The sequence below is a fragment of the Hemicordylus capensis genome, chromosome 2 (genome assembly GCF_027244095.1).
Source record: "Hemicordylus capensis ecotype Gifberg chromosome 2, rHemCap1.1.pri, whole genome shotgun sequence".
In the NCBI taxonomy this organism is placed as follows: Eukaryota; Metazoa; Chordata; class Lepidosauria; order Squamata; family Cordylidae; genus Hemicordylus; species Hemicordylus capensis.
Window position 1 is genome coordinate 404,700,993 of NC_069658.1, and position 72,089 is coordinate 404,773,081.

At 44.7% G+C, this 72,089-nt stretch overlaps 2 long non-coding RNA genes across 3 annotated transcripts; both read right to left on the reverse strand.

Moving 5' to 3' along the window:
* Positions 1–922: 922 nt before the first annotated feature.
* LOC128342360 (uncharacterized) lies at positions 923–31,755 on the reverse strand. The gene is made up of 3 exons (XR_008314927.1): positions 31,393–31,755; positions 5,398–5,497; positions 923–1,047 (listed from the first exon to the last, which is right to left on the reverse strand). It is a non-coding gene; the product is annotated as an uncharacterized LOC128342360 (long non-coding RNA).
* Positions 31,756–51,106: 19,351 nt separating this feature from the next.
* On the reverse strand, positions 51,107–55,649 carry LOC128342359 (uncharacterized). 2 transcript variants are annotated; one of them, XR_008314926.1, is made up of 3 exons: positions 55,516–55,649; positions 54,698–54,762; positions 51,107–51,181 (listed from the first exon to the last, which is right to left on the reverse strand). It is a non-coding gene; the product is annotated as an uncharacterized LOC128342359 (long non-coding RNA). The 2 variants fall into 2 exon arrangements; XR_008314925.1 differs by lacking the exon at positions 51,107–51,181 and having other exon boundaries at positions 54,533–54,762.
* Between the last annotated feature and the right edge of the window lie 16,440 nt (positions 55,650–72,089).

Consider the following 72,089-nt stretch of genomic DNA (forward strand, 5'->3'; position numbering starts at 1 on the left):
TTTTCTGCTGGGCTTCTGCAGTTTTCCAGCCTTTTCTCCTTACTGCGGCTTTTATGTCAATGTGGTGTTTCTGCCGAAAATTATGGTACATTATCTCTACGCTATGTGCACAGCTCATCCATATTCTTCATATCAAGTAACCACAATAACAATATCCTCTAAAGGCTGCCCCATTTCTGGCTTTGAAATGATAGATTCCTCAGTTCCAAAAGAAACTACCTCAACCACATCCCCTTTAACTTGTTGCGTTTGCTAATTTGTGAGATATTTCCCTGCCATTCCCGTCACATCACCCAGCCTCTAAAACTAATGACTCATCCCCTGCACGGCCATTTGTTTGTGCTGGTTTCAGACAGACTAATGTTTTTAATGGCACATAATCATTTTTCAGAAGTCATTTGATGCCACTAATCATCTCAGTAATATGCCACGATGGAATGTGTAATGACATTCTGAACAGGAAAAATGGCATTCTGATCTCTCGCTCTATCCTACACTAATCTATATTTCACCACATCACTCCTCCTAATGATACTTACAACTGTTAATAAACGGCTACTTAGGCGCTTTTTCTCCCTCTTTTGAGGGCAATGAAATAGTTTTGGATAAAAATAAAGGCCTGGCAAATTAAAGCTTAAGGATCACGTTTAGGTGTTGAATGTGGGTTTTCCCCTCTTCCCTTCAAACTAAACTACCCTCCCAAGGCTTCCATTTTAATCTCCCTTTTCTTTTGTCTAGCTAATGGTATCATGAATTATCAGCCAGCTGCCTAGTAGAAACCAGGGATCCAATTGGTCCTTGGGATTGCAAAGTTGGAAGATTAATAGAACAGTACTTCCCTTGCTTGTAACTTATTAGTCCTCATGCTAAATTAACAAGTGTTAAAAAAGAGAGAGAGAGAGAGCCCACATTAAAATAAAACATTTTAATGAATTTTTTTAATTGCAGTAAGAGGCTCTTTCTTGGCCTGATGCCTAACTTGTTAGGCATGAATTAGCACGTTGTTATTCACGCTCTAGCTCGTCTGATCGCTTAATTAAAGGGACGCTGTCAGGTTAAGAAAAATTACACAGTTTAAAAAATATAAAACACAACAAATTTTCTTTGCTCAGTGGCTAATCGCACCTTACATTATCAAATGTGAATGAATTTCAGGCATCAAACGCTGCCCTGTTATTTATTTAGACAGTTTATCTGTGCTGGGTTTAAAAAATAAATAAATGAGATGAAACAGATTCATGGAGGACAATGACAAAATGTGCTGTAGCACACCTGGGACTGCTTGGTTTGTTGTGGCATCAGCTGATTTCAAAGGCTGTTTGCCTGTGAAAAAGCATGATGCCACAATAGAGCTTTAGCCTCTAAAAATTCCACAGCACCTTTCCCTTTCCTGATACCATCCCAGCTACTATTCTAGAATTTATGGAGAAGACTTAAGAGTTGCCTACTTTGTTTAATAGTACCCACTCCCATGATTCCTTTAAACGCCCTTTAAAAAGTAAGATATGTGGGTTTCAGATGCAGAGACAGCTTGTGCATCTTATAGTCAAGGTGTGGAAGTAGTAATCCCTTGTACTTTCTCTCCCATAATGCTCAAATCCTTCCAATAGGGAACATATGAACAAAGGGAGCTGGCTTCTAGTAAGTCAGACCACTGGGCCATCTAGCTCGGTATTGTCTACACTGACTGGCTCTCCAAGCTCTCCAAGGTTTCGGGAAGGAGTCTCTCCCAGCCCTACTGATACCAAGGAATGAACCTGGGACCTTCTGCATGCAAAGCAGATGCTCTATCACAGAGCTACAACCCTATCCCTTAAGGAGAATATCTTGAGGCAGACAGTGCTCACATGTAGTCACCCATCTAAATGCAAATCAGGGCAGATCTTGCTTAGGAAAGGGGGCAATTCATGCTTGCTCCCACCAGAAGACCAGAGAGATATCATAATCACCTTCTGGCTTCCCCCACACTCTTCTCCTGATTCATAGAACTAACACAATCCCTCTCCTATTTCTGTGCCTTCTTTGGCCTCCCTGGGACTTTTATACACGGCAGATTTTACCATGAGTTTACTGGGAGCCTTTATTGCAAACTCAAAGTTGTCCCCAAAAACCGATGCAGATGGTTGATTTTTTTTACCCCAGATATAAATCGGGCTACACTCTTAACACACAGTGAAAACCCCCAATTGTGTGTGAATTGCTCCCCGATAACTCGCAGGGACTTTGGGGTAAATTTGGCTGATATGTGAACACCCCCCCTCCATTTTGGAAGAGATGCGAGTTAATGGGCTTTAAAAGCCCCCTGTGAAAAACTTCCTGGAAACATCTGGCTGGCCTCTGTTGGAAACAGCCTAGCTTCATGGCCAGACTGTGGACAAAGCTTCAGCATGTCAGCAGAGCAGCCGCGATTGGCCATGATCTTGAAGGGAGTGTGTCAAATGCGATCATGCATTTTCGCAGTGCTCTGCCCACCCCCGGCAGGGCACCCCCGGCAGGGAAAAGGCATTTATATCCATTTAAATGCCCTGCCCTGCCATGCCATGGCAGAGCTTCTTCCAGTAGCGAGGGCACCAGCCACCCCCAAAGAGCGCTGCACCCGGATAGTCCAACACAAACACAAAATCAGGAGGGGGGCAGTTTGGGGGGGGTATTTCCCTATTACTCTGGGAAGGGAAGATTGAAACTTCCTGGGAGGAGATATGCAGATGAGGGAGGGCAAAGGAGGAAGGCTGTCCCATCATAATCTGGGATGTTGTTGCAAGGGGCAGCCCTGGCAAAGCAGTCCATGCAGAGCCAAACACAATCCTGCTTACTGGCAGCTTGCTGCTGAGCGGGCTCACACTTTCATGAGAGGGCCAATCTACTGGGGAGAGCACTGTGGCTGTCAGGGTGCTGGTCAACCCATGGACTGTAATCTCATGGGTTGAGCCAGCCCAGCCCATGGGGTCCCGCTTGTGTGGGGCCCCCAACTCTCCATGGTAAAAAGTAGAACAGATTATCCAGAATCTCCTCACCTCCATCCCCTGTGAAGACTTGCATGCACCCAAAGGAGATCTAGATGCTCCATGTGCCATAGCCTGGCTGCATGCATGGAGGGGAGGGGGGAGACACTGAGATGGACCTTTAAACCCATTCAGAATTCAAGGCCCCAGTCTGGTGTCGTACCATATGCAGATCTGCTGGTGCAGGGAATTGTGGGAGAGGGGAACCCTTGTTTTCAAGTTACTCTGGGACAGCGGGCTCACCGTTTTGTGGCACTGGCAAGGGAGCACGTGTCCACAAGGTCGGAGGGGCTGGCAGGGGGAATGCTCCAACAGCTACTCATTGGGAGTCACCAAGACAAGTAAAGCAGTCTCCAGGGAACCCCTCCTCATGTCTTTCCTCTACACAGCAACTTTTCTTGTTATAGAGCAAAATAGCCTGTTACTCCTGTGACGGAGTGATCTGTGGGAGAAGGGGATGTTTTCCCATCAGGCATCATGGCTGAATTTGTTTGGCAATTCTCTCTCCTCTGATGGTTCTTCCCATGCGTTGTAAGGGGTGTCCCCATGGCCTTTCACTCTCATTACTGAGTAGTGTGCCATGGGTTGGGTGACTATCTTCTTAGCAGTAGTGCAATTCCCAAGTACTGGAGGACTACTGACCCCAGCGCCTGGCCTTGCTCATGAGTAAGCCTAGGGAGCGCAAACCTCCAAAAGGAGAAGCGGCTGGGGCCTCTTTCCCCAATCTTCCAGTGAGAAAAAAATAACATTGCTGCTCAATAATCTCTGCTCGGGGCTGCCCTTTTCACCTGACAAGGAGCAATCCCCCTCCCCCCACCAAAGCATTTGTACTGGCAGGGAATACACTGTGTTCCATGATGGACCTTTAAACCTATTAAAAACGCCCAGGTTTGGTCTGCTGTTGTTCCGTATGCAGATCTGCCAGCGTGGGGATTCGTCGGAGAAGGGAACCTTAGTTCCCCGTTGCCCCAGGACAGGAGGGTCGCCCTTCAGGGGCATGGCAAGGGTGAACATGTCCACATGGGCAGATGGGCTAGCAGGGGGCATGCTCCGACAGCTCCATGGTGGCATTTGCATGGACTAGGAAAGCAGTCTCTGGGGTACCTGTCCATGCAGCTTTCCTCCATAGAGCATCCTGGCTTGATCTTGAGCACCCAGTGGCCTTGTACTCACGTGAGAGAGAAGTCCATGAGATAATGGGTGGCAAGCGCTTCAGTACCCTCTAGTGAATTTTTAATTAGGGTTCACATACAAGCAATGTTGCGGAATGCAACAAGAGCACCTCAGAGCAATCCCCAACCTACTCCTCACTCACAGTTCTTCTCGTGAGTAAGCCTAGGGACCAATAACTCCCAAGGAGAAGCCACTGGGCCCTCCCCCCCCCCACATCTCTGTGAAAAAAATAGAACTTGGCTTCTTCAGGATCTCTGCTTGGGGCTGCCTTTTAAACCTGACCACAGGAAACCCCCCCCCCATGCCAAATGTGTTCTCCTCCAGTGCCATGATGGGGTGCCCTGCTTAAGTTGCCACCTGGAATATTTGTGAACATACATCACTGTCACTTGCTTATGGGGGAGCAAAGCACTTGATGCCTATTCTGTCATCCAATCCCCTTTCCTTCCTGCTTGTCAGCTGGGGTGGGGGGAGCAAAGGACAGAGTTGGAAAAGGGAATACCCATTGAGAGAAGGGCAAGGCTACAATGGGGCATTGTGGTGTCCCTGTTGCTGGGCAACTCCATAGCAGCATAGGTGACAGGAGGGGGCAGGGCTGGTTCTCCAAGAGGTGGCCAGTGAAAAGCACTGCTGGCACAGAGCAGCCAAACCCCTCTCCGGTTCTGCACCACTGCCTCTATGACTGTAGTTTGGACATTGGCACGAAACTGCAGTTATGGCACCATCCAGAGTTGGACGTAATGCGTCAGCGGCCAAACCTCAGGTCATGGCCGTGAACTTCTGTGCAAACTGAGTTTGGTGAGGCATACCAGAAGTCGCTTTCCCCGCGAAACTGAGGTTTCATGCGTTCAGATGTACTGGAGTTCCAACCTCTGCCATGTTTAACTCTGATTTTACGTTACATATGAACTGGGCCCTTGTATATAGACTGGAAGCTCTTTGGAAGAAAATAGAGTGCTTCTAAATTCTGTGCTGTGCATAGCTGAGGCTAAATATTAAGCCACTGAGGCTATTTAATATTTAGCCACTGAGGCTAAATATTAAGACTGTGCATTGCATCAGACTGATAACTGCATCCAAGGCAATGGAAGCCCTTTGGGGGCATTTCCCCCTGGAAACCAATCCGATTTAAAATGTCTCTGATATCAATAGATGACTGGACACAACATGAAATTATATCAATATTGTATCTAATAGTATCCAAGGATGTGGGGATACTTACCTTTGAATGACAATCTGGCTTTTCTGAAGAAATTGGCTGACCTCTGGGCAGTCACAGGCATGGTGTTTCAAACCTCTGCCTTTCCTTTCCTGATATTGTCCTACATGAATGTAGCAGAAAAGAAATCGGTGTCATGACATTGAGTCCTCCTCCTGGTGTATTACTGGGGGGAAATGATGGCACCCTATAGTTACAGATCGTGGCTGCCCCACCCCCGCCCAGCAATGCAACAAGGAAGCAGTTTCCAGACATTGCTTCCTTTCCTGGTGCATTTTAGGGTGAGACCAGAGAAGGAAAGGTGACAATATGAAATGCTGCCACTGCAGGTGCTGCTGCTGCAGTTGCCCAGAAGGCAGTCAGTTTCTTAAAAGGTAAACCCCTTAAAAAGGTAAGCCCCTGGTCTTGTGGCAGCAAACATGAATTTTCACCCTTCCTAAGCAGGATCCACCCTGGTTTGCATTTGAATAGGAGCTACATGTGTGAGCACTGTAAGACATTCCCCTTAGGGGACGGGGCCTCACTGGGAGGAGTATCTGCCTGCTTGCCTGCAGAAGGTTCCAAGTTCCCTCCCTGGCATCTCAAACATAGGGCTGAGAGAGACTCTGCCTGTAATTCTAGAGAAGCCGCTGCCAGTCTGTGTAGACAATACTGAGTTAGAGGGACCAATGGCCTGACTCAGTGTAAGTCTGCTTCCCGTGCCCCCTCTACCAAATGCATCAAAGCGATTCTGATTATCAGCTCTGTGTGATCCAGACCATCCCTGCCCTGCATTGTGTGCATGCTAATTTGGCTTGGGCAGAGCCCTATTAAATATACTTGAAAGTGTATTCATAGTAGAAGCAAAAACCTATTGAACTGGTTCATTAATCAGTCCAATGGGTTTTTGCTTTTACTCTGAATGAGCTCCTCTCAGCCCCTCACAGCTGAACCACTCTTAGCCCCTTCCAGGGCTCCTTTATTTTATTTTATTTTATTTAGTTTATTTATTTATTAGATTTATATACCACCCTTCCAAAAATGGCTCAGGGTGGTTTACATCAAAATAAAAACAAAACAATTAAAATCAAAACTAAATCAATTAAACAATTAAAATGATTTAAACATTAAAATCATTTAAAACCAACATTAAAATTTTTAAACTATAAATCTAATTAAAAGCCCGGGTGAATAAATGTGTCTTCAGTGCCTTTTAAAAAGTTGCCAGAGATAGGGAGGCTCTTATTTAAACAGGGAGCACATTCCAAAGTCCAGGGGCCTTAACGTTCCCTTCAACATTCTGCAGAGCAATATTCCACTATCCAAGACTTTGCTTTGGGGTTTTTTATCCAGGTTTACGATTCCAAATCTCAGTGTAAGTCAGCTATTACTGCTTGGCAGTATGAGAAGACAGAAAGCACAATCCCACAGCTGAGCAATCACCCAGTTTTATCTAGCCCTCCCACTTCCCCACATTCTGTCTGTGTTCACTTCTCCCACCCTCCGAATTCTGGGCTGGATTTGGATGACTAATGTTGATCTGACCCATGGGGTTTGGCCTGACCCATTTTAGAGGTGGATATATTTTTAAACATTTAGTTATGAGATTAATCATCCTGACAGCTTACATGATTGGAAGAACAGTATACATGATTTACAGACATAACAAATAATAATAATAATAATTAAAATACTCCATGGGCCTAGATATGGCATTGGTATTCTGACTGAACAATCCCTTTGCCCTTCAGCAGCAACGCCAACCTTCCCAGCTTTTGCTATGACTACATGCGCCTGACTCTGGCCAAAAGCCCTCCTATGAGGCCCTTGTTGTTCCCACTGGATTATTCAGAATGCCATGTGTGCCACAGTGTCAGTAGCTAACATTTAAGGGATTCCCAGTTGCACTGAGGCCATTTATCTTTAAAGTCAAAAGAGAGCTCTTTCTCGCCATTCCCACTGGGTACCAGTTCACACCTCCTTGCCTCCATTTGCTACGAGAGGATGAAGGATCACCTGCGCTTGAATTTTTAATCTGACTTTAATTACCTGCAAGGCTCACTGAGAGAATGCTAAGCAGTGATGCAGTCTTAGTCACTTTGGTATTGGCTTCACCCTCAATAGAGCTTTACTGCTAAATTAAACACAGGCACAAGAAACTACAGGAGGTCTCCCACCAGCTGGATCATCCACCTCTATATGATTATGGTTGTCATCTTCTCACTTTCTTCAGATTCTGTTAGCATTTTAAGCATGGATCAGGATAACAAGGACCCTGACAGTTCCTGACTAACCAAGCATTGGCCCTCAGGGCTATTTATTAATTTTGGTGGCAGGACTGGAAGAATGAGACATCTGAACAGTCTCATTTAGATACAGCGAAGAGTCTTATGGCAACAAACTAGCATGGCTACTCTTCTAGAGCAGTTGGATGGAAAGGCATCACATCCCCCCAATCTCCAAACTTAACCCTACCCAAGGCTACAGACCAAGGTTATCCCTGTAAAGTTGTTTCAGGCTTTTCTGCAAGCCAGTTCCTACATTCTCCTCTCCAGGCATTTTTGCTCTTGGGGAGCCAACTTTGTGTGGGCACGCAACTAGCAGTTTACAAAAGGGCTTCACACATGGGCTGGCACAATGGCATATGTGTCATTCCCATATGGCAGGGGTTCATCACCTTGGGTCCCCAGTTGTTTTTAGATTACAACTCTCATCCCCAGCCACAATGGCCTTTGGGGACCCAAGGTGGGGAATCCCTGCCCTATGGGGTGAAACAAAAATATCAAGAAAATTGCCTGTTCTCATGTGACCTGTTTTGCTGCCTCATCATGGCAGGGCGGGGGTGTTCCTGGGAGGGATGAGCAAAGTACACCAGGAGGTATACTCCCAGTAGGGTCACCCAAGGTGTGAAGGTCATCCAAACTGTCTAGCTAAAGCAAGCAGGCACCTATATTGGGAATATAGGAAGGACGGTCACTTTAGTGACAATGACAAACACATCATTTTATACTGCATGGGAGAAGGGAATGGTAAACCACTCCTGTATTTTATCAAGAAAACCACAAGACAGAATAATTGTCAATGTAGTGCCGGATGATGGGCCCCTCAGGTCGGATGGTACTCAACATGCTAATGAGGAAGAGCTGAGGATTTCTCAGAGTACCAATGGTGTTTATGATGCAGTTAGGCTAAAGCCTTTTGGATGTCTACTGGCTGATGTTGCCATGAGGGAAAAGAAAATCCAAAGCTGCAAAGGCAGAATTACAATGGGAACGTGGAATATAAGAAGCATGAATATGGGAAAGCTCGACATGGTGAAAGATGAAATGAATCGACTACAGATTGATATCTTGGGCATTAGAAAATTAAAACAGACTGGAATTAGAATATGATTTTCTTTCAGTCAGAAAAACATACTGTTTTATACTCAGGACATGAAAAACAAAGAAGGAACGGTGTTACTTTCATAGTCAGGAAGGACATAGCAATGACAGTACTTGGGTACAATGAGGTCAACGACCAACTAATATCAATTAGATTTCGTGGAGAACCCTTTAACATGTCATTTTTTCAAGTCTATGCCCCAATGACTGATGCAGAAGAAGAGGAAGTTGATGAGTTTTATGCTCAAGTCTGAAATTGACAGAACATGCAAGCAAGATGTGATGCTGGTGGTTGGAGACTGGAATGCCAAAGCTGGAAATGGTAAGGAGGAAAACACCAGCGGACTGTATGGCCTAGGAAACAGAACTGAAGCAGGAGAACAACATTAGTTTCTGCCAAGCCAATGATCTCTTCATTGCTTACACATTCTTCAAACAACCAAAGCGGCGTCTATACAAATGGACAGCACCAAATGGAGTACACAGAAATCAAATTGATTACATTATTGGTGCAAGGAGGTGGAAGACCTCAGTTATAACAGCAAAGACGTAGCCAGGGGCAGATTGTGGAATAGATCACGAACTGCTCATGTGCAAATTCCAAGTCAAGCTAGAGCGGAAAAACAAAGCTATCCAGTTTCCATGATATGATCTTGAGAATGCTCCCATGATTTTCAAGAAGAACATCAGGAACCGCTCTGAGGTTCTGAACCTCATGATAGGGAACCAGAGGAACTGTGGAATGAAATAAAAAAACTTGTTAAGGACAAATGTGAAAAGAGACTGCCAAAGACCAAGAAACAGAAGAAAGCAAAATGGATGTCAGAACAGATGGTGGAAATTGCCAAGAAGAGGAGAGAAGCCAAAGTCAAGAAAGATAAAGACTTCATGAAGGAACTTAATAGGGGATTTCAGAAAGCTGTTAGAAGAGGCAAGGAACAGTACTACAATGACATCTATAAAGACCTTGAGGATGGAAATAGACACGGAAAAACAAGGAAAGTTTTCCAAAAGATCTCTGAACGCAGAAGGAGTCTGTACAGCAGGGATGTCAACATCCAAGATACTCTAGAAGATATTCCCTACTTGCAAGAACCTCTAGTACGGGGAGATGAAGTTAGATCAGCACTCTAGTTATTACCAAGTTGGAAGGCTACAGGAATTGATGGAATAGCTATAAAAATATGGCAAGCAACAGAAGAATGATCAGTCAAGGCTCTAACCAAACTATGCCAGCAAATTTGGAGAATGATGCAGTGGCCAACAGATTGGAAGAGGTTAGTCCACATATCCATACCAAAGAAAGGAGACTTAACAGATTACGCAAAACACTGCACAATAGCCTTAATTTCACATGCTAGCAAAATAATGCTCAGGATCATCCAATGCAGATTAGAGCCCTGTGTGGAAAGGGAAATGCCGGATGCTTAAGCTGGTTTCAGAAAAGGCTGAGGAACAAGAGACATTAATGCTGATGGATGTTGGATAATTGATAAAGAATACCCAAAAGAAGTCAATATGTACTTTACTTATCAATATGTGCTTTACAGAAAAGCCTTCAATTATGTCAACCATATCAAACTGTGGAATATCCTTAGGAAAATGGACGTCCCAGAACATCTCATTGTTCTCATGAGAAACCTATACACAGGACAGGAAGCCTCAGTCCAGATGGAACATGGTGAAACAGACTGGTTCCAGATCGGCAAAGGAGTGAGACAAGGTTGTATACTTTCTCCTTATTTATTAAATTTATATGCTGAACATATACTGAGGGAAGCTGGATTGGAAGAAGATGAGCGTGGTTTTAAAGTTGGAGGAAGAAACATTAATAACCTATGCTACACTGATGACATCACTCTGATAGCGGAGAATGCAGATGATCTGCAAGCTCTAGTAATGAAAGTCAGGGAGCACAGTGAAAAAATGGGACTACGGCTAAATGTCAAGAAAACTAAACTAATGACAACGGGTACAGCAACCAGCCTCAGAAATGATAATGAAGACATTGAAGAGATGGATAGCTTCTGCCTTTTAGGATCAACCATCAACAGTAAAGGATCCAGAAGTCAAGAAATACGCCACAGACTAGCACTTGGTAGGGTTGCAATGAAGGCCTTAGAAAGGATATTTAGATGCTGTGACTTGTCTATACCTAGAACGATTAGAATTGTTTGGACAATGGTTTTCCCCGTGACACTCTATGGATGAGAAAGCTGGACTTCAAAGAAGCAAGACAGAAAAAGCATTGATGCTTTTGAACTTTGGTGCTGGAGAAGACTTTTGAGGATACCATGGAAAGCTAGGAAAACAAACAGATGGATCATAGAACAAATCAATCCAGAATTTTCACTCGCGGCACAAATGACCAGGCTAAAACTATCATACTTCAGACACATTATGTGAGAAGTCCATCATGCTGGGGAAAGTTGAAGGAAAGAGAAGAAGAGGACGACCAGCAGTAAGGTGGTGGATGGACTCGATTACTACAGCAATGAATGCAGCACTGAGAGACCTTCCACTGATCCTGGTGATCTCCCTTCCTTCTCTTCTCAGCTGGAGTGTATGATTGTACTGTGGTGGTCTTCTCCACATGCAAGGCTCAGGACAATTGCTCCCAGTGTGCCACCTCAAGAATCTGGATTTGGCTTCCCAGCACTAACCCTACAAATGGGATGACGCTTGAACTGGCCCTGAGTGTGGAGCCTTCATGGTCTAACAAATGTTTAACTTGTAGCAAGTAGCTTGTCTAAGGTGCCACTTGACATGAACCAAATAGCCAGAGACTTGTTCTGCTCATCATATCTTAAATGGAAAGACTCATGCAAGGGCATTACACTCCCTTCCAATTTTGTTCTGTGCTATGAAAAAATATATATTCTGGGATGTCATCCAAAATCTCTACTGTAGCTGATGTGAAGTTAAAGGAAAGTTACCTGCTACCAAAGAAGACTTATAGGCAGAAGTAGAAGTATTTGATCACTACCTACCTGGCCAGCATCATATGTAAAATCAGGATGATGCTCATCATTTAAAAATCATTTGAAAAATGATTAAGACAAGAATAACTTCCCACGGGTGAACATTTTTCCTAATGAGTGCAACATCTTTAAAAGACATGACTGCGAATGAACATTCATAACATTTTTATAGAAAAAAGTGCAACAGGCAAGACAGAGATGAGTTCATGAGCTTTTACAGTCCCAAAGTCCCCTTTGGATTAATATTTTGTATATGATGCTTTGATCACTCATATGAATATATGAAACTGCCTTTCATTGAGCCATTCCATTGGTCATCTAGCTCAGCATTGATTACTCTAAGGGTCAAACTAGGCATGTCTTTAAAGATGCTGGTGTTGTTCACACAATCAATTGAATCTAGGCTCAATGTGGGTTCAATCAAAAATTAGCATGATTGTGATAACCGATGCCAAGACAGGAATCTCAGATTCATCTTAGGCCATAAACCACCGTGGTGTGGGTTTACATAACTGTGCTAATGTCAGTAACCTACATTAAACCTAGATTAAACTGGTTGTGTGGACCAAGCCAAGCCAAATGTTGTGGCAAAGCCAAATGCTGTGTAACATCTCCTTTAAAAGTCAGTTTGGTCCTGACTAGCAGCTGCAGCTTCTCTCCATGGACTCAGGCAGAGATACCTGAATTTCCATTGGATGGCGATGCTGTGGCTTTCTACATGCAAGAACAGGTGCTCTTCCACAGAGCTATGGCCTTTCCCCCACTAGGTCACCATCTTAAGGCCAAACTACAGAGAGTTCAAACATGGAGTTTGGTCCTCAGAGAGATACATTAGTAATCATGATGTATGTTCTATGTATGTCTGAGATGTGGATACTTTTTTGGTGTCCCCGGATGAAGAGTTTTGTGCCATTCAAAAGCCTGCATACTGCTAAATTAACATATGCCAATCCAACCAAAGATAGCACCTTACCTATTTTGTATCTCTAAATTCATAGCAACACAAACATTCAGGTCCATTGTGCTGTGAACTGATTTAGGCAGAACTGATCAGCTGGGGATTTCAGACCTGACATATCTGCTATCTTGCCAGTGGCAGACTATGAATGTGAATGTCCTGGTTCTACACACACACACACACACACACACACACACACACACACACACACACACACACTAAGCCTGACTGGTTGCCAAATGCACCAGGTAAATCCCAACATTCCACAAGTTTCCCATTAGCAAGATGTCAGAGGCCCAGCAGGGCAAGGATGTAATGGGATAAATATGCGCTCTTTATGCATTGTGGCTGTGCAATGCAGCTCTCTAATGAAACCTATAATTTCATCCTTTCAAGGGCAAACAACTATCGCACACAGTACATTTATCCCTTGAGCTTTTCATTTACTTCTTGGTATCTCCAAAGCCCCTGCTGATGTCCTTATTCTCCCTGCAAGGGATCCTTTGAAAGGATTTGCATCCACAGAGATCACAAACCACATCAGTGCTTCCCTGCCCACCCCACCCCCCTTTCCCCAAGTATTTATTAAAGACAACAAAGTTGCAGACTGGAATAAAATCAAAGGCAATGGAAGGAACACAGACACCCAGAGGCAACTTACTTCATTGGTCAGGGGGTTCCGTTCCCATATGTCATACTGACCTTCAGAGTGACTTTGGTCAAATCTCTGTCCTGTTCTGCACCTGTCTCCATCACGTTACATTTATATCTAGGTTTTGCTTATCACTAGCTGTCTGTTAGGAATGAGCTGAAACCTCTCTTCTGAATATTTTTGGTAGTGCAAATGGAACACCCCTTTCCTTTGTTTTTTGGACAATTTGTCACAGGACGCCTTCTGAAAATATTCTCTCTCCATGTCTTTTGGCAGAAATTCCTACTGCAGTGAAATGGCTAGTTTCAAGGTGGAAAGATCAGAAGCAGATAATATGTGGTACAGCCATACCTCTCTGCTTACTTGTCAGGGCTGTGTTGTGCGAAGCCACCAAGTCAGGACCAGGAGCCCAAGAAGGAAAACAGGGACAAGGGAACAGATGAGGAACTGGGGTCAGGAAGCAAGCCACCAGGACTAAGAAGCAGGGGCACATCTAGGTAATTTTGGTGCCTGGGCCTGAAGGGCTTTGGAACCTCCCCCCCCACACATATACCCTCCACACGAGTTTTAAAAAGAAGTTAAAGGGGTTTTTTAAAAAGAAAAAAGAGAACCTGCATTTTTGAAGGTCTCCCCAGAAGTATGCCGCTGCTGCCCCACAGCACTGAACCATGGCACCGAAAACTTTAATAATTCTAGCTGCTACTTGTACAGCAGGAGTGTGTGTGGGGTGAGCCAAGCAGGCCTCCCCAACCCTGTGGTGGCGGCATAGGCAGGAGGAGTGGGAGTGGCTGCTGGACCTGACTGTTCGGCCCAACGGCCCTTGAGAACTGTGAGGCGCTCCAGCGCACCTGCACAGTTGGAATAGAGTGTCATGCGACACTATTCTAATGGGCATGCGACACTATTCTAACTGTGCAGGTGCGCTGGAGCACTTCACAGTTCTCAAGTGCTGCTGGGCTGAACGGTCAGGCCCAGTGGGTGCTCCCACTCTGCCTGCCACCGCCGCCACCACCATGGGGGTGGGGAAGGCCTGCTCAGCTCAACTCCCCCCCCCCGGCTGCGCATGTGACAGCTAGAATTATTGAAGTTTTCGTTGCCGTGGTTCGTTGCTGCAGGGCAGTGGTGGGGTGTGCGCCCCCCAGGGCCTTTGGAGGTCCCTGGACTTTGGAGACCATGAACTGGGGCCCCAAGGTCCAGGGGTAAGAGCGCCTCTGCAAAGAGGACTTGATACTAAAGCAAAGCTATGTTCCAAACAGGAAGCCCTTATAAACTTTCTGTTCCAGGAAAGTCCCATTTATGCTGGTCAAAGACTGAAATAAAGACTTGAGACTTGTGGGGGTGGGGGGAGGTCCCATTAACAGCCCAGTTGGGTGGGCTAGCCCAGGGCCCGAGAGCTCTATGTTCTGGCAAGGCCATTGGAATTTGGTGGTTAGCCACACAGGACAGCTGTATGCAGAGTCTATGGTTCTCAGCCTCAACCCAGGCAGCTCCGGACACTGGGCAGCTTCAGATGTTACACGGAAGCTCTACTAATGCTGAACTTTGCACAATGTCCCTCAGCCTCAGTAGTGCATGCTCCCCACTCCCATCCCCATGTGTCTACTCCCTTGCTAGGTTAGGAAAAAGCCGAGATGGGTCACAATGTCTGAACCCACCAATCTTGGCTTATCCTAACCTACTTGTTTCAACACACCCAAGCTGTTGGAGTGTTGAAGTGAGTTTCAGAGCTCAGGTTTTCTGAAGAAAGTAGGTTAGAATAAGCTGAGATTGGTGGGTTTGGACATTGTGAGGACGAGAGGAGGGGGATGGAAGGAGCACACATTGTGTGGAGCCAGCGATCTGTGAAGCTGCTCATCATGATACAATCAACATACCGGGGGAGGGGGGGAGCTGCCCAGAGAGACAACATAATATTGTTGCTTTCCCGTTTAGCATTGCCATCTCTGGCCATAAGGACATAAGTATCATGCAAATTCAATATCATGTAGGCTTGTCAAATCCCAAAGGGTAATGCCACCACTGCATCACTGTACTATATATGGGTAAAAGCACCTTGTTAGAGTACTATGATCACACCCAGCTGTTTATCTTTGCCCCAGCCCAATCCTTTGTCCAATACTGTATTTCTGCCTGCCTGCCTGCCTGATATATCCATGTTAGGATGAAAGCTCAAAAGCTTATATACTAGGTTCCTTGATTTAAGGGTTGATTTTGCTGAATCAGGAGCAAGGTGGGTGAGGTACCACCTAAAAACCTCTGAATAACTCCTTCCCTTGTCAGCATTGCTACTCCCAGAAATGGGAGCAATTTTGACATGTAATATCTGTATAACATCAATGGGTGGAGTATAGTCCACCCACTGTATAATGGGTTACAATGGTCCACTCATTGTAACCCAGATTGTTGGATACTATACAGACTGCAGCAGCTCCCGCACCATTAGGGTGATGTCAGGCAGGAACCCAAGTGAGAACTGCACCACTGTATGGCAAATAAATGCAGTGGCATTTGTCCCTTTGTTCTTTGCTGTTGGGATATTAATACTTCTCTGGTAATTTCAGTCAAGTGGCAGTTTAGGTGAGCTGGAATCATACCTTCTGATAGGTCAATTTCAGTTCATGCAAGCTGCAAAAGATCTCATTAGCATCTCCACCATTAACCAATACGCACACAGGTAATTGGCTTCACCCTTGGAATTTAGTATTAAATGACTCATCATTATCATATTAATGCAGCCAAGAGCTAGGAACAAAATTGAGGAACACTTTGGAAGTTGGAATCAAACCCTGAAAATGTGAACAGCGTCTAAAACAGCTGCAATCGTACCAAACCATTAGCTCTACTTAGCCTGAAATGATACCTCAGAGACAGTTATTGGTTTGCCTTGCTTTGCTTATTGTCCATAGTCCATATTTGCCTATTGTCCATCACAGTTGCTCCCCTGTGATGGTGAAACAGCCCAGAGCTCTGGCAGATGCAACACATGGGGCAAAGCTCATCCCAGGATGTGCTTGCGGCAGGTTTCCAGGGAGAGGGAGGAGCAGCCCCTTTGGCAACGTTTCCAACAACTGGTTAGACAAGGGCAGTGGGTTAAAGGGAGGAATGTAGGAAAAGCTGGAGCCAGAGAGATATATCATGAGGCCCAGACACAGGCTGGTGAGGTTGTTGGAGCTGCACCAGGCTATTTAGACAAGTGGAGGAAAGTGTGAAGGGGCAGCATGAAATGATTGGACTGACAGTCTCCATTCTCTGAGAGGAGCAGGGCTACAGAGGCTAAAACGTCAGGAAGAGGAGGAGGACACAGCTGAATGGGAACTCTCCCTTCTCCACACTAGAGAAATGGTGGAAAGAAGAGAGGGCACATCCAGTGGTCAGGGCACATCCAGTGGTCATCTGGTTTTGTAGGCTGGGTGGTAGGTAGCACCCATCATGCTCTACTACACAACCCGTTTTGGTGTTCCTGGGAGCTACCTATGAGGAACAGTGGGGTATTTCAAGTTTTCTCATTTTCCTCTGTGGCTGGAACAAGCTGGTTGCAAACACATTTTGCAACCTTGGCATGATAAACACTGCAGAACAGAAGCACACAGTAAAAGGGAATCTGTCCCTCCCAACACAGAACACACATTTCAACCACAGTCCAAAAATGGCCAAAAAAGAATCATTGATCCAGAATCCACTGCCAGCCACAGTGCCTGCCTTGCAGTAACATCATTGGCCCAAGTTGCTCTCTCACACAGAATGATGACTCCTTACATTCCTACCATTGCAACAGCTGCCACTGCAGCACCCTTAGCAGCAAGCATAGCTATATGCTCAGCTAGAGCAATTTAAACCACATTTTAACTGAGTACACCTTGCAATGCAGATTGCAGAGCAGACCAAAGCAGTGAGAGAGGCATAAGTTATTCTCAAGGCCAGACATGGAGCTCATCACAACAGTCACCAAGAAATATTACACACCCTGTCCATTTCTCACCATCTTACAAACCAACCAAACCACAAGGGATGTGCGTTTCGTTTCGGATACAAAACGTCTTGTGTACAAAACAGGCCATTTCGGCTGTTTTGTAGCAAAAACAAAACACCCAATGCTCAAAACAGAAAATTTTGTAGCCAAAACAAAATGTAGAAGAGTAGTTCAGGCAGTAGTGCCCCAATGGGTGCCTGCTGCCACCCAGATTCCAAAGGAATTGGGGAAAGGGCTGATTTTTAAAGAATTTTTGAAAAGGGGGCAGAAAGGGGGCCTGAGGGGCAAAACAGTGAGTTGGGTGGCAGTGCCCCAAGGGGTGCCTGCCACAACCCAGATTCCAAAGGAATAGGGCAAAGGGCTGATTTCTTAGGAATTGCTGAAGTTTATGCTTCTTTAAGGTCCCCCCCCCCCCAGGGAATAATGGAGGTTTCAGCAGACCTATAACTCCACCTGGAGGGCACTGGGGTGACCGGGAGCGAGTGGTGGTGTAGTGTACATAGGGTGCCAACCACCCCCATGGGTTGCTGGGTTCTGTTATTTCTGAGGTGTTCTGAGTGTAGATTCTCTGGTAGCATATGAGATTTTCAATGACAAACCATGAATCCACTCTCATATGCTACCAGACAATCTGAATCTACACTCAAAACATCTCAGAAACAACAGAACCCAGTACCCCATGGGTTAGCAACCCATGGGGGTGGTTGGCACCCTATGTGCTCTACACCACCACTCACTCTGGGACACCCTGGTGCCCCCCAAGTGCAGTTATGGGGCAGGAATTATGGAGGTCCATCATTCTCTATGGGGAAGAACTTTACAGACATGCAAACTCCATTACATCTTTAAAAATCAGCCCTCTGCCCAATTCCTTTGAAATAATTCTGGCTTCTTCCTTGCCACCACTGGGCACTACCACCCACCCTACTCTGCTCTGGGCCACCCCTTTCCCCCCCCCAACATGAAGCTATACTTTTGCTGAAACCTCCATTCTTCCCTATGAGAAGAATCCTATACTTCAAAAATTCACTAAAAATCAGCCCTTTGCCCAGTTCCTCTGAAACTTGGGTGTTAGTTTCCACCCATCAGGCACTACCACCACCACCCACTAGTTTTTCCCTGGGGCCATTTTTAAAAATCCAAAATGTTTCAGATTCGGATTTTGCAATTTCGAACACAGAACAAAATTGGGGTGTTTTGGATTGGCTGATTTCGAACAAAGAACAAAACGGGTGTTTTGGATTCGGGCCAAAAACAAAACAGGAAAAAAAAAACGCACAACCCTACTAAACCACAACATAAGGCAGGCAGGCAGGCAAACACCCAAGTTTTGCCTTTGTCAATCTGAGATCCAGCAAAACCAGATAGTTATAGCAGCAATAGCACAGCAAGCATATTATACTCAGTGCTGAGAAAAGAAAACCACAAAATTTAAAAACCTTCCCTAGATTCCTTCCTCCTCTCCTGATGTAAGGACTCTTTCTGCCTCTGAGTTCCTTTGAATATATTTTAAAATTCCCTCCTTTTTTGTTCCCCTTTTGTCAATATGAGATCCAGCAAAAGCTAGATAATTAGAGTAGCAATAGCAAAGCATGTTATGCCTTGTGCTGAAGAAAGAAAGCCACACAATCAAACCTAAAGGCTCTCTCCCTACCTCCCAGTCCCTTTGAATACATTTTGAATTTCCTTCCAAAAGTGTTCCTGTCAGGGTCTCGACCGGACTTGGCTGCACGCTGTCGACATATAGTGACGAATGTTGTTTTTCAGCAGGGAGTAGCCGACTGACGACGTGATATATAGTGCAAGCCACGAGAGCTCCCAGCTGGCAGGGATTTAAGGCTTATCAGCCCTCTGCAATAGGCGTTTGCTTTTCCTAAGAGTCTCTAATTGATCCCTGCGTCTCGTGACACGCCGCTGTTGGGGGGTCGGCGGGGGTTGGTTACATAGCTCTTCTTCCGATTGGTCTTTCACGATTTCTGCAGCCTCAGGTTGTTGTGCCTGCTCAGAGTCATTATCCACAGCTGTTTCATGAATACTGACAGCCGGGCTCTTCCCCTCAGACACTCCTGCATCGCCTGGAAAGTTGACAGCTTCCCCTTCCTCCTCGCTGTCGGAGATCGAGGGCGTGACAGTTCCCTCCTATCTCTCCCCAGCCAATGGGGGCACAATTGCCAATGACAACACTTGATTTGGATGCTAACAAGCCAACCAAGTAGCAAGGAGATCACAGACCAATTGGAAGCCCACGCAAGAAAACCTATCCACAAGGGAAAAACAGCCCTCCAAAATGGCACTCGAGATACTTGAAATATTTTGAGTTAAAATGGGGTTGTTCCGTTTTGAGCTCGAAACAGGCCCTTTATTTTAAGAGCCTTTTGTTTTGAGCTTGAAACATTAGAAACATCCCATTTTGAGCTCTAAATTTTTCAAGCTCGAAACATTTTGCACATCCTTACCAGATAGTATTGCATATCTTTTACTGCAATTTAATGTTCCTAGATACTTACAAGTCAATGGGGCTATTCACACACACAGGCAAAAGCGGACTAAAGAAGCCCAGCCTGGTTCAGGGCGCAAGGGTGTCCTTAAACTGGGCTTGGTGCTCATGTGTCGGTGCTGTGCGGCACCTACTTGCGAATAGCTTCCCAGCCAGTGCCGAGAAGTTCCCTATAGGCTCTTGCGTGGTGCATGATAGAAGTTCCGGGGGCTGGGAAGACGCATCCCAGCCTCCGACCATGCTGCTGGCTGTAGCCGGCAATCATCTAGGTGGGCGATCTGCCCACCCAGGAAGGAGCCCTTGATCATCTGCCAAGGAGGTAAGCATTTCAGAGCTTCCTCCTCTGAAGATTGGAGCTGTTTCTCACTGATCAGAGAAAGGGTTCAATGTTTATATGTGCAGCAATTTATACACAATAAGGATATGATGATCCACATGCAGTCAATACATGAATTTATACATAGAAACACCTTTCATACAGAAATTTTGGAACACGTGAAACAGACCTAAATATTATTCATTCATTCACTCATTCATTCATTCACCACCTCATATATGTATCTCTAGACGGTGTACATATTCCAAAATACAATATGAAGCAGAATAAAAACAATTAAAACCATTTCACTGCATAGAAACAGTTGAACAGTTTAAAATTATTTTAAGTAAAAGCCTGAGAAAACAGGTGTGTTTTTAGGGTCATTTAAAAAGCAATTAAAGATGGAGAAGCTCTTATTTTGGCAGGGAGCATATTCCAAATATTCTTTTGAGAGCTATAAAGAGCTAATGCTTTAGTCGCATCCATCAGATACAGTCTCCTTGCATTTTGCATAAGGAACCATGTTTCCAGGAAAAAAGAATAATTTTGGCCATTAATAGACTTGAACATTCCTTTCATTCCTCGTTTCTACACTAAATCGCAACATTCTGAATTCTACTATAGTACAGTGGTTTCCCATAATTTATGACCCACCAAACATAATGTCCATGTATGGTGGCCCATCAGAGGCATGATAAACATGCTTTTTACCTGCACAGGACTGCAAAAACAGGAGGATGGTCAGACACCTGGCAGCTTATAATAGAGGGCTGATGGACTGCATTCAACTTGCTGGGTCAAAGTTTGCAAGCCTGTGGCATAATAAAGCCTACAGTATAAAGTAATTGTTTCTTCAGCTTTAGTAGCAGGTTGGTGTTTACTTTAAAAATATTCATCAAGCACTGGAAACTTCATAAGCATACCACAAAAACTGAGTTTAAAATCATGTTTAAATTATCAATGTGTAAATACCCAAATACTAGGTATTTACAGTGTGTAAATACTTTCGGTATAAATACCCAAAGGATGATTTAATTTGAAATGACTTGTTCCATCCTTAAATAATTAGTAATCCTGCACTAGAATTTTGGACTGAACATCCATTTCCATTGTACACTGAAATCAATTGCAGCAAAATTCAGCTCTGTGTAGCTCAGAAACAGTCACTGAACCCTTATGTTTACAAAGGGTGAGCAGCCAAAAATGAACTGTTCCTAAAGCCTTCCACTTAATTCTACATTTCACATCACAGACAGATATATTCCTTCTGGTCTTGGTTATCACAGATGCCAAATCCAATTGATTCATCTCCCTTTTTTTTTTCAATAGATGCCAGATTGTTGTCCTTTTTTGTATGACTTTATTTCCATTTTAAACGAGGGCTGGGATTGTGCTAAGAGCCCATCATCTTACTAACTGGCAAAACGAAGCCGACATACCAAGAGGCAAACTGCTGATCAGGGGAGAATTAAAACTGTGCTTTCATGCTTACAGGTTTTTTGCAGGTTGCATTTAGCACCTGCAAATAGCTCATGACCTCAAATCGATACACAGCACAATATCCATTGCTGATGAACATAGATCCCTTCCTTTCCTCTCTCCTTCCCATATGAGCAGTTCTAGATTTGTTAAATCAGTAAAAGTGCTGCCTTGCATAATCCACAGTTGTAACCACATGTACAATAGCTTCAATGGGAGTCCAGGATATAAAGGCCTAAGATGTCTCTCTCCCTCTCACCATATGGGAGCTCATTCTGAAGCCATAATCCAACATAACATACAAATGTAGTTTCACCACATCTAAAAGCAATGTGAGAATTAGGTATGAATCTACTAGCTCTTCTTCTTCTTCTTCTTCTTCGTGTATTTAGTGGACTAAAGCCTCTCAGAGCAAGCCCACATGAGGGAAAGAAATGCTGAATCATCCATGCTGAGCTTTATGGTGAGGCTTCTCCTAAAACTCTTCTGTATTATCAGTAGGTTCAAGGTTGCCACCACCACTCTTTGGTCTACAGAAACTCTCTGCACTTGGGGTGGGATAACCCAGAAAGAAAGAAAAAACTATCTCAATTTGACTCTTGGACAAGTACAAAAGTCTTCCACATGCAAGGCTACACGTGGTGAGAAAACTGATAGCTGCTGAATGTCTGAGGACATGTTTGCACCAGAGAACTCCCCCTTTGCCCCAGCTTTCCTGAGTTAAAAACCAACTTGGAGAGGCTTGTAAAAAGAAAAGAACTTAAAAAACCAGTTTTATTCAATTACTTCAGACTGCTTCCATCTGAGGGTTCTTGCTTTCCTAGATTCAGTTAAGCATCTTAGTAGGATTACAAAAATAGGTTGTCTTAATGCACATTTAAATGTGTATAGAGTATTTTGCAACACCCTAGGTAGAATGGGCATTGGCTAGTGTTTCTTATTTTAATTAGGTTGCAGGTAATCAATACTAGAACAGTATCAGGGATATACAAAGTACACACCAAAGAAACAGAAATTCTGACACAAAGTCTGACTAAACAAAGTTTTCCCTAAAATAAACTTCTAGAAGCCAAAGCTCAGACTTCCTTTTCTTGAACTCACCAAATTCTGGTTGAGAATTCAAGCTTCCTGCGCTCCTGGCTTTCCATGACCTGCAGAGTCATTTTCCTGCAGCCATCCTTCATGCCACATGTCCTCCTCTAACAAAGAACTGCCTCCTTCTTCCCAACTAGGGCCTCACAGAGGCCATTTGCACATGCATAGTGGACTTTTTTTTAAAAAGTGGCCATTAAAAAAACATTTTTGGCCACCGTGAATGTGCAAATGGCCTCTGCAAGGCCTTGGGCAATGCCAGGCCTTGCAGAGGCCATTTGTGCATGCATGGTGGCATACAAAATGGCCACCACACCAACAAATGGAGGCCCGAATGGGCCAGACAAAGTGGCTGGACGGGCTGTGGTGGTGATGACGGAGACCGGCAGGGGGAGGGGAACCTTCAAAGACCCCCCCCAGCCTAAACAAAGCCCCCCGAAGGGGCTAAAAGATTAAAAAAATTTAAAAATCTGCAACCCCCCCCGGACCGGACCAAACTGGGGGGAGGGGGTTCGAGGGGGTGCGGAACCGAACCAGGCCAGCCAGTTCCATGCACACCCCCACTATCCATTGGCCTAGCAGCTAAAAATTAAAATAACCATGTGTGCTTGCAATCCTTTTTTGTTCATAGCCAAAGAAAGTTAGGCTTTCTGGTCTCTATCCCTGTTAGGGATCAAAACAAAAAAACAACTATTTAGGGGGAGGGGTGGCTGATCACTACAATCTACATCACTTATCAGTTTTTTATTCAAAAGGTAACTAGCTCATCATCTTCTGCTAGCGGCCCACTTTCTGTCCTTTCCCAAGTCTCATTTCTGTACCTTCTGTGATGTCATTTCCTATGCCAGAAAGCAGAACTGAATCCCCTTCTCTGTTCATTATGCCACTTCCTTGCTATGTTGTCCACAAACATACTGGACAATATCCATTCTAAATTAGTCATGGCAGTCCCATTTAAATTAATGAGACTTAAGTTAGCCATGACTAACTTTTTCCATTTTTTACAATGGAAAATTTATTAGAAATGACCAACTAGTCTAGATATTGGCCAGCATTTCCCCCTGACCGAAGCTGCAACCTTGAATGCAACTTCCAGGGGAAACTACTGATTCCAAGATGCTTGACTGAAAAAAATAAAGAGCCTATAAATTTTCCTTACTTCTCTTTAGTGCCACTTTACTAAACCTCTTTTGGTTTCAAATATGGGCCCCATTCTAGATAGCTAAACTCTAATGGGAAAGCAGTTATCCCAAATGATTCACTTAGTCATTACAATATAGGAGACCAACAGATATCATGGGTTTAGCTTCCGCAGTTTTGACCTTTCATAGGCAACTTCCTGGTACAGTTAGTTATCCCAGAAGTAGTTTTGGTCTTTCATGGGGTTTTTCATTTGGGATGTAAAAATTAAAGGGAAAACAGCTTTAAAATTTAAAATCCTAACCAATCAAGAGACCAAAACTACCCCAAAAACTAGATTTGTGTGCTGCAAATGCAGCCCACATTGCTTCACAGTGGAGAAGGGGCTGGGGATTTAAAATAAATAGTGTTTATCCCAGCTGCATATCAGCGGAGAAGTGGTAGCAGGCTATTCATTTAACTTTTAAATCCCTAACCCTGTGAATGAGCAGCCCACGCTGCTTCTCAGAGGAAGAGAAGTCGGAGATTTAAAAATTAAAGCAAATGAGCAGCTGCTGCCACTTCTCAGAAACTCCCAGGAACTTAAACCCATTTTCCAGGTTAGGTTTTCTTTTATGAATATTCCAATTTTTACTTTCACAGTGGAAACATTACCCTTGTTATATTCAAGTATTTCCTGTAGCTGAAGGGGGCACTTGCAATAGGTTTTAAGAGAGCTGAAAGTAGTCTGAGAAAGGTTTCACTTCCCACAGTCTACACCTCATACAACTATACTCCAGTCAAACAGGTTTTGCAGGTTTCTGCAACAGTATGAAAACCTGCTACATCTTTTCATCAGAAGCAAAAGAGAAATGTGCACATACCATGAGCTGTGGTCCTTTCTTTCAAGTTGCGTTCTTCTCCATCTCCATCTCTCTCTCCTCGCCCTCTCAAAACTGATAGCCCTAAGTCACCTAGCTTGTTCTTAAGTGATGTGCAATCTGCCTAAGACTTAAGAATATGCATGAATCTTAATTGCTAATCAAATTCAAAGCAATGTTGAATGACCACAGCATGCAGTCCTGATAGGGATGTGCTAATTGATTCAAATTTGAACCAATTTGACTCGAATCTGGGTGATTCAAGGGATTCAAGTCCAAATTGAATCACCCCTTAAAAGGGCAATTCAATTCCAATTTGAATTTTCAAAATTTGATTCAAATTCGATTTGAGAGCCATTTGGCTCCTTATAAAAACCATTCAGGCCCTCTGATTGGTTAAAAAGGAGCCGAAACAAGGTCAAATTGATTCAAATTGCATTTTGGATGAGATTCAAATTTGATTTAAATTCCAAATGAATTTTCAGAATTCAATTTGAAACAAATCAAAAACATTCATTTCGTACACATCTCCAAGTCCTAATAATGGGAGACTATCTGATGGACAGGTATGAGAACTGATAACTTTCTCTTTTTAACACTTTAATGATAATGTAGGGCTTGCCTACTTACCAAGCTGAGAAAGCAACTTGGATCAGGCCAGGCAAAGAAGAGTGGGTCACTAGTCAAGGTTCTGATGAATTTTTGTTCCTTTTCACATGTGGCAGAATTCAGAGTTATCAGCTTTTTATGGACTGAATAGGAATACTAATGCACTGCTCCAAAGCAATCTTTGAATAAACCATACAAAACAGACTACACAGTCTGAATTTAGCTCTGACCTTCCATGATCTTGTGTACTGAAAAACATAGAGATCTTGCTTTTTCAAACAAAAGCAGCTGCAATCCAGGCACCTTCAATTAATTTTTTCCTCAAAAATAAAATGCAGATCAGATTCCAGAGATAATGGAAATTGTCACGCTTCCAGCTTAGCTTTGTGATAGAGGCGCACAAGGGTTGAAGAGACAAGCCTGACATATTTTCACTTCTTTCTCTCCCTCCCCCACAATTCCTTCCCTTGCTCCTGTCTTCTTTTTGTCTTGCCAGTGTATTATATTCTGCTTTTCTTTACATGCGACTTATGCATTGAGTAGATAGTGTACACAATAGTGTCTAATCTTCTGTGAAAGCAAATGGAGGACAAGAACTGTGAGAAAAGGACTGCCAATTACACTTAAAGAACATAGACACAGCAATGCCATTGATGTAATGGCAAAGAATGACTTCAGAAGCATTCACTCTGCTCCGCTCGATATGACAATTAATGTCGCCAAGTTGACTTCCATGCAGGCGTCTCATCACTGAGAGGGAGATAGGCTCGGCCCATTAACCTTCTTGGTGTCAAGGTGTTCCCGCAACTCATATTCAGCTTAATTAGTCTCCCAGGTAATATCATAAAAGTCCCACTTCACAAAGGAAGATGGGTAGGCATCATTGACTCATAAATGGAGTAGCTCTAAATTGTACTGCCATACTTTAGGGCTGATGGAGTTAAAAGCATGTTAAAGAGGAGGATTTATCTCCTTGCATATGTTAGTTTGTTAGTTTTGCTGATGAGTGTTGTGACTTTGTCAAAATCTACCAGTTAGGCCTGCATTAGTGCAACCATGTTGGCAGAGCTTTGGTTGGGGTGGGGGCGGGCATAGGAAAAGATATAGAAGGACCTGCAAGTCTAGGGAGCCTAGCCTGCTTTCTAGTGATCGTCAGAACCACCGGGCTTGCGGGTGAGACTGGTGGTCCCAAGGTGGCTAGCCCACTAATTCCCCCACCCCTTAAACAAGGTTAGCAGAGCAAGTGGTCCATTAACCTTGGTTTTTTATTGTGTGCTGCTGCGGCACATGGCAGCACATGAGTAGACCCTGAACGGGAGGCTACAAGCAGCCTCCCAGTATCGGGGATCCCCCCAGAATGCCCTGCATCCTCGACGGGGCATCCTGGGACCAGAGGCATATCTAGGGGAAATAGCGCCTAGGGCAAGCACTGAAATTGCGCCCCCTGTCCAAACATCTGACACTCATCTTTCAGATAATTTTACTATAATATCAGCTCAAAAATACAAGTCAAGCTCGCTAATCTTTTAATATTTCAAAAACTCTTTAGCAGTGGACGTAGCCAGACCAAAAAATGCTGGAAAACGACAAATTTCAGTATGCTGGGGCTCATGAAATATCCAAATACTATGTGGAGGTGTACTCGGAAAACTAATGTCTAATTCTCTACTATGCATTGTAGCATCACTATTACATAAGTTTTTAAAAGAAATGGAGAATTTGACTTTCCCCTATTTACTCTGAAAATAATTAAAAGATATGCAGAGTAAACTGTGTCACTGCTTGGAATATATTCTAGTATTTCAGAAAGACAGTTAAAATGAGAGAAAGAGAGCAAGAAACTCCCAGTGGGCCTTAATACTAAGAATTTCACACTGATTCAAAGACAAACTCGCCATTAATAGCCATATTATCAAGACATCACATTTAACTCACTTATCACAAGTTTTTGTTGTTGTTGTTTCCCTTCTTTTTCTTGTATTTATGCTGGCCTTGGGCCGAAATAAACAAATACATACATACATACATACATACATACACACACACTTATCACAAGAAGCAAAGTAAGAACAAATGAATACAATCCTAGATCATAAGCTTCAGCTCAGTATTCACAAGCCCTGATTCTCTGCACATAGTGCCAAACTGAATATGTGTACAGTGACATATATTATATTAAAATTTAAACATATTTTTTACCTGTAGCCCCTTTGGGGTGCTTCCTATAGCCCATGGGGGGGTGTCTGCAAAGGTTACCCTTCCCTCCGCAGGCCTCTGGGGCCTCACAGGGACCATTTGAGCAAGTGCAGTGGCCATTTTTAAAAATAATTGTTTTTTTAAAAAATGGCCGCTGAAAACAAAATGGCCACCGCACATGCTCAAATGGCCTCTGTGAGGCCTGGCATGTCCTAGGGCCTCACAGAGGCCATTTGAGCATGTGCAGTGGCCATTTTGTTTTTGGTGGCCATTTTAATTTTAATTTTAATTTTAAGAAATTGCGCCCCCCTTCAAGTGGTGCCCGGGGCACGTGCCCTGTCTGCCCTACCCTAGATACGCCCCTGCCTGGGACTTCCAGGGGCCAGGTAGCTCTTGATCCCTGCAGCCCCCACTGGCTCTGTGATGGAGACAGTAGTTTGTGCAGGTGGCTGATCCGGCCAGGTCTAAGCATTTGATCGTGTGTGGGGAGAGTGGGCTAAGTCCACTCTCCCCGCCAAATGCCATCTGGTGCTTCACAGGAGTTGTGTGAAGTGCCTATGTGGCTCACCCAGGATCATCCAGTAAGCTTTATGGCTGGGTGGGGATTTGAATCCAAGTTTTCCCAGTCTTAGTCTGACACTTCAAGGCACCACACCACACCACACCAACTCTCAGTGGTTCTATTGTTATATATTATTGAATGGGACTATGTACCTGCAGTATTGATAGCATTACTATGGCTATTACAAACCCCAGTAAATGCCTTTCAAAATTCTACTTTTTCACAATTTGTGAATATATCAAAATGTAAGCCTTTGCATTATGCTGTCTGACATCACACATCCCACTACTAAAATCTAAAATGGTACCCTTGCTAATATTTCTAACTCAAAAAATCAACATGTTAGAACTAATTTCTTTTGTCTGTCTCAGACTCAGTTTTTCATCAACAAACATGTTCTGCATATCCACAATTTCCATTTTTCAACCAAGCAAAATTTTCTGAAAACAAGCAAATTTGGATTTACTTCTCATCTGCAAAATGTTGTTTAGTGATGCCTATAATATTACTGGTGAGCAACACAACTTCCCCTCCCTCCTGCTATGTTTATGCTTTTCCTGGCCTGTTAAAAAGACTGGGTGGTTGTTATTTTGTAGGGGCTGAGTGCTCCTTTGCTATATCATGCAAGCCGAGGAGAGCTTATGTAGCCCTCACAGCAAGCCTATCTCCCCACATCCCCACATCTACATCCATTGTGCAGTTAAAGAGACAGGGGACACTATTTCTTTTAAAAGGCTAGCAGGAATATCACACAAAGATGAAAACGTGGCACAGGTTTGTTTTCTTTGACCCTGTGGAAAAATCTTTACAAAAACGAAAACCTAAACTATTGTTGATTTTCTCCTCAGTGGTCATATATTTTTCCTCACTGGCCTCTGGCAAATCAATTTTAACATGGTGAGAACAAGACCATTAGGACTTAGACAACTCACATGCGGTTGTTAGGTGTTCTCTATTCATCATTCCTAATTAATAACAAAGTAATTACTTATGGATTCCTCTTCCATTATTTATGCCCCCCATCTTTCAAAAGCTATTGCTTCCTTATCCATTTTAGGATTCCAGGAATGATTATTCAAATGTGTTTAAGCACCTAGGATCATATTCTGTCTTGGTGTAAACACACATGAATCTGCACAGCCCAGGTGGTTGTGAATTTAGCAGCCAAAGTCAAAAGCCCAGTTCAGATCTAATGAAGCACATAGGGTTACCATGGGCTCAGGGAGCAGCAGCTCTTATATGGAGGCATTTGTTGAGGACCAGCACATGTCATGCACATGGGAAGCATTCTTTGTGGTCACCTGCATTTGCATGCTCGCAATATACATTGCATGGTTGGAAAGGTAGAGTACACTGTTTCTTTAAAGAGGTTAGCAGGGAAATCACATTAAGGCTGAAACGTAGCTTTCCAGTCTGCCAAAATCACAATAGCTGCATGAACAGGCATCATATTGAGCTGCCGCATTAGTGCTACTGGGCCACAACTAGCTCAGCTGAAACCCCGGTCTTCCAAAGCAGAGATCGCTGCTTAGATCTGAAATGGTCTGGACTCAAGTGCTATGCCGTCAATGTGGGAAGTAATAATATTATCTTTGCCCTTCTTTCCACTTCCTTCATCGATTTCACTAGTGCAGAAAGAAGACACTGGGAAATAGTTCTCATGCCTCTGCTGGTAAAATAAGCCACTCTTCAATGTCAGGAGCTACTGGGGCTAGAACTGGAAAACTTCAGCTCTGTATGTAGCTGCTCCATGTGGTGAACCACCAGGTCTGCAGTGTGGAACATCTTTCTGGGCAGTAAATTATTCTCTGGATCAGGATTGGCCCTGCCCACCCAAGCTGGCCACTGAGCCATCCCAGACAGGAAGAGCTATCAAAGGCTTCCTGTTTGGCCTGGGACATTGTCTGGGCAATAATGGTCACCTGGCTCTGATGTGTTTCAATTTGTCCCTGCGCACTGACTCCCGGCCTTGTGTCATGGCCTGGCCTCTCACAATCCTGACTCATAGTAGTTACCCTGAGTCAGAATCTGAGGAGGCAGGAAGACCAGCATTGATTGGCCCCAACTCTGGATCATGACATTGGACTGGGGTTTGGGGAAGTCTTGTGGCTAGAGTCCCCTAAGGAGGATCCCTGAGGCAACACCCCTGGAATCCAAACCCACTACAGAGCTGGCCTCTCCTTCACCATCATGCCCCCTCCTCCCCCAATATTTACACTAGCATTGAAAACAAGCTGGGCAGGAGCAGATAGAGTGGAGGAGGAGTGCTATCCAGAGAGGGCTGCCTCTTTAAGGCTTCAACTCTCTAGGCAGGGAGGCCTCAAGAATACTTAAGGGTTTGCCTCCAAGCAGTGTTGAGTCAACTTGCTCCCTTGTGTCTCTCCAAGCTCCAGCTGAGCTACCTTGTCTGACTTCACCCTGCTTTTCCTCTGCCTTGTTTCACCTTGCCTTTGCCTCACCTTTGTTTGCCCTGCCTCGCCTGGTGGGTAACCTGGACAAGACACACTGTGTTCCTTGGCTCTTCCTGAGCACTGACTCTGGGCTTTGTTCCTCAGCACTGATTTCTGGCTTGGCATCACCCCCACCCCATCACAATGCCTGACTCCACTTTAATAGCTGCTCAGCCCTGACACAGAGACAGGGAATCAAAGACCATCTCTGAAGAGAGTTCATGATCAGCCTGAAGAGATTGCCCCAAATTTATAAAATCAGGGTTATGTATGAACTGAAAAAGTATGATTACCATTCTAATAAAGAGCTAAGATTTGAAATAAAGGTTCCTGAAGTCTGGTTTCAAAGGGATGGATTTATTCTTGGGCTTTCCTCTGACAGCCAGGAATACTTTGAAGTCCTAGATTGCCAGATGATCTAGCAAGGCCAGGTCCTATGCTACATCCAGCACAAAATCTTCCAAGTACTTTAAATTATTGGCTCAGCACTTGACAGCATAGACTGTAGAAAATGGCACCTATATTCATTTTGCCCTGCAGAATCCTGTATGGTCTTTTTTGCACTTATTTACTGGTATGTTTTCCAGACTATGGAAAACACCAATATTGGGCAGCAACAATATAGGAAGATGCTGAAAGGCATCATTTCATACGGGGTGGGAGGAGGCAATGGTGATCCCCTCCTATATTCTACCAAAGACAACCACAGAGCTCTGTGGTTGTCAGGAGTTGACACTGATTCGACAGCACACTTTACTTTACTTTACTGGTATAATGACAGCAGCACTAGTACATCTGCAACAATCTGGGGGTCTATGCAAAAGGCTGGCCTCCGGGATGGGTGAACTGGGTAATTACTCAGAGCACCTACCTGAAGGGGGTGCTGGGTTGAACTTGCTTGGTTGGTGGCTGCATTCGCACGTAACATGAAGCCACAGTTAAATGGGGCAGAGGATTGAATTTGTGAACATCCGAATGTGTGCAACTGTGGTTTCGAGGAAAAAGCGACCTGAGGTTTACCTTGCCAAAATCCAGTTTGAACCTTTGATTCAAATGAGTTTCACCATTGCAACTGATGTTTTTCTGTAGCAGCATTACATCTGAATGCAGACAGCACCATAACCACATTCCATGCATTTTCTGCAACTGTAATCATAGAGATGGAGGTGCAGACCCTCCCGGGATCGGACCTGCTCCATGCTTGCATCACTTCTCACTGGCTGCCTCTCCAAGCTCTTGCCCCACCCCCAGTCTCTGATCCAACAAAGCAGTTGCCTGGCAACAGGGATGCCGCCATGTCCCATCCCAAGCTTGTCAGCCTGTCAAATGGCAAAGCCACACAGGGGCATGTCCTCTTCCCACTATGTCCCTTGTTACCTCATCTTGGCAATAGAAAGGGGACGGGATGGCAAGACGGGCACTTTGTGCTTTGTAGGGATGTGCACAGAACTGGCCTGGTGAGTTCGGATCTGAACCAGATTTGAACCGACCCAGCCCAGTCCAGATTGAACCAGTTCATGGACTGGTTCAGGAGTAGAGATGTGCTTGAAGTGTTTCGCCATCTCTGTTTCCAGGTGCCGAAATGCTTTGAGCTGCCCCAGCTGAATCATTTTGGCTGGGGGCAAGTGGGCACTTTAAAAGGAGACAGGCAGGTCTTACCTGCCTCTCCATGGCAGCTCTGCTGCCCCCCACCCCCCCAGAGCAGCACTGTTTGTATGAAGCAGCTGGGCTCTCTGTTTGCCACCTGCATTTGCTTAGGAACAGTTCCTGTTTCCAGCAGGAAATAGCATCTGAGCATGTGCGGATGCCATCTTGAGTGCTCAGTTTTGCTGATGACTCAAGATGGCGTCCACATGTGCTCAGACACCATTTCCTGCTGGGAACAGGGAATTTCCTGTTCCTACGCAAATGCAGCCGGCAAACAGAGAGCCTGGCTGCTTCATGCAAACAGCACCACTCTGGGGTGGCAGGGGGCAGCAGAGCTGCAATGGAGGGGCAGGTAAGACCTGCCTTCCTCCTTTTAAAGTGCCCGCTCTCCACTGCCCTGGATGGGCACAAAACGCTTTGGGCACATCCCTATTCAGGGGTCTACCCGTAAAGAGGAATCCAGTGAGGGTTCCCCTTTAGGAGTAAAGGGGCAGGGGAGCTTCCTAGAGCTAGAGAGTGCAGGAAGGGAGTCAGGGCTACTTCCTTTAATCAGCGGAGGCAGTGTCTGCTCCCCGCAACCCCACTGACCTTCTCCAGGGTAGCTCAGGACAGCTGCAGCCGGGTTCGGGCCTCCTTCAGCCCAGTCCATACCCTGGTTTGAACTGGTTTACAGACCGGTTTGGGGGTCTACCTGTAAAGGGGAATCCAGTGAGGATTCCCCTTTTTGAATAAGGGGGCAGGGGAGCTTCCTAGAGCTAGAGTGTGAGGGAGGGGAGTCAGGGCTACTTATTTTAAACAGTGGGGGCAGGGCAGTGGCAGCTTTCCCCCACCTCCTCTGGCCTCCTGCAGAGTAGCTCGGACTGGCTGTGGCCTGGTTTGAGCCTTGTCCGGCCTGTTTGGGGCCTCTGCATACATATGGAAGCCATTTTAGCGACCTCATTTAGGTCACTAAGATAGCCTCTGCACATGTGTGGAGTCCAGAACTGAGTCGGAGAAGGCCCAAACTGGGCCACATCCAGCTCATGCTACTTGGGAGGGAGAGGGAGACACAGCTTTCCCCGCAGCTGCTTATTACAGTAAGTAGCCCTGATTCCCCTCCCACACCCTCTAGCTCTAGGAAGCCCCCCCTTTACTAGTAAAGAGGAATCCTCACCAGAACCCCCTTATGAATAGAGCCCCAAACAAGACTGAACTGCTCTGGCTCAATTCAGTGCTGGTCTGGTTCAAACTTGGACCAGCACCCTCTTTTGGTATGTTGGGCCGGTTCGAACCCAGACCACTCGATCTATCCTGGTTTGAGTCAAACCAGGGTTCAAACTGGACAGCTTCACAAATCCTAGTGTTTTGCTCTCTGAAAATGAAGCGATAAAGATGTATGCTCACAATCACCTGCACTCGAGTTGGCAACATAAGCAGGGCAACCCCATTAGAGTGCTGGGACGGCAACATATGGCAGAGTGGTGATTCCCGGGGTCGGGTTTAAAGGACAACCGCTACCAAGAATTCTTGAATGGCTCTACTCAATTTTTTTTTGCACAATGATGTTGGGGAAGGGGGACTGAGCCCCGACCCGGCTCTGGACCAGTTCGAACTGGTTCATGGATCATTTCAGGGTATACTGGTAAAGGATTCCCCTTTATACTGGTAAAGGGCAGGGGGGCTTCCCTAAGCCTAAAAGGGATGGGAGGGGAGTCTGTAATAAATACAAATAGCAGTGGCAGGTGGGTGGTAGGGGCTTCTACCACTCCCGCTGGCCTCACCCAGGGTAGCAGGGTTGGTGGTGGCCTGGTCCGGACCTTTTCCAGGTCAGTTCTGGCCTTGGAAGAGGCCAGAACCATACTGGAGAAGGCCTGAACCAGGCTGCTGCCAACACTGGCAATTTGGAGGAGGCCAGTGGGGGTGGAGGGCCGATCCGGTCTGAACGCGAACCACCCAAATTGGGCTGGTTCTATTCAAATCGTGGTTCAAATAGAGCCGGCTCACACACCCCTAGATACCACTTAAGAACTCATGAGAAGAACTCTGTGGGGGCAGGGGTGTCAGGCTGAATTGCTAATAACGTTCGATAACACCCCCTTCTCACAAGGACAAATGAGTGTCAGGCAATGGAGACACACATGGGGGCTGGATGGCAGATGCCACCCAGCCAGGGTGCCGCCCAGCCAGGGTGCTCAAGCCATAGGGATGGGTACCCTAGCAGCAGCTCTCCCTGTCTTGGAGACTGCCACGAAGAAGCTGTCAAAGCATGCCCTCTCCCAGCCCATCCATCCACTTGAATATGTCCATCTTTTTTCTTTTCTTTTCTTTTCTTTTCTTTTCTTTTCTTTTCTTTTCTTCTAACTAACTAACTAACTAACTAACTAACTAACTAACTAACTAACATTTTTATAAACTGCCCACAACCTGCATCTCTGGTTGGTGTACAACAAAAACAATACAAATTAAACAAAATTGAAGATGATTAAAACATTAAAATCATTTAAAACCCAGCATTAAAAACCATTAAAACTATAAATCTAATTAAATTTATATATCTAATTAAAAACCTGGGTGAACAAATGTGTCTTTAGTCCTTTAAAAAAAACACATTAAAATTTTGGCTCAGAACAGTTACCCCACTCTCCTGGGGTCACTGAAAATTTGGTCTTCCCTCTCCCATGATTTCCAGCAGCAGCAGATCTATATATGGTACAACGCCCGTCCAAACCCAGGAAATTTGAATGAGAGTAAAGATCTGTCCCTGGTCCTGGTGTTTCCCCAGTCTGCCCACCTGGCTACGCCTGGAGACATGGAGCATCAAAATCTCCTTTGGGTTCATGAAGGGCTTCCCTGGAGAGTAGGGGGTCACTGTGGAAAACTTATATCATTAAGCAGAGAGAACATGGGCCCCACACAAGTGCCCCCCCCCTTTTTAGCTCAACTCATGAGTATGCAGTCCGATGGAAGACTGAAGACTGGTGAGTCTAAGGTCCTCCCAAGTAGACAGGCCCTCTTATGAGAGTGCTAGTCCCTTGGAGGCAAGCCGCCGTGGGGCAGGAGTGTGATTTGGTCTCCATGGACTTCATTGCTGGGGTGAGCCATCGCAAGAGCATCCTCAGTCACAGCGGGCCAGACCCCAGGATCCTTTGCTCTCCCTCAGATACATATCCCTTCCTAGGAAGTCATCATGTTCCCTTCCCTTTCTGAGTAACAGAAAAATAGTGCCCCCCCCCCCATCCATCCCCTGCCAGAAATTGTGCTTGTCTGAGTTTTGTTTCGGGGCTCTTATGAGAGTGATGGTGCAATCACTGTCAGAACAAGGGCTTGCATGGTATGGCATTTAAAGGGATTTAAATGCCCTTTCTCTGCCAAGGGTGCATGGAATGTTCCAAAAAGGTATGATGGTGCTTGGCAGACCCTCTTGAAGATCGTGGCCAATGGCTGCCACCCTGGAGACATACTGACACCTTGACCACAATTTTGCGATATGAGCACTATGGAGCTTGCTGGGATGTGAATCTCAGTGATCCTGGATCTCAGTGAACCAGGAAGAGAAAGGGGCTTCTCTGCTCTGAAAATGGAGGTTGCTGGACTGCAGTTGGATGAACATCTGCAATGCAATTCACAGTTAGAAAAATTAACCGAGAGTTTGGCAACCTCTGGTTTCACATTATATGCAAATGTGGCCACCGCAGAGACAAAAAAGCAGAACCTATTTCTCTCTTATAGTAAGAGAGTGAGGACAGGGTTGGATAAAAGAATGGAGAGAAAGACCTGGAGACAGGGGAGAAGACTGAAGAAGAAGCTTCAGAAGGCCTGTGAGATTTTATTGGGATTCCAGAACTGAATCAGGAGAGCACTGGCAGCAAATTACAGAGATGTACCTTTAGATCTTTTCAGAGGCATTGGCGGGGAAGCCAAGCCTGGGAACTGTAGGGCCAGGTTTTGAGGACTTGCAGAGTCACTCAGCTCGACACCATTCATACATTAACCACGGGGGAGGCACCGAAGGCACTCCTCACCCAGGGAGCTATTTATCCTAGGGCTGGCCCTGCCTATGCATTTAAACTGGAGGGGTTTGCTAGTAGAACTTACTTGTGAGGTTTATCAAGCCGAACTAGAAGATGTGACATTAATCACACCAGTGTGCATTTTTATACACTGCAGATAGCAGCCACCAGGGATCAGGACTGGAACCATGGTGTGCAGGGAGAAGGTGTTTACATCTTACATTGTAGCCTCAGTGAAAATGCCCCATCCCTATGGCTGCTATTGCCTCAAGGATGAAGTGGCCATTAGCACCAATGGTAGGTATCTCCTGAGACAAACAGTAGCCACAGGGGCATTTTTATTGGAGTCTCCACATAGCGGTATAAAGTAAAAACCAAAACCAGAACCCTCTGCCCTTCAGTGTCATCCTTTTCCTCATTCTGACCCCCACCATGGCTGCTATTTACAGTTTAAAAAATGAACACGTCCGTTCCACTGATGTCACTGACATCATAGGGAGGTTTACACGGTCATCCTTGTTTTCATCTAACACACAGTCAAGAACTGGGAGCACACCCTGCTCCCGGATTAGGGTAGGAGGTTTCTCCTACCCTAATGCCAATCATTTTGCCAATCATAATGCCAAACTATTTAGGGTAGTGATATGATATGAGGGGGCAACCAGAGGATCTTATTGTAGCATATTTATTAGCAGATAAAGATGCAACTATTTCATATGTTGTGGCTAAATTCTGTTATGTGGTCACCAGATTAAGAACTTCAAAAGAATAGAATACAGCGTTGGTTTCCTTACTGTTAATTTTAAATTATGCCTATACACTTACACCTTTCCAATGCCGTTACTTTATTTTATTTTTATGTGTAATTATTACTAATCAAAAGCTGCTAGTCATTTATGTGTAATTGACTTTCTATTAATATTTTTCCTTTTAACTATGTAAAGATTTTTATTTCTTTTTTGGTCAAAGACCGTAAATAAAGTTTGATGATGATATTTAGGGTAGTGAAATCCACAATGGATTGTGAGGAACTCCAAAAAGATCTCTCCAAACTTGGGGACTGGGTGACAAAATGGCAAATGCAATTCAGTGTAAGCAAGTGTAAAGTGATGCACAGTGGGGCAAAAACCACCAACTTCACATATACACTGATGGGATCCGAGTTGTCGGTGACTGACCAGGAGAGAGATCTTGAGGTTGTGGTGAATGGCTCATTGAAAGTGTTGACTCAGTGCGCGGCAGCTATGAAAAAAGCTAATTCCATGCTAGGAATCATTAGGAAGGGGATTGAAAATAAAAATTCTAATATTATAATGCCCTTATAGAATTCTATGGTGCGGCCACATCTGGAGTACTGCATACAGCTTTGGCCACCATAACTTAAGAATGATATTGTAGAACTGGGAAAGGTGCAGAAGAGGGCAACCAAAATGATCAGGGGCCTGAAGCATCTTCCTTATGATGCTAGGCTACAGCATCTGGGGCTCTTTACCTTGGAAGAGAGGAGACTAAGGAGAGACATGATCGAAGTGTATAACATTATGCATGGAGTGGAGAGGGCAGACAGAGAGAAATTTTTCTCCCTCTCTCACAACACTAGACCCAGATGTCACCCCATGTAACTGAAGGTTGGGGGATTTAGGACCGACAAGAGGAAGTACTTTTTCACACACTGCATAATTAATCTATGGAAATCTTTGCCATGGGATGTGGACATGGCCACCAGCTTGGATGGCTTTAAAGGGGGCTTAGACAGACGCATGGTGGACAGGTCTATCAGTGGCTGCTAGTCTGGTGGCTGTGGACCATCTGCAGCATCAGAGGCACAATGCCTCTCAATACCAGTTGCAGGGGAGCAACAGCAGGAGAGAGAGCATGCACATACCTCTTGCCTGTGGGCTCCCCAGAGGCATCTGGTTGGCCACTGTGTGAAACAGGATGCTGGACTAGATGGGCCTTGTGCCTGATCCAGCAGGGCTGTTCTTATGTTATGTGTGAACAGCCCAAATGTCTAATTTAACCCTAAGATTGTTTTCATGCATGAGGCCTAGGTTACCTCTGAACCTATCCCATGTTACATATGAAACTTATTGTGAATGTGCGACCAGCGTCAATATAGAAGCAGAAGGGAGGCATTTGTCATGCTAATGTGCATTCTGGCCAATATAGGTTTACTCTCATATTACAAAGTTTGGAATGTCTGAACGCATGCACTTAAAATACCTAATTGGAGCATGCAGTTGGACAGTATGCTTGGTGACTAGGGGGAAGCATGCAAGCACAGATGCTCTTCATCCTGTGTTGGGTGGCAGCCAGACCACAGTATTTATTAATTAATGTATTAAAATGGAATATATTATCTTCAATACACAGTTCTGAGTACATTCTGAAGATCTTTTTTCCTTTCACATGTAATATGAATGTACATTTTACAAAACAAAAGAAATCAAGCAGCCACAACTACTCAGTCCTAACATATTCATTGTTGTGTTGGAATAAGGCAAACATCATAAAATACATATATACATATAGAAAACTACAAAGGAGGATACTCCCCCCACCAAAAAAATCCCTTCCATGTACCTCTTGTTCCATACTCCATAAATTTTATCCTATGTCAAAGAAAAACTTCTATTTCTGTCAATATCAAAATTATATCTATTCTTCTTAAGATTTATAACAGGAAGCCAATTAATGTAAAATCGAGCTATCTTCTGTTTGCCCTCACGAAGATGCATGTATTGAGTTTTCATTCATTCCAGCTACTTTCCACAGTTTAAGAAAGCCATTGTTTAAGTGCAGGTGCAGAATGATCCCTTAAATTTTTTTGCAATTAAGCTCTTTGCAGCTGTCAACAAAAACCAGATCAGCTCTCTGTGATGTGCCTGCATGCTCCTATCTAGGAAGCCAAATAATGCTATCATAGGATCAAAAGAAAGACTGCAGCTTGTTATTAAAGGAAGAGTGCTGCATATCCCCACCCCAAAGCAGTTTAATGATGGAATTCCACCAGATATGAGTAAAATTTGCTCTAGCTTGGCTACACGTCCAACATGCATCCTTACTGTCCCCTCAAATACAATGATCTAGAGTCAAATACCATTGATACAAAATCCTAAAGTGGTTTTCTTTTACATTAGTTACCATATTCGTTGCCTTAAATTGTATACCGCCTCGAGAGTCTTGTCACTGAAGGATGGCATGTACGTTTGACTATATAAATAAATAATAAAGAAATCATGGGATCTTCTTCCAAAATATGAGGCAATGGTCACTAATTTAGATTGCTTTCAAAGGGGGTTCAATTGATTTTTGGCAGATAGGTCAATAATGGCTATTAGTCTTGATAACTACAAGTTATCTTCATGTTCAGAGGCATTATGCTATCAGTTGCTGAGGGAGGGGAGGCCCAAACAACGAGGGCTATTGCCCTCATGCCTTCCTTGTGGACTTTCCAGAAGCATTAGCCAACCAGTGCTGGGAACAGGACTAGATGGTCCTTTAGTCTGATCAAGCAGGCTTGTATGTTCTTCAATTTATTTCAACCTTTATGCCAGAAGGTCAAATGAGGCCACCTTCTCCCTGTTTGGGAACAACGAACTTTTATGTTGATTTGTTTGTTTATTTGACCAAAAGTCAAAACAGATATGAACTTGACACAAGAATTTAGATTTACATCCTTATAGAGGAAGGGCTACCAGCGAACATCTCTATCCATGGATTCACCATCCGTGGTATCTGCAGTTGGGTAATAGACACCCAACCTTGGCATACGCAGAAAAAACAGGTGGAGGGGAGGGTTAAGCCCATATATCCTTGGATCGGGGGTGGCTGGAAATAACCTCGGTGGTCATTTCCAGACACCATTTTTATTATTTTATTTATTATTTTGTGGAGAAGAGCTGTTTTGTGGCTCATTTGAAAACAACCACCACCACCACCACCACAGTTTCCCCCAGAATTTCAGGGACTTTAGAGCTTGTGGGGGGCATCACTTGACTGAGGAAGGCCCATGGAGCACAGTAGGACACTTTATTTGGCCTGTTCTAGTGGGTTTTTAAAACTACCTTTAGGGAGCTATTTTTGAAGTCTGGGAACCTAACCCCCATGATCCCATTGACTTCAATACTTCATTATCCACAGTTTCATTACCTGCAGGATCCGTGATCAGTTACCATAATCTGCAGGAATGGAACCCCCATGGATTATGAGGTCTACCTGTATAGTTTAGTGGTTGACACATGCTTTGCATGTATAATGTCTCATGTTCAGTGGTCTTACTTGGTCCAAGCCAACATCATATGTTCAAATGTAGATGGAACATTGAAACAAATAATAGGGCATATCCTCCACAGTGGCCTTAACCTGGTCACTGTGTCTTCAATCATTCTTCAAATATCCACCGAGAATTGCAGTGTGATTTGTTGGAATTGCTTATGTGCAAATCTTATAAATATGTTGGAGTCAATTAATAATGAGGTGGGGGAAAATAAAGACATTTATTGACATCATCAAGACCATGGTCAAAGACCATTGTGGCTGTGAATGATGGGAGTTGTAGTCCAATAACATCTGGGAATCCAAGACTGAGAACTCCTGATCTAGATGAAACTCTCCAAATGGTGCCTGATACAGTACTTCATTATAAGCACAAGGCTCAGAAACAAGAACATATTAGTAGTATTAGTATTAGTATTAGTATTAGTATTAGTATTAGTATTAGTATTAGTATTCAAAACACTTTAGGGGGAAAAGGGAATGTGGCATTATTTTTAAGTCAATCTTCTGATATATAGGATATTTGGCACTCAATTTTTTGCCTCTCTGGTGTTGAAGATCTTTTCCAGACTGTGATTTACTCTAACATGAACACTGATTCTTATCTTTTGATGGGGGTGGGATTAGTTGACATTCTTTGCATCCCATAACATCATGACATGATTTGCATGACAATCCATGAAACATCAGTGACTTTTCATACTACATTTATTCTAAATTGATCACAGAAGGGGGAAATCTTGTGTGGGAAGGAAAAGGTGCAGACGGATCATAACACAATTTGTAGAAGAATGTTTACTGTGTAGAGGCTTACGTATGGAAGGGTTGGATCCCAAGGATACACCTCTGCATGCCCCTTCACTTTTCCACCTGAGTGCAGCTTTCTTCTGGTTCTCACCTTGTGCTGACCTTTTTTCTTTTTTAAACCAAGGCCAGATTGATTGATATTACAATCTGTCCTTTTAAATATTTATTTGCATTTTAGTGCAGTTTTACTCTTATTATTACTCAGTCCTTAAGAAAAGAAGCTTTCTCCCCCCGCCAGCCTCCTCCCCCCACCTCCAAATAATTGTTACTTCTCTTTATACAATGTTGCAGAGAACCAGGAGCCACTCTAAAAGACATCCAAACAGAGCATTTGAAACCTACTTTCCATCTAACTGCTTGAGATTATGTGGATTTAAATGGCCAAGTCAAGCCTCAAAACCTGGAAAAACTAATCTGTCTGTCTGTCTGAAATTTGGATGGTATAATGCAGGCATCCCTAAACTGCGCTAAACATCTGCCCTCCAGATGTTGCTGAACTACAACTTCCAGCATACCCAGCCACAAAAAATTGTGTCTAGGGATGCTGGGAGTTGTAGTTCAGCAACATCTGGAGGGCCGCAGTTTAGGGATGCCTGGTGTAATGGTATAGTAAGGACCTATTAGGCATGACATGTTCATTCCATTCTGAGAAGAAACAATCAAGTTATAGGCCTTTGAATGATTTCCCATTATAGTCTATGGCTGAGGCATCAGAGGAAGAAGGTTAGGACAGTCAAGTGTAGCAGGATCCACAGCCTTCACACCCTCTGTATTAGTTTGCAATAGTTATTGATCCACCTCCAACTCTACTCCCCTGTTGTGGTCTTCCCATTATATATAGATTTTAAAGCCAGTGTACTATGTTGCCCATCCTTCTCCTTCCTTCACTAATTGAAAGAGTGAAAGAGGAGCAATTTGTTGTCTCAGCAGCAGAATAGATGAATGTCTACTCAGAAGTAATTTCCACTATGTTCAATGAGACTTACTCCCAGGAAAGTGTGCGTAAGATTGCAGCCAAATCATTAAAGTGGAATGGTTAGCAGCAGGAAAGGGGAACAATTCCGCAGGATTATTAAGCAGAATTTTCAGGAAGTGATTTGTCAGCAACAAAATCCAGTGAATGAGGAGACACTATAAACCACATCAAATATGTTTTATTCTATTTCTAGCTCCTTAGGAGTTGGCAGGAGTGACAATGTATGTCCGTGTGGTGCATGTGTGGTGCATGTGTCTGTGTCTAGGGATGTGGAAGGAATCAGTTTTCCCAGTTCGGCTTGAATCCAGACCAGATTGGAGCCACCCCAGGAGGCTCAATCGAGCTCTGGCACAAATCATGTGGTGATGCAAATGACTTCTGCGCACATGCAGAGGTCCCTCTAATGGCAGCCTCATGCGTGCAGAAGCCCGAAACGGGCCACAGCCTACCTCGCCTGTCATGGGGGGGGGGGGGAGAGCCCCAGCCAACAGCGGTGGCTTGTTTTTAAAGGTAAATACAACCTAAAGACTACCTCCCTCCACTTACTAGTGGAGAAGCCCTTTACTTGTAAAGGGTCATCCTTGCCAGATTCCCCTTTACAAGTATACCTGTTGAGCCCCTCAGCTGGCTCACAAGGTGGGTTTTTGAGCTCGTCTTGGCTCAGCTTGAACTTGGACCCACTCGCCTCTCTATGGGGTCAGTTTGGTTCAAGTGTGAGCCTTCGAGCCGAGCTGACTCGCACACCGTGTGTGTGTGTGTGTGTCAAAGCGGGGTATGCTGCAGAAGTTTGGTAAGCTGGAAATGCACTAAACCAGAAGTGCATAACAGTACAATAGAACTTAAATAAATGAATAAATAACCTTCAATGGGAGGGAGAGAGAGGGAACCTGACCTGAGGTGTTCCCCAATGCTTTGCGCCCCCCACCCCAGAGTGAACAGAAAATAGTGGTGTGAACTAGCACAAAAAGTGCTAGGTACAGACACTCAGCTATGATTCTGCATGCAGTTCATTGAGGAAGCCCAAGGAGATTCACATGAAAAAGCCATCCATCTGGAAATACACTTAGTGATCTTAGGAGTGATTCTTCCTCCAGCTTCCCATTTAGCTCCTTAGAATAGTCCGATCTTAGCATTCTGTTGCCAATATTATTGTCCAGTGCAACCGCTTGCTGTCGTTACCTCTGGGGATGGACCCGCTGGGTCTTTGGTAGGAACAGGCAGCAGCCGGGGAGAAGCAGGGGTACATAGACTGGCAGAAGTCGAGCCTCAATGGCTGAAGCCTACTGAGAGTCCTGGCTACAGAGCCATCGTGAGCAGAGCAGCTCAGAGGGAGAGCTACTGAGGAAGTGCATGGTGATGATGTCAGCGGTGCGCCTCCAGAGGGGAGGGGGTCTGAGGGAGGAGGGAGTTATCAGGAGTGGCCCAGCTGCAGCTGTAAAAGATGACTCATTATGGGAAATAAAGAGGGCATTGGCCTGACCCAGCTTGGAAAAGGGAGTGGATGTCTCCAACTCCTGCTAACTTGGCAAAGAGGCACCTTTTGATGTGGTGATTCTCTTTATTTAGCAGGGGGAGAGTAACTGGCCCTGTCCACCCCCAGCACAGCACCTCCAGTGACTGTTGCTGGTATCTATCTTATGTTTCTTTTTAGATTGTGAGCCCTTTGGGGACAGGGATCCATCTTATTTGTTTGTTTGTTATTTCTCTGTGTAAACCGCCCTGAGCCATTTTTGGAAGGGCGGTATAGAAATCGAATAAATAATAATAATAATAATTTTGGGATACAAGAACGATATATGGTCTATACACAACTGCATTGAAGAACTTTCTAAATAACGACACTGAGGAAGACTGAGCAGCCGAAATGCATCTGGAATAGTTCTAAGAAATATTGGATACATCTCTTCAGAACAGCTATTGCTTTCATATAGATTTTGCCCCATTATAAAACTTCATCAAGTTTTCATCAATCAGGTTTTCCAATCAAAACTTGATTGGAAACAGCTCTCAGCATGTGTTGGTATTTTCTAATGGAAGCTTTAGACATGTCTATGGAACGTGAGTAAAGTCCATTTGTGGATTTCAACTGCTCAAAATCCCGCGAGAGACTGTGGAAATCCTGCAAGAGCTCCGGACAGAGCTCTCACGCATGCGATTGGCAACGCCGGGCGGTGCAGCCACGCGCCCAGCAGAAGGCGGTTGGCCAGCCGGCGGACCCTGGCCATTGAGGATGCTGCTGCCCTGATTGAGGGTGCTAACGCCTGGTAGAGAGGGAGCAAGGATTTTGGGTGGGTGGTGGAGCCACGCACAAGGCAGGAGGCGGTTGGCCAGCCTGCTGACTGAGAGAGCTGCCACCGTCGACGGAGACTTGCGGATGGCCAGCCAGCGAAGCTGCACTGGCGTGAGGAGGCAGCTGGCGTGAGGAGGTGGTGGCAGGCCAGCTGGAGGTGGCTGGCAGGCGGGCGGGTGGGAAGGGACTGGAAGGTGGATGAGTAGGTGGTGAACGGCTGACTGAGGATTTTTGGAAGTGGTGGAGAGGAGAAGTGGAGATGGGCAGGGAATAGAAGCTTGGCCACTGAGGCAAACAAACTGGGAGTGTGGGGGTGGGAAAGAACTGGGGGTGGATGGGAACGAACTGGGGCGGGGGAAGAACAAAATGGGGCTGAAGGGAGGGAAGAGTCAGGGAGAAGCCAGGGAGAACTAGGGGTGCAGATGCTCTGTGCCCGGTCAGCTAGTTAAGTATTAATAATACAGTAAATGTGTGCATTGGACTATAAACACATGAGTTCTAAAGGGGTAGTACTTATAATGTGTGTTGTTTTTTGGAGGCGTGGTGTCTGTAGGATTAGGCTGGCTATGCCAGCAAAGGGCCTCAAGTTGATAGAGGAGAGAGTTCATTCACTAAGCTCTTCCTCTTGCTATTCGTAGGCTTGTTCCCAAACCTTACCTCTAGCAAGTTTGTCTCATCAGCATCCACTGCTGCCCTAAACAGTGAAGACCTGCCCACACACTGCACCAAAAGCCCTCCCCTAACCATTCCTGTTCTAGTTTCTGTTCCTACCCACACAATCCCTCATTGACCTAGTTTTGCCATTGAAAACCTAGCTGTTTTTTTTTTCTGACCCCTCATTCCTCTGCCTCCTTTCCTCTCTGTGCTCTCCATTAGTCAACACAACACAACACAACACAACAAATATTTATATACCTCATTTTAACTAAAGTTTCCAAAGCAGTTTACACAGATATAAATAATTAAATAAAATGGCTCCCTGTCTCCAAAGGGCTCACAATCTGAAAATAAAAGGGGAAAAAAGAAACATAAGATACACCAGCAACAGCCACTGGAGGGATGCTGTGCCGGGGGATGGACAGGCCCAGTTGCTCTTCTCCTGCTAAATAAAGAGAATCACCAATTTTAAAAGATGCCTCTTTGCTCAGTTAGCAGGAGTCCTGCAGCCTGCCCCCTCACCATTGACCATGGTGGACATGCTTGCTGCCATGCTGCAGCCCCTGGAACTCTTGGTTCGATTTGGCCCCTCCCAATGACTCCTCCCCACTGCCCATGTTTGCCAGCGATGGAGCTGATGCAGAGTCAGGCTGAGAAGAGGACTTCTGTGTCACCACGGTGGCCACAGTTGTCTTGGTTGTCTGAGGAAGGGCAGGGTCCTAAAATTGTGACTGGCTGCCATTTTGCTTCAAGATGGTGGCTTGCAGAACAAATATCCCTGTCCAGATTCCCTAGGACTCCCTTCCACATAAAGCAAGTTTGTTTTGTATTGGACTGTAAACAAGTAAGTTCTAAGGGGGCAAATTCTAAATCTGAGTGGTTGCCACCTTGTTTCAAGCCTCCTCTCCCAATGTTATACAGCTCACCCGAGTAGATCACATTTTGCACATATTATAATATTTGAACATAAGGCATAAGAAAAAGTCAGTTGGATTTGACCAAAGGTTCATCATAGATGCCTTTGAGAAGCTTACAAGTAGTACATGAAGTGGCTATAGTCTCTCCACCCCACACTGCTGTTGCTTCCCAGTTCTCAGTACCCAGAGGGATCCTGCCTCTGAATCTGGATCAGTTCTAACTGGTTAGATGATGACTCTCTTCTAAATTTGAATGACATGTTAATTGGTTCTAAATTTGTTTTTTTCCTATATTTTCATATTCTGCCTAAACACCGTCAGTTAGTTTGATGAATATGTCAACACTCTACTTCAACATTATCAATGACTTGAGTGAAAACTATCAACAGGCAGAGATCATCTCTATTTTTCACATAGCAGGTGGCATTATATTCTTAAGTGTATGTATGTGGAGGTATAGCTCACTGCAATCAGAGGGACTAGATTCCTAGAAAACATAGTTAGGATTGGTACATGTTATGAAGAAAGTTTAGATTTCCTATTAAAACTCAATTCAGTTCCAGGACTTTCTGTATACAGCATTTTCTTTCTTCTATATAACTGAATTTTGTTTCATTACATTTCATTTTAAAGCAATTCAATACATGTTCCTCCTCCTCTTGCTGCAGAGTTACCACACAATAGGATGATTCTGTTTCCCATAGACCTGCCCTCCACCTCCAACATAAGCCTGTATAAGCATCTCAATTGGTTGATGCTCCCTGTGCAGAAAGCAAACTCTTCATTCATCCCCCCTGTCCTTCTGCTTGTGAAGTCTGGGCTTTATTTTCTTCTTATAGTCAAAACAAATAAGAGAACACAGGAAATAAAAGAGTGAATTTAGACCCAGCGGGGGGAGGGGGGAATCCATCATTTTAAGCATGTTTGTTTTGTGATGCTACCAACAATAGACTTTCAAAATTATTTTTAAATAAACACACCATGAAACGAAGTTGTCTTGAAGCCTCAAACCAGTTTGATTTAACAGTCTCGGTGTGTCAGGAGCGTGGCTTATTGCAAGTGGCGTCGCTGTCGCGTTTCAAAGGAGACCCCGGGGCCATCTTGGTTTATCTCCATTTCAAAGTAGCAGAGGAAATGATCAAAAAGTAAAAACAACAAGAGAAATAGTGCGCCAGGCAGGATTCTAATAGAATTATGTTAATTAAGAGCTGCTGGAAAGCATCATCTTTCCACCCACTGTGCATGGTTTGTCTTTGGTGCCATGACACTTAAGTGGTATAGAGAATGAGACCTTCCAATTCCAGATAATAGCTTAGTGTCAAAAATAATGTTTAGAAGAGGTCTGTCCCGCTCACCCAGCACCAGCAACACAAGGTACTGTATAAAGAAGGGCAGCCTTATGCCAAAATAATACAAATTGCCTTACTGGATCAGATCAAAGGGTAGCAGATCAGATCAAAGGGTAGTAGTCAACCAGATGCACTTGGGAAGCTCACAATCAGGGCATTGTAATGTTAATTGTCCAGTATAGTTTGCTCTCATTATCTGGTAGTCAGTTCAGAGCTACACAAAAGAGAATGTAGAGAGGCTCCATTTTTCACTCTTATGGCTAACCATTGATAGACCCATCCTTTTCATTTTAAGCTATCATCCTTCATGGCCACGACCACATTGGATAACAGTTAACTCCATAAGTTAATGATCAGTCTTGGATTATGCTAGTTCCACTGTTGTTCTTCACTGATGTTCTTCACTGGGGCAGGACATCAGCAGATGCTGAAGACCAATGAGCCTGTGAAGAATGGCTATACCACACGCACATCTCTGATATGCATGACATATATGTGGTTCCATGTTCCATATGTGGTTTACATGCACTGCAGCCTAATGTGGGTGGTGCCAGACCCACTCATGCTGCTGCAGGACTCTAAAACACTCGTCCATACTGCTGCACAAGAGGTCTGTACTGGGAGTCCTGCCTCTTGCATGATAGCTCCATGCATGTGACTTCCATTAGGGCCGTCCCTAGGGGTGTGGGAGGCTGGGGTCAAATCAACATGTGCGGGGCCTCCTTAACATTTCACATCATTACAGAACCAAACTGATTGATGACATACAGTGTAAATAGTGTGAGCGAGGTTTTTGGACATGTCCAACCATTTTGGACATATAAATTATATGACTTTTTGATGGGGTTTTTTAAATTCAAAAAAATATTGTTTGTTTGTTTATCTATCATATTTTTATACCACCTGATATGTACATCTCTAGGCGGTGATTATTAAAAAACCAAAAATTTCATCCAATCCACTTCAATTTGAATATACATATTCCTCTCACCCTGCCCTACATCTCTGCTCAATGCCAAAGCCCTAAGCCAAGTCATTCCAGGACAGGTGATCTAAAGGCTGGGGCAGAACTGGGGGTGTTTTACTCTTTTTTTATGAAGGCAAAGGGCAGATTCTTCCATATGGGGGTGGAATGATGGTCTAAGACAGGGAGGCTTCAGTTCCAGACATTTTTTGTAATTTTCTGCCATGAAACAAGGCAGTGATATGACATTTTAATGGTTTTTTAAAAAACACCAAACATTTCTGCTCTACATCTGCACCTGATATCAAAGTCCTATGGCCAGCTGTTCCCTAAATATTCAAAGAGGGGAGATAACCACAAAAGGAAATAACATTATAGCTTCATTACTAAGCCTGAGGAGTCCAACTGTAGGCAGGTAAAGGCTGGGCTGGGCAGGACAGGGAAGGTCAGCACAGAGCTGTGGAGAGCAAGGGCAGCCAGCATGGGCCACCCTGCCTCCTTCCTTCCTTCCTTCCTTGCTGCCTGCAGCAGGCAGCAGGCCTGCCAGCCTCTACTGGAGAGCTTGAGGCTTCAGTGAGGCCTGCAGGAGAGGCCTCCAATTTCGGAAGGAAGTCTTCGTCCCTTTTATGGCTTCTTTGATGGTACCCGTGAGCCATGCTGGCATCCTCCTGGACTTAGTGGTATCTTTCCCCCTTTTGGGTATACAATCTAACTGGGCTTCTAGTATTGTGGTTTTGAGTAAACTCCATGCACTCTGGAGCGAAGTGACTCTCCTGGACTTCCCTTTCAGCTTTCTTTTCACCATACTCCTCATTTTGGAGAAGTTTCCTCTTCTGAAATTCAAAATGTCTGTGTTAGACATCCTTGGTGATTCTCTCCCCACATGTATGCTGAATTTGATGGCACTGTGGTCACTGTTCCCTAAAGGGTCGATGACACTGACGTCAAGCACCAGGTCCTGGGTGTCACTCAGAATTAGATCCAAGGTTGCCTTCTCTCTGGTTGGTTCCATGACCATAGCTGGGTCCCTCATTTGGGGTGCCAAGACCGAACATGCCTAGGTTTGGACTCAAACCAACCTGGGCAAACCGGTTTTCTGCACATCCCTAACCTATATTCTCTTTATTTAGCAGTGGGAGAGTAACTGGCCCTATCCACCCCCAGCACAGTACCTCCAGTAACTGTTGCTGGTATTTATTTTATGTTTCTTTTTAGATTGTGAGCCCTTTGGGGACAGGGAGCCATCTTATTTATTTATTTCTCTGTGCAAACTGCCCTGAGCCATTTTTGGAATGGTGGTATAGAAATTGAATAAATAAATAATAAAAAATAAATAATATTTAGGGTGCAAAGCAGTGCATAGAACATGATTTTTGGCCACGTGTGAGTAAAATGCAAAGTCAGAGGTGGGCAGCATAAGAATCATCTGCTAAGCCTCAGCTGGGTGGGATGCCCCCCCCCACTTCATTCAGAAGCTGGGGATGGAATCTGGAGAGGGTGTGCTCATCCTACCCAGCTGAAGTTTAGCAGACGATCATGCTGCTCACCTCCTACCTTGTTTTTCAGTTACACACAACTGAAAATTGGAAGTGTGCACAGCTCCCAAGAGTGGGTAGGATGCTTTTCTTACCCACTTAAGAATTGTGTGAACAAGCCTAATGTGTACCAAGGACTAGTCTCATTGCTGGATAGCAGGTTATAATATATGGCCACTGCCACATACACCTGCATTTTCCTCTGCCGCATACAAAATGCCCTTCTTGATTTTTCTCACAATGGACAGATAAGAAATAATACCACATAAAATAATCTAAAGGAAGGTGCAGAAAGTGGTTTAGGATTGAGGGACTCTGAATGAGAGGCAGTGTGCTTCAGTTGACAGGTTGTTTAACTTGGATATGTGTGTTTAAATCCCCGTTCCATAAACGAAGAGCCACTTTTTGCTTTACATTTTAAACTGGAATACAAAAGGCACCAGAATTGACATGACAAAATATCTGGGCATTGTCAAGTTGTCAACAACTGTAAATGGCACATGCGGATTATAATATCACATGCAGACTTGTTCCCCCACATGGTACTGATTAGAAAAGTTCCTTTCCAGTCAGAAAAGACTGAAAGACTTTTGAATGGATCCCACACTCATTTTCTGTGGGGTAACTTTCCTATTTAAAAACAACAGAGAGTCTCATGGCTTTCAAAGACTAGTACATTGATTGTGGCATAAGGTTTTTCAGGATTCATTCATCAGATGCATGAAGTGGTCTCCTAAGCAGGTAGGTATATATAGCCTGAGCACAAAGAAAAGGGAAAAATGTTTTTCCTACAAAATGAGGCAAAAAGGTCAAGCAATACAAACTGAGAGATAGGGTGTGGCACAGCACTATGCAATGCACACATGAATACTGAATTCAGTCAAATGACTATTGGATCCAATAAGCATGAGTGTGACCTAACTAGCCAGCATGGATGATGAACACACCTAAAGAGGCAGAGTTACTTTCTGGAGCTAGAAATTCTCAGGAATTGTGGAAACCAAATTCTATAGTGTCAGATTTACTAATGAATTCCAGTTTAGCAGCTTCCCACTGGAGTCTCAATTTGCAGGTTGTTTTTTGAACCTGGAGGCTTTACACACAGGGCTTCTGCCCTGAATCTCCTTCAGAAGAGAGTGTGTGTGTCCACACACTAGCCAAACTTACCTTGAAGTTCCTTCTAAATTCTTGGACCCACTCCACACACAAACTGGGCTTTGTGTTACAAATTCTGGCTTATCTCGACTTTATCTGAAAATGGGAGAGGCACTGATGTAGAATCATTAGCATGATAAGAGGCATGCTCTCTTCAGAAACATAGATCTATCTCTGCAGGGAGTCCCCCCCCTCCAATTGGCTAAAAGGAAAACACTAATGCCTGCCATGTGAACTTGTTTCAAAAGAAAACCGAGAGCAGAGGTGAGGGGCTGCTTCCTTCTATGCCGCGAGTGGACTTCGAAGTGGCTTTGCTCAACGTTTACCCCGAAGCCTGAAGCCAAGTGTGAATAAGTTGAGATGCAAGTTTTGGGCGGTATAGAAATATTTTAAATAAAATAAAATAAAATAAAAAACTCCCTGGTGATTTTAAAGACTAGCTAACTTATTGTGGCAGAGGATTTCTTTTGACCCAAGAGGAGAAATGGACACAAGTTAGACATGTGCAGTGCAATGTACAAACATGCACTTTGTACATTGACTCAGAAGTAGGCCCCACTGTGTTCAATGGTGACTAATTCCTAAGTAAGTGTGCATAGGATTGCAGCTTAAAAATGGTAACACAGAGAAATCTGTGGAGGAGAATTTCAGCCTCCCAGAACATTCCATAGAAGAATGGAATGGCACCACAAGATTCTTTGGGCCAATTCAGATGAACACTAGCCAGCTAACACCTCCATTAACTGAGCAAAGAGGCACCTTTTTAAAGTGGTGATTCTATTTATTTAGCAGGCAGAGAGCAACTCGGCCTTTCCATCCCCAGCACATCATCCCTCCAGTGGCTGTTGCTGGTGACTATATTATGTTTCTTTTTCAGATTGTGAGCCCTTTGGGGGCAGAGAGCCATTTTATTTATTTACTTATATCTATATAAACTGCTTTGGGAGCTTTTGTTGAAAAGCGGTATATAAATATTTGCCATATTCGTAGCCAGCACACACTATAAGGCTGCCATGAGAGTGTGCCCACCCTGACATCACTGCAGGATGTCCAGACATGATTTCAGGGCATCCTTTAATTGTGTGAGGGGTGTGTGTGATCATTCTAGTCATTCTTATTCATTCATTCATTCGATTTCTATACCGCCCTTCCCAAAGTGGCTCAGGGCAGTACATGTGCTCTGAACCCTGTTCAAATAGGGTTTTGGAGCATGTGAGAAGGAAGATTCAGCTGATCACCCCCCTCACACAATTAAAAGACACTCCATGAACATGTTGGGATTTCCTGCAGTGACATCAGGGCAGGCCCACTCTCATGGCACCCCTCAACCTCATTGCATGTGCGGACCAGTATTCATCTGAACTGGTCCTTTGTGGTTTTGCTACAACAGACTAACGCGTCTACCCTTGGATCTGCCCCTTTACAGAGCAGATTCATTCATAATTGACATGTGACACAAGCCACAGGACACTTTAATTATTTCCCTATAGTTAGTTACAGAATGTGAAATTGTTGCGTACTAGTAAGTGGCATCTGGATTTTAGACTATAGGTGCTTCCAGGTGGAGGGGTTTTGCAGGTGACTTGCATGCAGAATCACCTTGCCTGGCATTCACAAGCCCAAGGACTGGGCTGATTTCTCTGCTGATGGCTGCCAGGCCAAGCAATTTAGCAGGGGCAGCAGTGGTAGCATTGTTCATATCAACAGCTCTGGCCCCAAACATATGCTGGGTGCTAGTATGAGTGATCTTCCTCCCCACTTCAAGTTTAATTGATGGAAGAAACTATTCACTGAATGCCCTAAGCAGAGCAGATATGGCAGATGGGAGGGATTAGCCTCATCTTTTTTAGCGAAGAAGGACAGATCGTACAGAAGAAGCTGCTCTTTTACCACTTTAAGCTGAGAATGGATGGTGTTCGGTGGACTGCTGTTCTGCTATTTCAGCAACTGTTCCCTCCCCGCCCCTCATCAATTATATTACATTTCAAGCACCCTTGGATCACCTGTTTTGAAAACCAAGTAAGGTTGCTAGGTGACCATACTGCAGTTCCTCTTCATAACGCTTATCCAAGCACTTGAAAAGCAAGCAAATGAATAGCTACGGGCCTTCAGAATCTTTACCTGCCCACGTAACAAAAAGAAACACATCATTCTTCCATGGAACGTACTGTGTGTAGTTTGTTGTAAACCTCCAGACATTGACATTGGGATGTTGGGGTTATTTATAATTGCAGCATTGTCATCATCTCCATTGCAGTGGTTCAGTAATTTCATGTTTAAAGGTAGTGTTAAAAGGGACATTTGTCTTCTACATATTTAATCATTTGTTGATGTGCACATATCGTATTTTTGAGAGTTCTAAATCATTTTTATTCCCTCACCTCTTTACAGCAAGCTTATAAGATAGGTCGGTATTACTGGCTGACAACTGAGGAAAATTACTCAAATTAGTCCCATTAAAATTAAAAGGACAGATCAAGACTTTCTTAACTTGTTCTTCTAATTTCAATGGGGCTACCTTGAGTAACTTTCCTCAGTATGTCAGCCACTGAGGCTCTCTACATGAGCAGTGTAGAGAGCCAGATGGGGTTTGGTGGGGAGAGCGGGCTTGGCCTTCTCTCCCCACACACAAGTACTCTGCCCTCCTTGGGTGGCCGGATTGGCTGCCCACATGATGACTGCTTCCATCACGGAGCTGGTTGGGCGGCGGGGATTGGGGGCCGCCCAGCCCCGGGAAGTTCCAGAACGCCCTGTGTGAGTTGGAGCCTCCTGGCCGGGGGACTCCTCCTCAGTCACCACGCTGCGGAGCTACACCGTGGCGACTCATGATCAGGGAAATGGGATTAGCAGAGTGCTCACTCAGCTAACCTCGTCTAATGGGGTGGGGGATTTACTGAGGTTTGCTGCCCGGAGCCTCACAGCTCCTATTGCAGCACATGACTGCTGGAAAGCGGGCTGGGCTCCCCACTTTTCCAGCGGTCATGAGAATAGCCTCGTTTTCTCCATATTGTAGGTGTGAGAGGAGGCTAAGGCTAAAAGATTTTCATTGATTTATATTATTCCATCTCACCTTTCCTCCAAAGAAGCTTAAGGAACCATACATGGCTCACCCCTTCCATTTTATCCTCATAACAACCCTGTGAGGTAGGTAAGTCTGACAGAGACAAAATCTGCTCAGTGTCACCGGTGAGCTTCATGCAGGGATGTGAACCCAGGTCTTCCTGATCTAAGCTCAGCACTCTAACCAGTACACTGCAGTGCAGATGGGAGAGAGAGCTGACCCTGAGAGAGGGAGGCATGCCTATACTAAGTTCATGTCAGAGGTAGGATTTGAACTGGGGACACTTACTACTACTACTACTGCAACAAATATTTATATACCGCTCTTCAACCAAAGTTCTCCAAGCAGCTTACACAGAAAAATAAATAATACATAAATAACAGCACTTAGCAATTATACTAATTTAATTTACTTATTTACTTATGTATTTATTGAATTTATATACCGCCTAATATCAAAATCTCTAGGCAGTGTACAGAATTAAAACATAGTATAAAATATAATACATTATAAATTCATAAAAAGATAAAAATCATAATAGATCAAAACACCTTAAAATTTTAAAATTTTGTTTCAGTTGAAGGCTTAGGAAAATAGGTACGTCTTCAGGGTCCTCCTAAAAAACAAACAGAGAAGGAGATGCTCTAATTTCAGCAGGGAGTGAGTTCCAAAGTTCTGGGGCAGCACAGAAAAGGCCCAGTCCCGAGTTGCCACCAAACGAGTTGGCGGCAACCATAACCGGACCTCTCCAGATGATCTTAATAGGTGACAGGTTCATGACAGAGAAGATGCTCTCTTAATTACCCTAGACCCAAGCTGTAAAGGACTTTATAGGTAATAATCAGTACTTTGTATTTAGTTCGGAAACATATTGGCAGCCAGTGCAATTCTTTTAGAACTGGTGTTATATGGTCCCTTTGAGTAAACCCAGAGACCAGTGGGGCTGCCACATTCTGTGCCACATTCTTACTATTTCTTTTATCAGATCATCAAGCCCACGTTACCTATGATGTGGCTAAATTTTTTAAATAGCAATGAATACATTATGACAACTACTAATGACCACTGTAGTGGAATAATTTGTCATGCCACTGTATATTCGTAAAGCTATGCTGTTGTTATACTGTACGTGTATGACACTGTGTTTTTTCTTCATGCTTCTGTACTGGTCCAAGACCGCAATGAAGTTTATCTATCTATACTATGCTAGCACTGAAAAGAAAAGGGAGAAAAATAGAACTAAAAAGATGACTAATAAGAAGGGTAGACTCAATAATTTAGGCAAAACATGAAGCTTGGGAAAGAAGTCAGAACCTGATAAATAAATGATTCCATCCATAGGTATTGGAAGTGCCTCATGTACACCAACCTTTTACAAGATTCCCATAAACTCCACCATCATCATCATCATCATCATCATCATCATCATCATCGCCACCTTGCAGAAGCTGGGGGCAGGGGAGGGGCCGAGGTTCTGTGAAAGCAGTTTGCCTAAGACCACCTAGTGAGTTCATGGTAGAGGTGAGATGTGAACCAAGAATTTCCTGGTTTATAATTCAGTTGCTTAGCAACTGTACCAGCTTTCACTTGGCAAGAAAGTTGTTTTGTTTATAAACCAGTTACCTGAAATGGCTGCTTTTTGAAAACTGTATCATATCTGTAATCTGCTGAGCTCAAATTACAACAGGCCAGAGGGGATCTGAGCCCCTTAGCGACTGTTTTTAGAAGGCGATGGAAGGCCATAATCTTGTCTAAAATAGGAGAGCACCTGTGGTTTATGGAATTTTATTAAGGGCCTCCTATTTCCCCCCCTCAATAATTCTCCTATACTGGATATAACAGGAAAGACTTTGGCTTTTAACCTAATGCTTGAGTAATAGTTAATCCATACATGGCAAATGAGATGCTGTTGGTCTGCCGGATCCAGTATCCTGCCTCCAGCAGCAGGCAGTAGCAGATGCTGCAAAGAGAGAGAAAAAAGGCCAGAGTAGCAACCATTTAGGGTATCTTGGAAGCCAAAACTAGAATATTTCATACTCATGAACTTATTTATTTTATTTATTTTATTTTTTACATTTTATATCCTGCTCTTCCTCCAAGGAGCCCAGAGCGGTGTACTACATACTTAGGTTTCTCCTTACAACAACCCTGTAAAGTAGGTTAGGCTGAGAGAGAAGTGACTGGCCCAGAGTCACCCAGCAAGTCTCATGGCTGAATGGGGATTTGAACTCAGGTCTCCCCAGTCCTAGTCCAGCACTCTAACCACTACACCATGCTGTTCTCATAACTTCCTTTGGACATATAAAAAAGAGAAGCTGTACTCACGTACAGTGTCTAAAATGGTGCTGGAACTATGCCTCGAGGCCTCATGTAAACTCTAGTGCAAACCTGTAAGTACTAGGTGAGTTGGTTTCCCCATTAACATTGATAAACAGTCAACTTATCAGGAGGCTATGCCTGGAAGTGCATTTTATCAGTTTTGACTGACATGTCACCTGTTCCCTTTCTTGGATAACGTAAACCTTGTTACTACTGCACATGCCTTGGTAATCTCTGAACATGACCACTGTAAATTGTTTTACATGGGGCTACCCTTGAAGACAGCTTGGAAAATTTAGTTGGTCCAGAAGGCAGCATCTAGATTGGTTGCTAGTGCTAGCTGTCAAGGACATATAATACTACCAATTTTAGAAGAGCTCCAGTGGTTACCTGTTTGTTTCCAGGACCAATTCAAGGTGCTTGTTCTTACCTTTAAAACTTTTTATGGCCTGGGTCTAGATTATCTAAGTAGTATCTTCTCCAGTATATACCTGTCTGCCAGTACTGAGATGCTAGACAGAGAAGCCACCTCTGTCTGTCAGAGGCAAGATTGTCAGCAGTGGCCTTCTCAGTGGTGGTTCCATACCTGAGCTTTGCCACCTCCAAACGCTTGCTGCTTAGTCAACAGGGGCATGCAAATAAGTCTTTCTTTTTAAGGCAGACTTTTGACTTTGAGTATGTTCAGTTGTCTGTAGTGTTAAATCCCACCCCCACCCCCGGTTTTTGGCAGTTTTTGATTGTGCTTATGTTATCATTTTATTATTACTGTCCTTATTGCTTTTTTGTTCTACATTTTGAGAATCTGAAAAATAGTCTGAACACTTCAAAAAATGTTTATAACGATAGCTTGCAAAGAGTATAATTGGTTCATCAACAAACTATGCTGTCAAACTACAAAGAAAGAATTCACAAGCCAGTGAAATGGCAGGAAATCTACTCATCTGGACAAATAAATATTTTAATATATATTTAAAGAATATCCGAATAGGATTTGTTCCAAATTAGAGTTTAACATTTCCCAAAATGAGTACACCTCAGCCCCTGAGGTCTATGATTCTGTATGGATTTCTAGTCTGTGCACAAGATACTCCTTTCAAAGAACAATTCTGAATGGTTGGAGAAGCCAATGAGATCCTTGATTAATTCAAAATGTTCCCCAAATGGCATTTCCATTAAGGTGATGACAAATTGTGTTGGGGAGTGCCCCAAAAGCCACCTAATAGTGCAGTGGGGAAGTAACTTGCCTAGGGAGCAAGAGGCTGCTGGTTCGAATCCCTGCTGGTATGTTTCCCAGACAATGGGAAACACCTATATGGGGCAGCAGTGATACAGGAAAGTGCTGAAATACATCATATCATACTGTGAGGGAGATGGCAATGGTAAACCCTTCCTGTATTCTACCAAAGAAAACCACATTGCTCTGTGGTCGCCAGGACTCAATGGCACAACTTTACCTTTTTACATAGCTCTTAGCACAACACTGACTTCTGGTGGACAGAAAAGGCTAGGTGTATCTCATAGGCAGCCAGAAGAGCAGTTGCAAGGACTCTTCTTCCCCACGAGGCTTTGTGGGGAAACAGGAGGGCAGAAGATTCACACAAGTGGTTATGATTACTTTAGTAACTGAAGAGAGGACACTCTGTTCTCAAAGGCATTTGATATGCTGCTGGCAGTGCTAGTGGACCCCATTGCAAAGTGATTGATTTTGGCACGCAAGTATAAGGAGACCTATTTGTAATTTGCTGTTAAGAGTCACTGCCAAGCAGCTATCAAGTTTAGGAGCAAGCAGAAGCCTAAAGGATGCATAAGCAACACAGCTACAGATGCTATTAACTCTTACTACTCCCCACTGAGGTTGAAACAAATTGGTCACGTAAAAGGTCAAAGCATGTAATTCAAAGTGTATCCTCTCTTTTTAAAGCATCATTCCCATGAGACTCAGGCTATGGCACAACCAAAAGGCAATGGGCCAATAGTTCATAAATAGCCCACAGCCTTATTATTTGATTAATTTTTATGAAGCTCAGAGTTCATTCCATTTCATGGTTTTCCAGAGTTGATACTAAAAATGATAATGAATTGTGTTGATACTGATATTGAATGATCAGAAATCAACCAGCTACCTCACACAGAGTGTCAAACCAGAGCTGGTAATGAGTTAATCTCTGCAATAGCTGGTGACTCAGATTTATTTGGAGGCAGCCAGAATTGGGCTGTGTCCATAGTGGATATTTTACTGTCTGGACGAGGGGGTGCAAATGTCCCTGGGCCCGGAGGGCCACCGCCCCAACCCTGTGCACCTATTACCCAGCCAGCACACCAGCTTCTCTCGAGTCTGCACACAGGACTCCCCATTGAGTATGGAGAGCGTCGTGTGCAGTGACGGCATGGCACGCGATGCTCTCCCTAATGGGGAAGACTGTGTGCAGGCGTGAGGGACATCAGTGTGCCGGCCGGGTGTCATAAATCTGTTAGCTCGGCTAACCCAACAGGATTTACAACTCCTTTCAGCACTCCTCCTGTGAGATAACAGAAAGCAGCAGAGAAACTGCAAGAAGGAAAAGAAAAGGCTCACAAACAAAATAGCAAATGAATTAAGTCCCCTGAACTGAACTAGGTACCCCCCTCTAACAATAACTGAGTAATAAGTGAAAAGAAAACACAAAGCAAGGAATGAAATGAAAGAAGGACACCAGAACAGGAAATTAACAGAACAAAGCAGGAAAGCATAAACAAGGCAAACTGGAACTCTCGGAAAAGCTTGGAATTCAAATATCACACTGTCTACAGCCAGTGAAAGTTGCAAACAGCATCTGAGCAACTGAGAGACTGCTAAATATATGCGGCTCAAGAGAACCAGCAGTCAATCAGGCTTCCCTGAGTCAGCACTTCGGCTTCCTCTCTTGTGATCTCCTGCGCCTGCGTGACTCCCACTGAGGTTGCCTCTTGAGACGCCTTCTCAAGACAGGTGAAATCCCAGGCTCCTCCCCATCAGAAATCATGTCTGGCAGCTGTTGCGAATCCTCAGCTCCAGAGTCTGGTCTCCCTGCCAAATCCTGTTGCTGTGCCTCTGAGCCCTCACTAGCAGGCTAATCCTGCCGTTCCTGCTCTGACTCTTCTGAGTCAGAAGTCTGAGCCATGACACCAGGTAATGGAGAGGCCCGCTGGCTGGCCCGCCCACTGAGAAGCCTGCCTGCCAGCTGCCACCACCTCAGAGAGAGGGGGAAGCCTGGCAGGGCTTGAAAGGAGGGGGCGTGGCTTTGGCACTGGGGTGCACGGGGAGCCCCCCAAACAACTTTGTCCCTGGGCCACCAGGAGTCTCCCTACAAGTCCAGATGAACACATGACCTGTGGAATCTGTACGGAAATGCATATCTTCACTGCTCTTACATCTGCAAAGTAGCAGCCTTCATACTGAAGTGCCACTGGTTTCTCCCTCCCCCTCTTTCCTGAAAACCAGTATTATCCAAAGGTGAAAGAAAATAAGACACAAATACATATGACACTTTCCCAACATGAAGAGAAGCTTAGTGTAGGAAAAGGTGTGTGCCACCATATGTGAGGAAATATATGTTTTTATATTGCCATAAACACACAGACTGGGAAGCCAAAGAAGGCAATTCACACATCACTTTCAAGGCATGTACAATCTCTGCTAACTATACACATGATTACTCATCTGGATGCACATACGCAGTCTGCACTCTCTATTTTCAAGAGGTCTAGTCCTTTCAAAATAAACACGTTTACTTCTTTACATGAAAATGTGCTTGCATGCACAGACTCCTGAATGTACATGCAACATAACACGTGAATAATCAGTGGCTCCCAACAGCAAAATAAAGCCTTGTGCTTTCTTCACACATAACACAATGTACCCCCCCCCCGACCGCAGTTTTCTTACACACGAGTTATTCGATGGACAAATGTCATGTGTGAAATGACCGTAAGAGAGAAGAGAAAACCAGAAACCAAAGCCAGGGCAAACAACAGTGCACTGTTCCTTCTTGTGCTGTTTGTGGCTCACATACCATGTACTGTGTTGCCCTTCAAAGAGGGATGTGTGTGTGTGTGTGTGTGTGGCTTCTGACTGAGCTGAGAGCCTATCCTTGCTGCTAGTGGAGGCGGGGCTGTTGTGTGCAGATGAAGCTGTGAACAATGGCTGCTGTGATTTTGTTGCTATAGGGAATTGTGGCAGTTGCAGGGCAGCAGTGATGATGCACAATGTTCTGTACTGTACACGCAACAGTCCCCGCCTCCACTAGGGGACAGGCTCTTGGCTTGCTCAGAAGCTGCATGTGCATGTCCCTCTTCGGAGGGTAGTGCATCATGTGGTATGTGAGCCACTGTCGGTATTGTTGGGAATTCTCTCTGGTAAGAGAAACCCTTTTTCATTATAGCAGAGTGCACAGAGGCACAACACAGCGGAATTTGGTTAGGCATGCATGTATGCTGAGAGTAAAACAACTTGGAGCCAGTTCATAGTTTCAAATCAATATAAGGAGTATTTATTAGAGAACGCCATTCTAGATAGGAAAGTGAGGAGATGGGATCTCTAATCTATCTATCTAGCTGGATGCAGATGGATTCTGCATCTCTGCACACATGGTGCAGGGAGAGAGGAGCTTGCATGTTGCAAGGGAGAAGGAAGGGAAGAGAGGGGAGAGGAAGTGGCCAGGCAGGCAGGCAGGAAGTCCTTAAGAGTAGCAATCTACATACCAAAGGGATAGTGTCAGAGCAGTAGAGAAGGGATGACCAATGTTTTGACCTCTCTAGCCCTCTGACTCACTAGTCTGTCCCCCTCTGTCATTGAGACATGAGACAGCGCAAAGTCCTTCACTTCCAACAGGTCTCCCTCTCTGTATAGCAAACATTACATCAATTAGAGACAAGGCTATGCAGGGCTCACTAGGAAAAAATTAGGTCCGGCTTTCCGTAAAAATGAAAGGAGTGGCCTGGGCTACACTTTTTGTGTTGGGTCAGCTACATATGGCCTTCACAGAAAACTTCTAAATGTGTCCCATGAGGCAGGTGTTAAAGTAACCTCCAAGGATTATCTATTTTTGCAGACTAATGTGTTTTCTTCCACTAGGCATAATTTAATAAGCGTGAATGCAGAAGGAATCCAATTTCATACAGGGGAGATGATTGCTATAAGCGCACACACAAACACACACACCCCTCTGTCAAAATTCACTTCCCCTGCTGCCATTTAATAAAGACAGGAGAGACAACCAAAGCGCAGGACGAAGCAAGGAAATCAAATTAGCAGAGACTTCAAAATACACATTAAAAAAATGGAGCTGGGTGATGCCACAAACAGCAGCAGCAGCAGCTCAGAATACAGTAGCTGATCTGCTAAATGGTGAGGGAGAAAGGGAATTCAATTATCAAACCAAATTCCCCAAGAGCAATTGACTCCCTGGGTGGGTGGAAGCTGCAGCTGGTATGTCTTGAAGCTTGCAAATTCGCTCATCTAGGAATGCAGTCAAGAGGTGCGTTGCCTGCTATTAACATTTAAGTCTTTCTGATTTCCAGTATAATTCACTCCTTCCTTTAAAATGGACTGTTTGGTTCCTTTTCTGAAATAGGTCTGCGAAGAGCCCTTACGTCATTCACTGCCTATTGTTTGGAAGAAAGATTAGAAATTAACGATCAAAAAATTAAGGTCATGATGTTTACCAAGAAATGCTCCAAACACAGATGGCAGATTAATGGCCAAGAAACAGAACTTACAGATATCTAGGGGTGGTTTTCCAATCAAATGGCTCCTGGAAGGCTCGTGTGGCTCATGTTGCCCAAGGTGCACATAGAAGCGCAACTGTGCTGTCTAGATTCTATTTCTCCAGGGGAGTTAAATATATACTTGCAGCAGTGAAAGCCTTTCAGGGTAAGGTAAACATCTCAGTTATTGTATGGTGGCCAAATTTGTATATACCCAAATTTTCATTCTCTGGAGGCAGTACAGTCCAAATTTCTTAGATCTATTCTTGGTGTTCCAACCTACGTACCAAATGCTTTACTGAGAATAGAAACTGGATTTCTATTTCCTGGGAAACCGGGAAACCAATTGAAGACCGCATTTGGTCACTTATTTTCAATTATTGTCTTAAATTAATCTACAACCCTTCTGGTCTGGCTGCCCTCACCTTAATGGATAGCTTTTCCTCTAGATGGAAAAATGAGGTGGAGAAGAAACTTCGATGTTATGGCCTCCCACTTTCAGACCTGGCTCATATAGGCCTTCTTTAGGCCAAAGAATCAATTCATCAGTGCCTTTGGGATATTGCGCATCAAAAAGACAGAGCACGAACTACACACTGTGTGGATGTAGGAAATCCTAGACAAACCTTATCCCCAGCTAATTACTTATACAAACTTACTTTCCCTAAGTTCTGCCATGGCTTTACTTTGTCCCGTTTAAATGTGTCACCTTCGACTGTTTTGGAGAGTAAATGCCGCCGTATTCCCAATGGCTCTGCCTCTGTCACTCAGGCATGATCAAGTCAGTGAAGCATGTATTATTTTATTGTGTATTTTACAGAGAGATACATTCTCTTCTTATTGGCCCAATTTTGTTACACTATCCAGGCAGGCCAGATGACTTTTATGTACGTTTTCTTCTTTCTGATTCTGATGTCAAGATTACCTATTGTGTGGCCAAATTTTGTGCCACTGCTTGTAACATCAGGAAACAAATGGTGAATCCTTATGTTATGTAAGGTACATGTGTTATTCTGGTGTTGGGTTGGTAGTTTAGTATTATTCAATATTATTCATTATTATTTAATATCAGAGCATTTTAAGTTACCATGCCTGTAACTGTTGATTATTGTAATTGCTGACTGGTTGTGGACCATAATAAATGAATGATGATGACTCGTTGGCTTTAGTTCCTTCTTCAGTGGTAGTTAGAGCTATAAGCAATGAGCTATAAGCAAACCCTGGTGAGATTGGCATGGTGAAACTGCGGCGCCCTCCCCCAAGCCAGTACGGAGGGAAAAAAGCAATAGTGCATGAAGGGAGAAAGAGCCATCTTTGTCCTCTTCCTCTGTCCTGCTAGGCAGCATTAAAGTCTATAGGCTACCACCTGTAATCCCAATATTAAACCATTTCAAAGGCTATATTAGACAGTTTATTCATTAATTAACTAATTAATTGAAGTAGCCTTCAAAACATACAATACAAATATGGTGCTTCTAGCACTTCCAACACATACAGCTCTACTGTGATACACATACCCAAGTACTGTACTAAAGTTTTCCTTCTCCCTCTTCATTGGGGCTCTTAGACATTCTAAGAACATAGAATTAATGTCTTTCCACCTGTTTGGCCGTGTGTGTGTGTGTGTGTGTGTGTGTGTAGGGCATGCTGACAGACCTTGATCTACATGTGTTCACTAGATGGTACCAATAACTCCTATGTGCATACAAACATACATGCATAGGCTCATCATCCATCTGTATGAATAGGAACCTTGCTTTTTGCATGGCTGCTGACCATGCATACAAAGCCTAAGTGTCTATACTGTGTTTTGTATAGGCATAGAGGTCGGTGTAGTAAAGGTGAAGCAGACCCTGGGACAAAAATGTGAAGAAGGGTTCCTGGGTGCCCTGCTTTCTCCTTCCCCCAATCCACCCCCACATCTGTGTCTTTACTGCAGAAGAACTATATGATGAAAAACAAAATACTCTTGGCATGCTCTTTCTTTTGCTCCTGTGCAAATAATATCATGTACTCCCAGCACTCCAGTCAAGAGCCAGCTGCTTGCCACTGAGTCAGGGAGGTGTGGGAGGAGAGAGAAGAGCAGGCTGTTTCCCAGCTAGTGGGCCACACCTCCTTCATGGGCCCAGGGGCATTTGTGCCCCCTTGTTCTACACACCCCTGTGCATAAGGCCTGTACACAAGTCTGGTGAACAGATGTGGGTCAGGAGTGGGTCTGTCACTATCCTGCCCACCCTCTTTGGCCTTCATTCTTTGTACTTGAACAGTCTGAAGAGAGCCCCTGCCTCTATCACAGCAGACTGTTCAGCTTCCAAAGCAAGATGGGATCTCAACAGCCAAATCCCATTTACTTGGAGAAAAACCTTACAGCGATGGTGTCTGGTGGTTATGAAACTCACCTCTCCAGCCAGGCTGATTTGATTGGCACCAACCCTGTTTGTCCTTTAGATGGCAGGTAAAAGGCCTTTAAAAAAAAACCAGCAAGGCTTTTTTTAGTGGATGGTTGGTAGTGATGCTATTTTAGTGCTGTTTTGCTGCTGCTTTCTGCTGTTTTGTAAAATTTTAGATTCTCTTCATGCTGTTTCATTGTGGCATTTTGGTATGTTGTTTTGTGCTTTGTAATTGTTTTATTGATAACATTATGAATTGCTGTGAATATAGTCCATGGAAAAGCAGTATAGAAATACAATAAGTAAATAAAAGAATGAATGAAAAAGAAAGAACGAATGAGAAAGACCCAAGTAAGTGCACACAGAATGGCCACCCAAGAGAGTTCAAGAATTCCAGAGCTGAGTTTGTGAAGTGAAATGTTCCTGCCCAGAATTCCTTGCCCTCAGACCTGGACACCACTCTCTCTATTCTTAGTAGTACTGAGGCTGACTGTAGTGACTCAGTGGTGAGGGGAAAGTGCTCTATATATCCTAAAGAGAATTATCTTATTACGACACATGTTGCAAGTCTGAGCTCTGAGAATGGAGACTGGTTCTGTCTGCATTCTCCCCTTTCTGATCTCACCTATTTTTCCCAACTGTGAGATTTACTTTAGGAAGAAGTGGCTTAAGTCAGCACGAGTTAGGATGAGAGTACATTAAGCACATATAAGTGCATAAATCAGAGTAAATCCAGGATGGTCCACATGGGTTCACTTTGGATCCTTCTAACGGGTGCTCTCCTTGCCCCGGCTCCACTCCACTCCACCTCTCACTCCCACTGCTCACGCCACCTCTGCTGCTCCAGTGTTTGTGCTTCTTATGCTCACAGTGGTGGGTGGATGAAGAAGAGGAGGAGGAGAAGGAGAAGGAGGCAACAGCAGCAGTAGCAGCAGCGGAGAAGGATGCGAGAGGCCCCGATGGCTCTTCAGAGGTTAACTTAAGCTACTTTCTCCAGGGCGCTTTCCAGATTAGCTGCTGGAACAGCAACAAAATGCCTCCGTTCGGGCAAGTCACATTCGGAATATAAACAGCAGAGGGGGCAGTCTCGCAGCAACTAACAACCCGAAAAAACTGCAACTTTTTCACGCTGGATGTACGACATCCTTGCTCTATATTGCAGCTGTTGGATTTGCAACAAGGCACTGGAAATGTGAATGGCACCCTGCTGTCCCCGTAGGGACTGCAGTGTCACTACGCAGGAAGTGTGGAAGCACACGTCTGAGATATGTCCTGACCCCATTGTAAGGTCTAGTCTGGAAAGTGCCCTGCTGTCAAAAAGGCAACTCATGCTCCTTCTAGATGAAGATTCCAAAGAGGTGCTCACCTGGGATTGACCGAATTACTTATTCTCTCAAGTGGAGATTTGCTAATCCCACACAAGCATTTTCAACACTCCCCCCAAATACTACTTTTTAAGGATGCATATACAGTGCATTAAGGACAAATCGTCAAGTAAAAAACTGAATAAAGCTGTCCTTGCTGTGGGAGGGAACCTTTTTGCTGATGGAGTTTCATTTCTAGAAGCAGGAGCCGGAGAGTGCTTTCAAATGTGAGGGTCATGTGAATGTAAAACTGATACTGCCCGGGACTACTTCTGGGCCAAAGTATATGTGACATTTAATGCATTATTGGTTCTGATCTGCTTAATTTTTCTTTAATTGATAGCAGCCTTGCAGGGGAGGGTGGGAATCTGGATCAGGACTGCAGCGTGGTGGGAAGGTGGGTTTAACCCTTCCCTCTGTCATATCCCTATCCAAACTGAGTTCCTGCTGCAGCTATTCCCCCCAGGAGAAAAGCTTCCGTTGGCTATTTAAAAAAAAAGGCCCTTTCATGCTGTTAACAACAGTCACATGATACACAAATTGCATGCAAGAGGCTCACAAGAGACCCCTCACTCCCAGGGTCATGTATGAAACAGCCTGGGTGAAAACAGTCCTTCCTGCAGGTAGTTGCTCTGGGCTGGCAACTGTCTGTGGTTGAAACCCCAGTTCCTTCATCTGCCGTCTCCCCTTCCCAGTTAAGTGCTGTATGGATATACAGACCAGTTAGCTGAGATTTGGGGAGTCCTTTATCTGTACATCATCAGGTCTCTGTTTAAGGAAGTGAGCTCAGGTTTTTCCACTCAAAGTCGCATAACAGCAGACCCTCGATTCCTTTCGCCTGAGACGAAGCATTAGAGGGAATTAGATTGAGATGAGTTTTTGCCTGTCTCCCAGCCCTTCCCTGATTACAGGGAATGATTGACAAGGGCTATCATTCTCCAGGAGGGTGACAGGCAGCTGTAATATCCTCCGCTTTCACCTCCATTGACTGCAATGGCCTGGTTCTCAGTCACTCCAAAATGAGAAAATAAATGTATTTACAGCTCTATACCACATTCTTTAAAGCCAGGACCAACTACATAACACTTAACCCACAAGCTTATAGAATAAGGTGTGTGCAGTAAAAAAACCTCAGAGTTTATCCTTGTTGCAATAAAGGGGAGGAAAGTGATGTTTGAAAGAACTCAGCAGCAAGCCAGGCTGATGGCACTGATGGATGAGTTGGCTTTCCATCTACCTAGTAGTCGATTGACAGCACTTTACCTTATGAGTCAAGGTCAAATTTCTTCCCTCTCTTAGATTCCCCCTCCTTATTTGGGGGTGGGGAGCTCTCAGTCTTTAGTATATTTAGTTTACTGGAGGCTGCCTCCATTAGCATGGCATCCAACTATCCCTAATCTCCCACACTCAACCCCATTGACTGCCTCCCTGCTTCTTGCTCCTCTGCCCTCTCCCACTCTCAGAAAGGAACCATCAGCTACAGCAGGGGTGGTTCAACATCTCTGGGCACCTGAGGAAGGACATCGATGCCATCCCTGGACCTCTCGTTTACAGGTGCCCATCACCATGTAGAATGCATGCATGTGGGAGGAGGTACCAGGCCCAACCTACACATGTTCATTTGGACACCTGAACAGAGCTTCTATGCATACAGCTGCACCACATCTGGAGGGCTCTGACAATAATGACTGCTTTAGGAGATTGCTTTGCATTCAGTCATGAAGAAAAAGTAAACAAAGGGCCAAAACAGACATGATATGAGGGTTCTGTGGCTGGGACCTCCAATGAATTCCTTTTTTTCAAAAAGCAGTCACAAGGGGTGATTTGGGAAAGGGTCACAGTGCAGGGGATAGCATGGTCTAATCTGTTTCCCCGCACTGCAGGAAAATGATAGGGTGATCTTATCATTCTCCCACTGAGAGTGGGAGACAGCCAGCGTGGTGTAGTGGTTAGAGTGCTGGACTAGGACTGGGGAGACCCGAGTTCAAATCCCCATTCAGCCATGAAACTAGCTGGGTGACTCTGGGCCAGTCACTTCTCTCTCAGCCCGACCTACTTCACAGGGTTGTTGTGAGGAGAAACCTAACTATGTAGTACACTGCTCTCGGCTCCTTGGAGGAAGAGCGGGATATAAAATGTTAAAATAATAATAATAATAATTCATATTGTGCATGTATGTTTCCCCCTCTGCAGCTAACAGCAGCTTTGGAGAGCAGGGGCAATTTGGATTCAGACCATAGTGCAAGGGGAAAGGATCAGAACTGTGGCAATCCAGCTCACTCCGCCCCACATGCATACAACTGCTTCTTGAAGAAGAAAAAGAAGTTGACATTCCCACTTAGGGAGCTCCAGGGTCACAGCTAATATGGTCCAGAGAGCAACCAATTTGTGGAGCTGAGGAGGAGCACCTGTTTCTGTCTCAAGGGAACAGTATGTCCAGCACCACTGCCTTTGTCTATGTACAGCCTAGAACTTTCTCCCTTCCTGCTGTGGTTGCTAACCCTGGCTTTGGGACAATAGTGGGAGATCTATACAGACATAACAGGAGACGGAAAGTATTGCTTGTGGATTGAGTTGCCTGGCAGGAAAGCCTCTTCAAACAAAGCTTTTTGAAATGGCAGGGCATTGCTGCAGGGAAATGAGGTTAACCTTGCTTGTGTACACCACTTTTCCTGCTCTTTTTAAAAGGCTGCATGATTGCTGAAATACCCTACCAGGCAAACACATATTAGGGATGCCACTGAAACTCAGAACAAATTGGATTCTTGTGGTGGTTTCTAGCTAAGGCATGGCATATCCACCCACTCAGTGGCAAGGCCCTCTCCATCTCCGTGGGGACGGCGGGGTAGACACTGGAATGGGCCTTTCAACCCATTCAAAACTCCCGGTTCCCCATCAATCCTTGCGCTGTATGCAGATGTGCTAGACTGGGGATTGATGGGAGAGGGGAGCCTATTCTCCAGCCACCCCTGGACAGCAGGATGGCCATTATGGAGTGATGGCAAAGGTACATGTGTACACATGGGTTGGTGGGCTGGCGGGCTGGCGAGCTGGCGAGGGGGGGGGGGGTGCACAGTTTTGCAGCAGCTTGTCTACAGTCCCCAAGACAAGGAGATCAGCCTCCGGGGTAGCACTCCCCGCGACTGCCATCCAGAAAACATCCTTGCTCCTCTATTCAGAGCACCCATGGCCTGACTCTCTCATGAGGGCGGTGTTAGCGCAAGAAGGGGATGTTTTGCCATCTGGCATCATTGCAGATTTGTCTGGGCAATTCTCTCCTCTCCCCTCTGGTGATCCTTCTCATGAGCTGTCTGGGGTGTCCCTGTGGCCTTTCACTCTCATGCCTGGCCATTGAGCCCTGGATTGGGTGGCTGGATCCCTGAAAAAGGGTCTCAGTTGGCCCACGATTGACCTTGGTGACTGGCCTTGATCGTGATTGCCCCCCCCCCCCACAACATTTCTGTGAAAAGAATAGAACTTGGCTGCTTGAGAATCCCTTCTGGAGGGCTGCCTTTCAAACTCTGCCAATTGCACCCCCACACCAAACCATTTGCATGGAAGGTGAGGACACTGGGCTGCGTCACGGATCCTTCAACCTATTCAAAATTCCTGGTGCCGGCCTGGCATGCTGCTGTCTGCAGATCTCCCAGTGTAGGTATCAGCGGGAGAGGAGACCCCTGGTTTCCAGCTGCCCCGGGACAGTGGCATCACCCCTGGGGACGTGGGCAGTGGTGCACATCTTCACATTGGTGGGTGGGCTGGCAGGCCTCAGGGCTTGACAGCGGATTGGCAGCAGTCACCAAGTGCCTGTAACGCACTGCTTTCCTGCGTAGGGCATCCTCCCTCCCTCCCCTTAATCCGCCACTCTTGTGAGAGAGCCATCCGTAGGCTAATGGGCTAATGTTGCAGCATGCACCGAGACGAATACCACCTCGTGCATTTGAAATTCATCCTCACAGACGGTTCTTCTCATGAGCAAGACTTAGGGAGCAAATATCCACACCTGGGGAATGACTGGGCGCCCCTTCCCCACCCTTTTTTGTGTAAAAAATATAACTTGGCTGCTCCAGCTTCCTTGCTTGGGTCTGTCTTTTGTGCTCCCTCCCCCCCAGCCATTTGCTCCTCTCCCGGCGCTGTGAAGGGGTGCCCTGCTGGTGCTGCCACTTGGCGTGTTCGTGTTTGTGAACATACATGACTGTTGCTCCCTTCTCGGGGAGCAAAGCACTGAATGCTCATCCTGTCCCTTCACCCTCCAACTTGCTGGGTGGGGGAAACAAAGGATGGAGTGGGAATGGGGGGTGCCCCCAAGTGGCTGTGTGGCTTGACAGGCTGGCCAGTCTGGCATGGGGCATGTTGGCATCCCTGTAGGCTGGCAACTCCATAGCTGCATGGCATATAGGAGGGGTGTGGTGGTTTTCCGTGAGGCTGCCAGTGAGAAGTGTCTTAAGCATGGAGCAGCCACATCCCTGAGGCAGGTCTATGCTGCCACCTCTATGATTGGGGTTTGGAAATGGGCACAAAACTGTGGTTATAGCGGGGTCAGCAGTCGGATGTAACGCTTCGGCAGCAAAACTGCAGTTATTGGTGGTGAAGCTTAGAGAAAACCAAAGGTCCCAAATGCAGTTTGGTGGGGCAAAACTGAGTTAGCTTTCGGCCCACAACCACATTTGGGTGTACTGTAGTTACAACCTTGGCCAGCTATAACCACAGTTATAGTGTACGTGTGAAACCGGCCAAAAAGTGGTTTTTTAAAAAGTTGATATAGGCCAGTTTGTGAGAGACTAGAGAAAAAGAAGGAGGGAGGGGACTTCTCTACCATGGGGTGTTCTGTGGAAGCCAGCAGGGTCTTGCTACAATTCAGCATCTGTAAACTCTCTGCTTTCTTTTATGTTCTTTTAAAAAGCAAGTTTCTAGTCCTTACAGCCCCAGAAATAGTCTTGAGCCTGTTAAGGACAATGCCTAGCAAACTCTCAGAAGATGGAAGGAGGGTATGCAGGAGGACTGATCAGGATTTCCAAGCATCATTGGGCAGAGCATTGGAGTCCTGCATAGCTTTTTGCTGCCTCCACTCCCATGACTGGCAGAAGCAGAGGAAATTATGCACAACAAGAGATGGTAAGGCTCTTAATTTGTCTAGTGTTTACGGGTTGCAGAATTCAGCTTTCCTTGGCACAGAATCAGATTACCTTGGCAGAACATTTCTTTCGGTTTTTTCAAGCTCCGAGTACACGGACATGACCCTAAATATAACCACTTGGCTCTGCAAGGCTGTGCTTCCTGGACCACGGAAAAGGCCCTTATGGGGAAAGGAGCTGCCAGCTGGAAGACTTCATTTGCTGCTGCTGGATCCATCCCTGAACTAGCTTAGGCTTCCTTTTAAATGCATTAACTGTACAGAATCTGTTTTGCCTTTCGAGACTAGTCAAAATGTGCAGCATTGTTGTGACAGAGTCCCCTTTTGTCTCGTCCAAGCTGTCTTGATTTCCCTACACACAGCTCTGCCCACCTGGTCTGATTTCTTTATAGCATGTTCTCTGTGCTGAGATGCTTTTCTTTTCTCTCTCCTCCCGCCCCCCACACCAGCAACACATTAACCAGGCCCAATTATTATTCATTTCTGTTGGTGTTAAAAAAAAAGCTACCTGGTTTGCTTCCTGTCAGTTATCCTCATGTATTATGTCATGTTTGGGTAAGTACAGATCTCTTTGATCGGAACTACGATTGTGGGTGGGGTGTGTGTGTGATTCTTTCCCCGCTTCTCTTTATAAATAATTTGGCAACATAAATAATGTCCTCAGTAATTATCTGTAGATTCTTCCCCACCTCCTCTGCCAAATAATCAAATCCCCAAGTATTTTTTTTAAGAACCCAGGAAGTGAGCTAAAAAATTCTGACAGCTGGCATAGGACTCGTCTACCTGAGAGCGAACATCTATCTCAGAAGATCAACAACAGAATCCAGGGTGTTTATCTCTCGTCATGTCTTGTTCCAGTCCCTGGCTCAGCTGAATGCATTGGAGTGGTGTTGAAATCGATCCAATAGCTGCACCATCTGCTCTTGATTGTAAACATGTGTGTACAAAGCGACTGTCACTTAAGCTAATTCTGCAAAGTGGTGGCAGCTCGTTAAGATGCCTCCTTGAAATT